We start from the raw sequence: 71,878 nt of genomic DNA, 5'->3' as shown, positions 1-71,878 counted from the left end.
AACAGTAAATTATCAAAAAAACATCTTTCCTTCCAGGAAACATGAACATATAGTGGTGATTCAGAAGCTGAGAGTTGTGATATATACCTGCATTTTTAAAAAGAATGCATTATGTCCTTTTTCACAAGTAATTTGTGACTCTAAACTCCCTGATAAAAGCATTCTTTTTTTTTAATTTTTAATTTTTTTTTTTTAATACAGAAAGTAGTCATGTGAATGGTGTATTTATCTTAGTTGAGAAGAGGTAACATTTTGGATATGCTAAAAAAAAAAAAAGTATGGCTGAGACCATACTTTCTCCATATGATGGAGAAATTAAGATGTGCTGAAAAGAGGAAATGTCTTCTCCTTCACTTGGACTTCCCCTGCATCTTGACAACAATGCCTGTGCTTCCCTATATCTGAGTTATGGCCAGTCTCTCAGCACCAGACCCTCTGTCTGTACAGCTCTGCTGGGGGCATATGGCCCCTTTGGATGTGGCCACACTGTGTTCTGCTTCCATGGACATGGGCTGAGTCTGTGAGGCACTACAGCATTGGAATACACAAAGCTGAGCCCACTTTTTGTCTCCTGCAGTTTAGGCACTTTAGCTATTTTCACCTTACTCAGGAATAAAGTACAAGTGGACCACTGATAAATGCTTAAAATCTTTTAATCTGACCTTGGTTTCATCATTTAGGTGATTTAGGCTGCTCATGTTGCTGTGGTTTTATCCTGTGTGCATACATGTAAGAGGAGGTCTCTGCATCCTCTCCTGCTTACAGTCCCCAAGGGGACTGGATACTCCAAACTACCTCACACAGTAAGTAGGAGTGAACTGAGTGGTCAGGACTTGCTTCTGCTAATCTGAATGCAGCATCTGCACATAGGCTGGTGTTCTCCACAGTTGTGATTTATGTGCTCATCAGTTCCATGTCATGGTAACTTAGAAAAAGCTGTTGGACTGACAGCCAGGACTGTCACCACACATGTTTTTAGAGAAGCACTTGGCATCCTTTGCATCTTCTTCTACCAAGGGGAAGAAAATCTGCCTTGAAGTGTGTAGAGACCTTTCAGTCCAGCAAAGAGCTGTACAAAAGGCAGGAAGAAGGTGGTAGGGGGCAGAAAGGGATATTGGTGTTTGGTCAGCAATGGTTCTTGTCTCCCTGGGATGGAGTCAAAACCTTACTGCTAGCAGCCTTTTACTATCAACAGCCATAAATCCATAAACTCCTGGTTATTAAATGAGATCCCTCCATGCCATTCTGTAGGACCCTTGTTGGAATTCAGCAATGGTTAATGTCTGTTCACAAGTTTGCCTTCTTGGTCTACAGCAATCTCACTTCTGGCTGCAAGTTTGATGACAGGCTCAAGGAATAAAGGGTGAGACTGAATATTGAAGAGAAGTACGTGAAGACAGAGCTCTTTCATCTGTTTCAGCAGTAACCCAAATTGAAGCCTTCCTGCAGTCTTGCAGGGTAGCCATTAAACATCTGCAGCACTTTGTGTTATCCCATGATGAAACTTTCCCTGTCTCTCATGCTCAAGTAAGATGATGTGCAGACTACATCTACTCAAACAGTTAACCCTCTCTGTGCTCATGCCCCAAGAGAACTAGGCTGTCTAACTCAAGACTGTGCTGGTTTCAATGGTCAAGGAGCGTGGCTCTGCTATGCTTAGACAACAACTGCACATCTTGTCTTGGTGGCCTTGGTGTGTCTCTGCACGTAACACCCAACACATCCTCCCCTTCATACCCTCATACACTTTGCTGGTTCTCTTGTGTGCTCTTGTGTTTATGTGCACTGCCAGGTTTGCCACCTGTCAGCACCTTCTTGCGATTCTTCTTACATTTTCTCCTTTTTTGAAAGCCACAGCTCCTAGAGTCAGGTGGTTGCATGAAAGTTCTGGCTCTCATTTAAAAAGAGATGCAGATTTGTAGCTTTTTTGGTTGTGGAAAAAGCTTGTAAATGTAGTGCTGCAATGGATTAAAAGAAACAAAACGAAAAGACACACTCTTTCTTGTTTAGTTGCTTGATTTCTATGCCAACTTGATTTCTGGGGGTGCACAGCTCAGGTTTTTATTTACACAATGTAGATTTTGGTACACCTTTGTATGCACATGCACATTCTCAGCTGTATGTATAAAAATACACATGCATTTGGTGTAGATATACATGTGTACACCCACACCTGCCAACTGCACATACTCCCTTCTCACAGAAACCTCTCCTATTCTGCCTTTCTTCCACACATTTCCCTTTCTGGAAATTCTTCTCTCCACTACCTTCCTCTGAGTTATGGAATCTCCACTATTGCTTGTACTGAGTAACCTTCTCCCCTGCTCTCCCTCCCTCCTCTCCTTCACTCCAGGAAAGCTCTTTCTGATTCTCTTTTCACTGGTGTCTGGCATTCATACCTCTGTAGACAGAGAATGGCAAGAAGGCAGTGACGTGAGCAGACAGAATAACCAGGGAATAAAAAGGAGTTGGTTGAGAATCTGTAATTAGAAGCCCAATTTCCATTTCCTTCTCAGGCACTTTAGATTCCCTTTCAGGGGTTTCTTGACTGTCTCAAAATTGAATGTCATTGAGATTTTTTTTCTTCTTTTTTTCTTTTAATTTTTTTTTTTTTTTATTTTGCATCCTCTTGTTTCCTTGGCAACAAGTTGGTGATGCAGGAGCTAGAAATGTGCTATGTCTCCGTGGAGATGTTGGCGTGGGTGTGCCATGGTGACATCCACGATGGACGCACAGCTCTGCCAATCCTACCCCACCCCTTGTAATAAGCACCACGGGCTCAACCTCAGAGGTGACGCTTTTATTTTTAGCTTCATAGGTGTTAATCTGCTCTCTTTTCATGACGATGGGTCCAGACGTCTCATTAGTTACATCAGCACAAATTGACTGACTTGAAGAGGGCTGTTAGGGCCAAGCCTTTAGGTTTCTATTCAGGAACTTAGCTCAGAAGAAATTACACTCCTGTCGTGGATTGTACCCATTGCAATGACTTGAATCCTTCTCATTCTCTTCGGAAAGAAAGTTACCAATCATTAATGAATAGGACTGTGAATCAGAGCTCCCACGTCTTATTTTATTCTATGTTTCTCTCTTTCATACCTCAAGGGCTGCTCATTTGGAATGCAAGGAAGCTGCTGTCACTCTTGTCCTGGGACATGGGAGATTAAATTTCATTGAGATTTTTAGTAGGAAGATTCCAAGGTAACTTACTTGTATACTTCTGTAAGACAAAACTGTCTCATCCAAAGACTGTTGCTCAGATGGCTTAGCTCTTGTCTGGGTCTGCCCAAATGGCTCACTATAATGTTCTTTCCCCCTCTTGTCCAACAGACTCAAGACATTTTACAATATGTTTTTTCTATGCAAATAGCCTGTTCAACCTTCTTATTCTGCACTTTGTCTTCATCAGTGTTCTGGCTGAAAGCCAAGACCCAAACTGTCCTTTGACATAACTCTTGATATGTACAATAGTGGAATAAGGGCTAGCCGCCATCTCATCAAATATCCAGAGGTCCTATTTATTTTTTTGTCTTGTTTCACTTTCTAGGAGTCTTTATGACATCATACAGAGACTGTGATGTCAACAGGAACCCTCTGGGTAGGCTTTTGAGAGGTTGCTATGGATCTTCTTACTGCCAAATAACTGTAACTTTATCCCAATGGGATTTGCAATAGGGCTCATCCATGCAGAAATAAAGCCAAGTATCGAATTCTTCTTGCCAGAAAGACCAATTAAAGGATTAAGTGTGAAAAGCTAAAACCCATAACAACCATAGTGACGGGTTTTCTTTTCCTTTTTAGACTGTAATCATCTTTGCATCATATTGTTCTGGGGTCAGCATCCTCAGGGATACATTGGTGCAGCAAATGATGGAAGGAAGCTGGAGAGGAAAACCAAAGTGAATCCAGCCAAGGCAAGATAAGCTTCTCTTCCAGCCATGCTGGCAGATTTCTTTTGCCTTCCTTCCTACACTTCTTCAACGTTTTGAGCACAGACTTAGTTTATTCAGCTTCCAAGATGTGTTCTTGTTCAAAAGGTGTTTTATTGTGTGGAGCCAGAGAAAAGAAACATGAGGAACAACCAGGCAGCAACAGCACATTAAGAAGATGTGTCATTGACACAGAATGTCAATGAGAAGCGAATCCAGATTCTGTTTTTAAGGACATTTTGTTCCAAGAGAGGTACATAAATCTGACTAAAATGCCTTGCCCATTGGATTTGAATCTAGCATTTAGTCCTGACTGCCACTGGAATCCAGGTCAGCTTTGTCTTTTTATTTACAGTTGTGTTAACAGATGAGAGAAGCTGACACATCTGTCTCACACCAGCATTGCATCTAGTGTTGTCTAAAGGAGGTCTCCTGCCTCAAGGGACCAGCAGCCCTTAGGTGTGATCTGATAAGATGCAGAACACTGTAACAGAGACATTTTCACTAAGTTTGGTGGGGGAAAAGGCTGCATATTTGGCTGCATGTTTGCTAGGAATGGAAATGATACAGCAGTGCCCACAGCCTAAAACCTATTAGGTGATGAATTACCTGGAATAAACAGTTAAGGTAGTGGAAGCTATTGCTGGAATACTCGGTAGAGGGACTGTGTCTTAATCATGTGACTAAAACTGAATAGAGAGAAAGATGAGCTCAAAAACCTCAGCAGAACTGTCCTATGGGACTTTCTTTTTTATTTAGTATCTTTTTTCCCTAAATGCCCTAGCAGAAAATGTCTGCAGAAAATTTTAAATAAAACACTGCAGTGTTTATGTTTCCAACCCAATAACTGTTACTGATTTTGCAGGAAGAATCAGGCTTTTCCCCAAAGTAAAAACCCTGTTCTTCCTCCCCATCTCCCATCTCTGAATCTGTGGAAATGAACTCTACACTTACCAGGAACACTGCAAGGAAGATCCTGCCAGCTCAGATTCTTCTCCATTTTGAGTAGTTACAGGGAAATCTCAGAGCAGTTTTGCCCATACCAAACAGCAAGAGATTCCCCATGTCTTTTGAAAGGAGGGTATAACATGAAATGAAGTACAGTCCAGATTCTTCTAGCATTTTTTTCTGCTGTGTTCTTCTTGCACTTGTTACCACCCCTAGTGCTAGAGACTGTGTGCACAGAATACATGAGAGACCTCACCCTATCTCTTGTCCCGCAGAGATTAGACAAGTATGCACCAACTATGAGATTGCTTTTGATTTCTGCTCTCTTCCCCTTCTTCCCCTGACTTGAGATTCAGCAGCTTCTGCAATGTGACAAGTTCCTGTCAGCTGTCAGGGTACTAAAATAAAGCTTTATCTTGTCTCCACAGCCCTGAATGACAGGGCTGGCAATAGGTGCACTTCAGCCAGGCAGCCACTTCTGCCACATGCGCTTCCAACCTCACTGCATGCTCACACAGCAATCTGTAGCCTGGCAGATCTGCTGTTTTTCCTTGCAAGACCTACAAAAGGAGGCAACCCTGGTTCCTATCTCTTACTATTGCAGTATCTTATGCTGGATTACAATCCTATTTTTTTACCTTCTTCCTTCAGCTTTGGGTGAGATTCAGACTACCAGTCTAACACTGGAGAATGAAAGTCCTGCTAATTCTTTTAAACTAGAATTGACTGAAAAAATGGCCTTGGGGCACACATCATAAATTGAGTTGAAACCATGCACCATGAAGTTGGAGAGCAAAAATACCTGCAACCTATCTTCCTTTAGGGAGAGAGGACATTAGGCACTCACACTTCAAGTATGCCAAGTAATCCTCCTTATAGCACAAGGCTAATATCAAAAAAACATTTATATGGTGTGGTTTGCTGGAGAGGGCACTGATGAATCAGTTAGCTGCCCTTTATAATAAGCACAACTGCTTCCTAGACTGCTCTTTTCTACTGCCTTGTCTGCCAGTCATCTCTGTGCCACATGCTCCTTATTCAAAGGGCAGCTGTTGAATAACCATGAAGCAAAGTGGCAGAGCAGGGGCAATAAAAAAGGTGAAGCACAAATGCGTAGTGCAGTTTTAACCACTATATTTCTATGGTCTTGCTGTAGGGATATAGGGATTCTGCTGAATGACTGTGCTGATGCTTGAATGAGGAATGATAAGCCTGTAATTTGCTTGCATGGCTGTGTGACTGCTTCCTGCTGAGTAGGAAAGCCTAGATGGGTATTTTAACAGTGCTGCAGCTCAGAGCAGCTCTTTGCTACCACAGGCATCACACACATCCTTGTCTGAATGAGCCCTACACCACAAGTTTGGGTTAAATATTGCTGCCCAGTAACAGCTGGGAAGTCCAGAAATTGCAGAAGGAATATGTTTGCAGACAGCTGCTGTGGAGTAGCTTCTGATGGGTCTGAAATACTATTTGATTTGGAAACTCATCTGTGGAGCAACTTATATTAAAATTGCACTTCATTAGCAAAGAAACCTACCCAATATACTGGTGATTCTCCTGACTCAGAATGTCAGTCTGTCCCTGTCATGAGGAAACTTCAACTCACTACTATCTCATCCTACCCATGTCTGACAAGACAGCAATCACAAAGATAGCTCACCCTCCAGGAGTTTCATAAATATCATCTCTGAGTAGATGGCAGAGAAAGATTCAAATTAGTGAGGGAGAGGCAGGGAAAATCAAGTATTACTCACTCTCTTTAGCAGCTTGAGAATGACCATGTTTTGAGTAGACCAAAGGTCCATCTAGTTCACTTTATTCAGGAGCCAAAACTAGGGACGGAGAGAAGCAATAAAAAAACCCAGCAAATATGCTTCTCCCAGACACTCTTCCAGCCTGTAAGAGTTTTCAGCTCTGATACTTTCTGAGGCAGAGAATGTCTGATTAATCAGCAGACACTTAATTCTGAAAGAGCCATAGCAAGTTCTGTTTCTTCCCTTATGGATAGGCCAAAAGAAGTTATTCAGGGTCATAGGAGTCAAATGAGGGGGCCGTACAGGTTCAAGGAGATGGCTGTGTCTGGGAGACTTTATGAAAAGTAAGGGGAAATATTAAGAACATGGGGTAGATTGGGGGATAGTTTGTACCATGGGGTCAGAGAATAAGAGTTTTTCCACATACGACTTCAAAAGAATCAGATTTGAGATATTTCAAAAAGTGTCTTCATCACATGCAGTAATGTTAATTACCTTAACCGTGGGTATGTTTGGCAGACTAATAGCGAAGATGAACTATGATGTATTTCAAAGGGACTTAAAGATCAGTGAGGATTTTGTTTCTTCCTTTAGGAATGTGGTAATTGAGAAACTGAAGTAAATTTATCAAGGTTCCAAAGCATGTTAGGAGCAGTAAATACACTGCTGCTGTGAAAAACAGATATGGAACTGTAATAAATTTGAAATTGTAAAAGAAAGGAACGAGTGCTTTCTAAACACGCAGTGAAAGTATATAGCTTTTAAATAATATGAACCCTGGACTAAGCCTTAGAAAAATAGATAGTGCTGTTGCCAGGGCATAAACGTGAATCAGTTGAGAAAAGGTTGTTGTTGTTCAGCTTTATGCATGTTCCTGTTAAAGAATTGTTTCCTGAAGTCTGTGAAAATGTCTATTAGTTTCAGAAGATAATGTTGATTTACGTTAAGCTTTACTTGAGAGCAATTGAACACCAGGACCAGGAGAAAGCAGTGGAGTCTATTAGGCCCTTGACTGGGGATGATTGAGGAGCGAACAAAGTGTGACTGAAGTCAGCGAGAGTGTAAGTGAATTGGGTTCATTTGGATGTTGCAAAGAAATTTGAAAAACTGAAAGCAAGTGGTTCTGCATCCAAATTTTAAATCCACTTATAAACTAATATTTATGAAGGCATATTTTGGACAGTTTTAGGACTTCTAACTTTGATGCATTTATCTCCTAGGAAGAGGGATCTTAGAAAGACAGAATCCACAGCAGATCCAAAAACTTGCAATGAATCAAAACAAACAAACCCAAACCAAAGCCAGCAAAAAAACCCACAATAAAACAGAGCAAAAAAAACCCCCATGGGCTTATGATTACAATGCTTGAATAGATTTTACAGAAATGCATGATTGCATTAGATACAATGAAAGAATTTTAAATCTTCACTATCTTTACTGAATTTTGCTTTTGGGGGTTGAAAAGCAGAGTGTGACTGTGAAGTAGTATTTCTGTCCACTTAATAGCATTTCAGGAGAGGGTAGAAAGATTTATCATCTCTTATGCCTTTTAATAATGTCTTTGTAAAAACTGTGGTGAAATTCTCAGTGTTAGGTGAAATTACATGTCCAGCACAACCAACTTTGATATGTAGATTATCTCACTGCTACAAGAAAGACAGAAAGTATTGTACAATAGAATGTTGGAGCAAGTGACAGTAAAACAGGATTTAAGATAAATTTTAAGTCAATGAAGATAAAACAAATGCTTCCTAAATTTGTTGTGTGTAGAGGAATAGGTCTTTAATGCTCAGCATGACATAATTTTTCAAAGTACAAAATCATCCTTTAGTTTTCCTGGTGTGTGCACCTGTGTACTTACACAGACAGGATCTGTTGGTGTCCTGGGAAATAACGAGACAAATTTTGGGACAGTGAGGTTGCACTGCTTGTGAAGAATATCTAATAAGAGCCTGCAGGAGTTTAACGAAATAGTAAAAAGGGAGATCCAGCAAAGTCCCATTTTCAGTGGGCACAGTATGATCAAAATTAAGTCAGACAGAGTAGCTCAGCATCCTTTGGGAGATCATTTTGACTTCTTGGATGACTAAACATACAAAGGAGGCAGTTTTTGCCAAAGACCTAAAAATTAATAATCTTCACTGGCTTCCAAGCAACAATACTAAATGAGCTCTGTGCTTCAGCAGCTTTCCTCTCCCTGTTGGGCTGTTTTAGCCTATTAGTTCCCAAGGGTTACAGGAAATGCTGGAAGACCTTGAGGGCATCACCAAGCCTCAAGCCATGGCTTGGTAACTACTGAGCTTAATGCAAAAATAAAAATGGCCACGCTGCCATTTTAACATTCCTTGTTAATGTCAGCTAAGCAGGGAAGGGCCTGGCCTGTGTCATGTGCAACATGGAGATTATTTGACATTGTCTGGTTGCTACATTTTTGTGTTTCATGTTGCCTGAGAACTGAGTGTTTTGTTTTGTCTGATTTATTTTGCTTTTAAGCTTTTAGCCTTAAGAAGAGAATGACATAGAAAGTTTTAGGCAGAACTCAGTGCTGCTCTTGAATGGAATCATAGAATGTTTTGGCTTGGAAGGGTTCTTAAAGGTCATCTAGTTCCAAATTCCTGACATGGGCACAGACACCTTCTGTTAGACCAGGTTGCTCCCAGCCCCATCTAGCCTGGCATTGAACACTTCCTGGGATGTGGCATCCACCAGTTCTTTGGCCAATGTCTTCCAGTGCCTCATCACCCACACATTAAAGTATTTCTTCCTAGTACCCAATGTAAACCTGCTCTCAGTTTGAAACCATTCCCACTTGTCCTGTCATTACATGCTCTTGTTAAAAGTCCCTCTCCATCTTTCTTGCAGGCTCCCTTCTGGTACTGGAAGGCCACAATTATGTCACCATGAAGCCTTCTTTTCTCCTGGCTGAACAATCCCAACTCTCTCAACCTGTTTTTAGGAGAAGTGTTCCATCCTTCCAACCATCTTGGCGACCCTCTCTGGGCTCATTCCAACAGGTCAATGTCTCTCCTGTGCTGAGGACCTCAGAGCTGGGTGCAGTACTGCAGGTGGGATCTCACAGAGCAGAGTAGAGGGGCAGAATCCCCTTCCTTGCCCTCCTGGCCATGCTGCTTTTGATGTAGCCCAGGCAATGGCAGCATTATTTTTGAACTGTGACTAATTTTAAGAAAGTTGGACATATATAATTTTCTTTCTAACTTTATAAAGACCTAACACAGATCCCTGACTTGAAAAGAACTCTAAAATGAGAAAGCTCAGAATTACACTTCCCAAAGCAGATAAAATTGTATTCTCTTGTAGGTATTCTTAACAATAGAACCTTTCAATATATGATGATATGATACAGATAAGATTGTCAAACTCTCCATCATTTACTGTGGAACGTTGTTCATATCTGAGCTTAGCTTTCATAACAAACAGAGAATGAACTTCTTTTTCCTCCTCTCTATCTGAATAAATTGGGGCAACAGAGAAGTATTACCCTTCAAATTTTATAGCATATGTTATTAAAATAAGTTTAAACTTGACCCCACTGAGATGAACACACATGAGAAGACCATCTAGGTCAGCATACTTGTCCTCTCTGATGTAGGTGGTAAACTAATGCCTTTTTCCTCCTTTCTCCCTCGAGCTGAAGGAGACCTTTATCCCTCCACTGAGCCCTGCATCTGCTGTGTCATTACCAGAGCAGGCATAAAGGTCTCTGTGTGCTTGACTGTGGGTGCTCATCACCTCCCTTGCTGCTTCCTGCTGCCTTCTGCAGGCTCAGAAACCCTCTCTGGCCTCTACTTGTTGCTGAGGTTGTGCCTCAGCAACTGGACAGAAGGGGCGGACAGCTCTGGCTAGCAACTACACCAGGGGCAACCTGAGTGAATTGTGCATGCAGGTTGTAGGGCAAAGAAAGGAGTGCAGCAGGTGGGAACCAAGACTGGCAGATGTCACATGCTTCTCTAGCATGTCACAGTGCCAGGTATGCATGGCACAGGGCACATTGTTGTATACAACAGTTATGTCAGGTAGTGAGTAGGACTGCTTTGAGAAATTAGGCTGCCCCTCTCCAGAAAGTTTCACTTTCTCCTTGCCACCAGAATTGCTTGGGGAGGGGGCTAATCCCTCAGACTTACACAGAAAATTCACCATTATGCTTGGAGCAACTCTTAAACCTCCAGAAAATCCCAGTCCAGAAACATAGCTCGGTATCCTGTAGAGCTGAGCTAAAATAGGGCCCTTTGCTGTAATGCAGTATCCATGCATGGGGCAGCAGATTTGTATTCCTGACTGCACAGACCTGGACTCTTAATAAAATTCCATCTGTGTTTCCTGCCCTCTGGGCTGAATTCCTTTGGCTAACAATGAGGTGCTGGAAAAGAAATAATAATTGCTGTACCAGGGCACTCTTAAGAAAGTTGGGTATGGTGTGGATCTGATAATGTAGAACTCCTTTAATTGTAGCAAAATTTTAGCTGTGGTGAGACTGAACTATGACCCATTCTTTGTCCAAGCCCTGTGCTCTGCATTTTGGACTGGAGATCTCTTCCACTTCAATCAGATGCAGTGAGTTTTATGTTGAGGATCCTACTGCAAAGGAACAATCCTCTGCATATACCATGTCTGCCTGGCAGACTGAGGGATATGGACTTTCCTCTTTCCTCTCAGTGGGTATCTTGTGGCTAAACTAAATGAAGTCAAGGCAAGGAGACAGACTTTTTAGGTCCTTAAAGGCAAGTGGATGTTTACAGTTTTCCTGCTCTTTTAATTCTTGGTAGATCTTTGCTGTTCTAACTCCCCCGTGTACAGCTGTGGGTAAGTGAAAGGGTCCTGTCAGCTCACTCCATTACTTCTCCAATACAAATACTTCCTACATCCATTAACAGTCTGTGTTTTGGGGCTTGCATCTATCTCCTATCACTGATCCTGATCAATGTGTGGCCTGGTCACCATGTTCCTGTGAGTGAAGCATGACCATGGTTAGAAATTTTTAATCCCTTTCCTGAAAGGCAGATTTGGCCTGTTGGGTGTCCTTCATCTCTGGAAACTTCACAGCTGACACTGAAGCGCCAGTTAAGGCCATGGGAAGGCCTTCAGTTGTTTTCCCTCTCATTAATTTCCTGTCTGTGTCCAGGGTACCCCATGTACCTTCCCTCATGCTGGCTGCTTCAGCTCAAGTCAGCTCTTAGGCTGGAGAGAAGGAGTCTGGTCAGCTGAGGGGACAGCACAGAAGGAGGATGGACCTGTCTCTGCCCATTCTTCCTCCCAGTGCTGAAGCATCCAGGTCATTGTCCCCACAAGCATCCAGGTCATCGTCCCCACCCTGGCATCAATGAGGGGCATTGTGAGCACAAGCAGAGCAGGACCAGGTGGTCCAAAGAAGGCTCAGGACACCTTGTGTCTCACACCACAATACTGTCATGTCATCATACTGGTATCCCTGGGCAGCTCCCCTATTCAGCACTGCGGTGCCAAGGGAATGGCAATATATCACCAGAGGAAGCCAGGAGTGGAGTAAAACAGACCTGAGGGTGGACTTTCCTTCTCCAATCATGTGTGGGACTCACATCTCAGCGTTTGTCTCCACATCAGCCCCACCACACCCCGCAGCACGGAACAGCACAGCCATCCCCACTGGCACTGTGAGATGTGAGCCTGGATACTGACAGCAACTTGTCATGGTACTGCAGGACTTAGAGAGAAGTACCCTGAGAAGCAGGGTAAATTGGCCCATGATGAGCTCCTGGCTGACACTGATTCTCCTTCAAAGCTTGCTTTTCTGAGCCTGTGCTACAGCAGGAGGAACTGTGTACAACAGCACATATTGAAGGGTCCCTAGAGAAGAAGAAAGGGACTTCCTGGGTCATCCTGTCTCACATTTGGTTTGGCTTGTAAAGTATCACATTCCCCCATGGCAAACTACAACTACACTGAGAATAATAGCTGATAGGTTGACTGCTTTCTGTGATGACATTTTTCTTTTTGACAGACAAGCAGATGAGATTTCATTTTATTGAAGAATTTCAGTTTCAGCGCTAAGCTGTGCTGGGATTTAACTGTTATGTTTGAATTTTTGATGATTCTGAAGCTCAATAATAATTAACATTGACCCAGGGGTTGTTCAGATCATTCTTTGTGCATGTTAAAATTATTCTCCCCTTGCTATTACCCAGGTATTCAAGTTTGTATACACCACATAATCTACAGAAAACATTTTTTTTCTAAAATGCTAAAAACAGGGAAATTATTGAGGCCATTTCTTATTGTGTATGATATTGTAAAGTCAGGTGTCTTCAGCGCTGTGAGCCCAGCTGTGCAGGCATGGGAAGAAAAATGGAAATCTCAGGGAATAAACGCAGAGCACCTGTGCACATCCCTGTGACTAGCTTGATGGCAACAGGTGCTTATGTCACATGAGCTCAGTATCGTCCAGGATAAGTAACCCAGCAGTCATTAAAGATACTGAATGAATTAGAGCATTCCTGGACTGGCATTTTCTGAAGCCTTCTCTGCAAGAGTGGTGGCATTGTGGCTTTGAAAATCATGGCTTTAAAGCCTCTTATTTCGGTCTTAGGTCAAAATAAACTAGGCTCTACTTTTCTAATATTAATAATTCAGGATTAAGTGAAATCCAAGGTAAATTGACATAAGTGATCCCTATACTGAAAAATGAGTACTCCTCCAAGGAGATTCATGACTATGTCTAAATCATTTAGAAAAGGAGTTTTTGGTTGTAGTGTTGCACTCCACTGTTTTTTGTCACTAAGACATAGATGACTGAAAGTGAGGCCAAATGAGACCAGAGCTGCAAAACTACTGAGGAGACTGAAATGACAAGTGGTCCCACAGTGGGATTTTCAGGAATGCCTATTCAAGTGAGGATACCAAAAAATCTTTATAAAATTGGCTTTTTTCCCGCCAGCATGAAAGTTGGCTAACAAAAGGCAAGGCTACCACTATATGTGGAATATATGAATAGAGAGAAAACCCAGTCTATCTCCCAATGAAAGCAAGTCGCTCACTTCAGTGCTGTTTTTACTGAAGCTTTAAATATCCCTAGTAACGGGACTTTCACAGTACTTCTCTCAAAGAGACGCCTCTTCAGTTTAGTGTGGTTACCACTGGGAGACAGCTCTTCTAGGCAAACTGTTTGCTTCTTGGTTTTATTTAGTTTTGTTTGGACAGGTAATCAACCTGATTACAGTTCCAGGAGCAGGTCGGAACTATGTGCTTCTTCAAAATGAAACTGAATCTGATGTTCTGCTATTGAACCAAAATTAGCAGCTGGACTGAAGATACTATTTCTTTCAATCTATAGGGACCTCAAGCTGCTGGGGTAACCTTGCAGCAGAACTGAACAGGCTTTAAAAGCACAGTTTTGTGTCTCTTACTCCACCCACCTTATTTTGCAATAACCACTAATATGTCTTGTTACTTTGAAATGATCTTTACCCTTTTAAATTAAAGATATGACTTTGAATTAAAGGAGTCACCATAATAATTACTTTATATGAGCCACACCCCCCTTCATGGTGAAGCAACATACACTAAATAGTGGACTATATATCACTCCAAATGATTCCCTTCTAGAGGCTTGTAGCTTTTGAAAATATCACACTTCTCCACCTCCTTAGCTGTCATTCAGTCAAGTCTCACAGATGACGCTTTTAAAATCTATGGTCATTGTTCACCCCCTTCTTCTAGCTGACTTCCCTGGTCCCCCATTCATGTCATTCTTTGGAACTGCTCTTCCTTTTAGTTGTGTAGATTCAAAAGCCAAGGTCAAAGGGGCCTTTCAGGGCACATCTACACTGTGGGATGCAGTGTTATCCTGCGACTCTGAAGGAGTGCTGAATGAGCCAGAGCTGGCAGTGCCCTGAAGAGACAAAGGTGTCATTTGGATGAAAGCATCCCATCTTGACTTGGGCACTTGAAGAGATGGAGATTCACCTGTTCTTCTTCCCTTAATTTTTGCTTCTGATTTTCATTAACTCCCTGGCTGAAGTTTGTGCCTTTATTTCCCTCTCATTCTCGTTGGCCTTTTCATTGCTGTGGACTTGTCCTTTCTTCCTGCTGTGTTATGAGATAATTTACTTTACAGTTTGAAGTGAAAACAGTCAAAATGGCAAGGTAAGGGATATTGGGATATGATTTTCAGAACCATATAATTTGCTGAAGAATTTCAGGTCCAACTTTTAAATATACTTAAACGGTCCTGATTTGAAAGACTGTGGTGTTAGGAACTGACATGCCCTGAAAATTTGGGTTTCAATGTATGGCTCTTCTCTGTAAAGAGATTAATTCAGAGGAAACATGGATGTGAGCCTACAGAGGACTGGCTACTCACCACTAAATCTGTATGTTTGGGGAACACATTAAGGAGGTTTTGTCTATTTGCCAAAAGTTACTTATGATAAGCTGGAGCATACAGCGCTCGTGGGGCTGGGCATGAAGAGGGCTGTCTCTGTCTTTGGCTGTGACTGATGGGGGTGAGCAACTGCCCTGGGTGAGCACAGGAAAATGGCCTGACCCTCCCTGACTGCACCAGCACAGTTCTGCTGCCAGCCTGCTCTCCCTCAAGGTGGGTGTCTGAGAAAGGTGGGGGCTGGGAAGGCTTTCCTCAGCAGGGCTCCCTAGCACAGGGAGGTTCCCTAAAAACGCCTTGTCAGTGGGAAGAAAATGAAGCTTCTAAAACACTTCTGAACCGTGATTTGTCTGACCTAGTTTAGGCTCTTGCTTTAGGATGATCTGAGTCACACCCTCAAAGTTCCCGTTTCTCTTAATTGTCACCAAAGGGAGACCTGGTTGAAGCTCTCAGACACGTTTGACCAGGGGATTCCCATCTCCCAAGGGCATGGGGAACAGCCATGTGGGTTGGCAAGTGCCCACAAGCTCATGACACCCTCTCTTCATCATGGAGATAAGCCCCCAGCAACTCCAGAGGCCAAGGCAGAGGCTCCTAAGTCCCACAGGTGTAATTTAAAATGTCATTGCACTGCTCCTCAGTGCCTTGGCATGGTGTCGTCAGCAGTGACGTATGTCACAGGGATCTCTTCCTCAAATGTGATGTCCACTGCTTTCCACTATCCACTTCTTACCTCTCTTCTTTTATGATTGCACAGTTTACCTTCTTTTTCTCTGCACGCATTTTCTGAAGCTGAATCTGATTTTCCTTACTTAATGCTTTGGTCTACTTCTGTGTCAGCTGGTACTTGCAACTCTTCCCAGTTTAGTATCTTCTCTGAATGTCATTACCATATCATTATTTTCTTTTTCTAGTCTTGTAACCCAGGACTAATACTGATAACTTCTTGACCCCAAAATACACTTTCTTAAATTGCATACAGAGGTAGCTAGCTAGCTAGATTTTCTTTGAAATGCTGTTTGCTTTCCTTAAAATAAATGGTGTACTGGGAACTGCAATGATATCATAGCAACAGGATATGATTATGTAGGAGTCTGTACTGAGGGGTATTCCAGAAACTATATTTATATACGTATTCATTTATTTGTATAACTGTGCACACATGCATGAATATTTGTATTAATAATGTATTTAGATGTAATTAAAGAGCAAAGACCTTAGTAATAACCTAAGACAATTTTCTTCTCTTTTTCAGGCAGTCTTATATTAAAAATAAATTAGAAATAGCTCCATGGTGTGGCAGGGAAGCTGATGTAGTGACATTAGTGCTAAATAGAGAGCAGCATCTGACTGTGCCTCCCAGACTAAGTAAGTGAAATAAGCAAAATTTGAATTTTGGTTGATGAAATCGTAAAAAGCCATCAATTAAAAAAAGAATTAACATGCCCAATATTGTCACACTTTGGTTTAACTGTTGTCTGGGATATTTTTTCCCAATGACAGATACAGCTATCCAGCTTACATATATTCTGAGAAAACACGGCGCTATAACTTTCCAGACGTGTGCTTGGGAGCGAGTGCATGTGCGCATTAATGTTTGCTGGGGCTCCTGCATCGCCATGATCTCCTGTGCATGCAGACCCATGCACTGCTGCTCCCACACGTGCATGGGGGATGCCTCCGTGTGTGAACACGCACATCTGCCTCGCAATAGTTTGCAGCAATTTGCAGGCAGAGATCAATAGGTGTAGAAATTACTTTGACACGGAAATTAATTGAGGTCTGTACAGAAGGAAAAGGGATGCTTTCTGTGGGTTTGGAAGCTATTCTGTTTGGGGGGAAAAATAAAAAAGGTATTGCAGGAGAATCGTTTTCTGTGCCTGTGCAAGGTCTGTGGGGTGGACTGAGGGAACAAGGGAGAAAGTTGTCCCATTCAGTGGTGCAGGACATCACTGTTCAGGGTTTATGCCTGCACATACGGAGAAGGCAGCACGTGCATATATGTTTGTGGGTGTGCTGGGGAGAGGGATTTTTAACAGCGATTTTAACATATTTACCAGTCCCCGTTTAGCTCGCAGCTCCCACCTACGGTGCATCACCTGTGCACAGCATACACTGCCTGCCGTGGCGGTACCTCCATTCCCTCTTCTCCCCTCCGTGCCCACCCCACCCCACCCAAGCAAAGATTTATGCTTTCTTGACTCGCAAATCCCACTCCTGGCCGTGGCCAGGGGGCTTTGGCTGCTGCGGTGGGAGCAGGGCTGGGGGCTCCGCAGCTGCCCGGTCCCCTCCTCGCCCGGTGCCTCCCAGACACACCCCAGCCCACCCCACCCCTCCGCAGCCCGCAGTGTCCCCTCTCCCCTGTCGCCTCTGTACAGTGGGAAAGTCGTTGGGTAATTGGGTCCAGATTGAAGATTTTAATTATTCATGAGGCTGGCGAGGGACTTGGGGGGGTGGGGGTGGCTGCCGGGGTGGGGGTGGGGTGGGGAGGTGACGAGTCAGGGAGAGCTGGCGAACAATTCTGGGAAGGGTAGGGAGGGAGGCAGGGAGAGGCAGCGTGTGCATGTGTGATGAGCAATAGCTGTGGACCTTCCAGTTGCTGCTAACTGCCCTGGTGTGTGTGTGCGCGCGTGTGCTCGCGTGTGTATGTGTGTGTGAGCGAGAGAGACTGGGAGAGAGAGAGGGAGGGAGGGAGGGAGGGAGTGGAGAGGGTGGGGGGGAGAGATAAGAGAGAGAAGAGGAAAAGGAGAGAGGAGAAGGAAGGAAGAAGAAGGAAGGAAGGGGACAATACGATCATGCTGTGCTGTATGAGAAGAACAAAACAGGTAGAGCTTAAGATTTTTATATTTCTTTCTGTGGAGAAACCTCAGGCTGCTGGATGTCCGTGGGGTGTGTGCCTGCCTGAGTGTGTGAGGGGCTGGGGTAGGGGTTGGGGTAAGGGGGGAGGAAATTTCAGCTGCTTTCGGCAGACGTCTATTTTGCAATTCTTTAGCATCTTGCGACTGAAGGTTCTTTTCACACCCTGCAACGTGACTGTTTTGCCTTTCCGGGGCTGGTGATATGGGGAAGGGGGGTGGCCTACATCCACATTTGGGGGAGCTACCAGAATCCCCCCTCTATTCTTCTTTTTTTTTCTTTTTTTTTTTTTTTTTTTTTTTTTTTTTTTTTCTTTAACAGGGGCAGTTATATTGCCTAGGGTTTTCTGTCTGTGGTTCTGAGGGTGTGGATGGGGTGGGGGGGGAGAAGTGGAGGGGAGTGTTGCGGCTGGCAGGAAACGTGATGAGATCTGGCTCTACCTTGGAGATAAAGGAAGCAATTCTTCATCCTATGCCAAAAAGGAACGGATGCCCAGTGAGCCTTGATCCCTGGTCAGACCGCTCCCAATTGCTCCTGTTTCTGATGAATGGGAGATGCTTTATGTGCCTGTGATGTGAGGTGGCACGGAGGACAGGTGTATTCATTTTTTTGTGTTGCAAAAATCTGAGCAAGAATTAACCTGAAGGAATTTTTTTTTAACCTATGCTACAGTGAAAAATCCAATTAAATAATAACAAAAGCATTAGCCTGAGGAGGAGGAGAATCACCCTCTTTGCAATACCCTTCATAGTACAACCAGTTAGACAACTGTGCACCAGCTGGGAAAGAAACAGAGGACCACGCCTCTGTTAGCTCTGAACTCGGGTGGGATAAGAGAAGCTCATGGTGTGAACCTGTTGGAAACCCACTCATTTTCTGTCCTGGTACCGCCTGGCTTTTGCTATAAGGGAATTGAGATGATGAGAAGGTTTGGGTGAGGGCTCATTTCAGTACCAAAATTGTTGTGTCCAAAATGATAATGCAATTAGGAAAAAAAAGCTACTAAGATAATTTCCCCCTCACCCCTCCCCCTTTTATTTTGTGTGAAAGCCCAAACCTGCTCCTGATTAAGAAAGCCTTTTAAGCTGAACCTCTTGGACTTCCTCAGGAGGATGCTGGATTTATGCAGTTGGAACTTTGCAGCAGGAACTGACCCCAGATATCTTTGTAAGGCATTTTAGAAACTTCCAAGAATTATGGATTTGTAGGCAGCGACAAGGAGCTTTGGTCCTTGTTCTGAGCACAAAACTCAACTCAGGCACAGCACCACACTAGACCATTACTTTCTTTATATATGCACACATTTCAGTGTCTTTTACAGCACAGCACTGCAGTATTCTGTTCACACGCTGATGTGAGTAACTACAGTTCCTGTGAACAGCACAGTGTTGAAAGAAGATTCAGGTTAAAGTGTGTTTCTGAATGGAGATGTGTGTTAGCAAACGAAGGAAAAATTTGTAGAATAATGGGGAGGGGCAAGTGATTGGGATAGAAAGAGATCCTGCGTCATCCTGTGTTTTTCCTCATGCAGGTTTTTCAAAAGCTTTGCAATTAATGATATGCTCACTAAAATCTGGGAGGAGGGCGTGAAGGCTGGGGAGGGGGGTAACACGTTGCAGTCAGCCAGCGGAGCACGTTCTGATGGCAAATACGGGATGAAAAGAGCAGAGGAGGAGTAGGAAGGCAGACAAGGAGGCAAAGTGACAGAGCAGTGGGCGGAGGTGCACGGCAAATTTTAAAATAAAGTAGGAGCTCTGGGGTTCTTTGGAGTCAGAGGAGAGCTACAGGGGAATAGAGATCATCCTGCCCGTGTACCATCACAGGCTGGGCATAAAATCTCCCTGACGACACTCTGCTGTATGTGTTCTTTACACCTCTCCGGGCTTACTCGCGTCTTTTTGTGCTCGGCGGCACTCAGGGAATGCGCGGCACGCAGGTGCCTCGCTCGCCCGCAGCCCTGCCTGCCCGCTCCCGCACGATTCCACCGCATGGAACACGCCCCTCTCCGCGCGCGCGCCCGGGCGGCGCACGGCCCCGCCGCCGCGGGGACACGCGCGGGCGCTCCGTGCGCTCGCCCCGCGCCCGCCGAGCTCCCGCAGCCCCGCCGCGCCGCCCGAGCCTCTGCGTGCGTGGTGGTGGGCTCGGAGCCCAGCCGCCGCTCCTCCACCTGAATACGCACCGCAATTGCCAAGCTGGCAGCGCAGCGGCTCGCTCGGGAAGGCTGATGGTACGCCAGAGAAAGCTCTGATTGGGAGAGGAGAAAGACCTCGGTTTTCAGCATGTGCTCTTTCTCTGTCCACACCCAGACCTTTCGCTGAGAGAAAAAGATGGAATGGGTTCTTCAGCACTGGCCGGAGTTTCCTTCCCAAAATAAAGGCAGCTCTCCTCAAATTATTTTTCAGGGGAAGTCCCTGGTGTCCCCCCTTTTTGGCATCTAAGGAGCAAAATGTTGAAATTACAGGCTTGGAAGGGCGTGGAAGAAACCTCTTCACATTTGTGTCTAGGTGTGCCTGTGTGTGTCTGTCCACCCACCCCTCAGAGACAAATATGTCCACACGCTCATACCTTGCAGATTGTTCTTTCTTCTGGGTGCGATGCCAGTGTGAAGAGTGAAGTATTTGACTGACTGACTGACTGACTGTGCCCGCCCATGAGGGATGTAGGTAGCTAAGTGTTGTCATTTCTGCCTACAGTTGACTGCAGCTCTGAGTCTGAGCCCACAAAATAATCAGCTGAGAGGTAGCATAACTGAAAAGCTGGGTTGAGCTATGTCTGAAAACCTGAACTCAGCCTTTCCTGACAGCGAGAGATGCCGCCAGTAACGCACAGGGCTGGGCAGTGAGATAGGTGGCTAGAAATTCAAGTGTTGCATGCGCTGCATACTAGAACAGATGGACATTATGGGGGTATGTGCTCACTATTGGATTGCATGAGTGATTAAACAATAACCCACAAGCAGGTTTCCCACTTGTGGGTGAGATGAGTCCCATTCATCACCAGCTGCAGACGACGGCTTCCTTCCCGTTCCATCCTCTCCTCCTCACCCCAGCGCCGGAGAGCCAGCGGCTGCAAAGGTTTAAACCTGCCACACCCATCAAATCAAAGGAGGGAGAGGGGAGAAGAGGCAGTCTGCATTTCTTCCCCCTTCCACACGAGCAGCATGAATAAACATGGCTGTACCTCTAAAGATGCAGTTTAATGCAATTGGAGAAGGCAAAAGCGTTAGGGAACAGTTCCAGCAATTACAGCCAGCCGGTGAGGTGGCTTGTCATTCCAGGAACTGCAGAGGTGTACGGTGTACAAGAAGGAGGAAATGGAGAAAAAAAGAGAGAGGAAGATGCCTGCTGAGTGAAGGTTTTCTTGCTTCAGGATATTAAAATGTCTCAGGCTTAATTTAAGATAATTATACTGCACCATCCAGATGCTTCAATACTTGCAAGGCGTGGTCTTACCTTTAAACACCACTGTGGACAGTAGAAAAGGGGTATTTTAAAGGAAAGATGTCTATTCACACCCCTCCTCCCATCACTTGTGGTGTAAATCACCACAGACTGCTGACTTCAGGGCAGAAGCACTTCATCTGCACCTAGGTAGAGTCTAGCCAATGCCTCTGCCTTTCTGAGAGACACTGAGCAGATTCTGCGCTTGTTCCAGTAAACAATTGTTCCATCGAAGTTTAATTACTGTCCTCACTATTTCTCTTCCTGGGGCAATACCCCTGGGATTTCTACTGAGAAGGGTGTCTCCAGAGAAACAGCCCTCCCATCACCCTCTCCTCCACTGCCTTTGCTGACTATTAGAGACATTGATTTCTCCTAGATCATATAATGTAACTGTTCTTAATGGCACAGGCAAGCCCCCTCCTAGGGAACTAATTGCAGGCAGAGATTCCAGTGGGAGAAGGACAGCGATAGTGCTTAGTGGGAAAGAAATCAGTCTGTGGATCCAAATTGTCTTTGGCCACTTGCTCCTGAATCGAAAGCCCAGCAAAACCAGTCAGGCAGTACCTGCTGGTATGCAGAGGCATCCCTGCCTGGAGGGCTGCACTGAATCTTCTGTGTGACCATGCCAGGCTGGGGACACCTCTGCAGCCCAAGGAACCAACACGTATTGTCTGAGGGCTTGTCCTGGCCTAACGCTGAGGCTGCCTGAATAATCTCAGAGCTGCTCCTGCCACAGGATAAGGAAATGAGCTGTAGCTCCAGGCTGTGTCCATGCTATGCTGAGAGGATGGGCATTGCCTGAGGAGGGAAAAGAGAGGGACCTCTGCTTCGGTCATGTAGCTTTGACTGACTAGAAGGAGAAATTGCAAAAAGTTTTCACCTCAAATTGACTCTCCTTGCAGGCCAGCTGTACTAAGATTAGCTCAGCTGGTTAGAGCGTGGTGCTATTAACACCAAGGAACACCAAGGCTGTGGGATCAATCCCTGAGTTCACTTAAGTGCTGGACTTAATGATCCTTGTGGATCCCTTTGAACTCAGAATATTATCTGATTTGGATTTTGTGATGTCATCCCAGGATCGTCCCACACAGACATTATATTTCCTTCTCCCCGTTTCCCAGAGAGCAGGAATTTCTCACTGCTGGGAGCTTCCAAGTTGCAATGCCTTTTGTGCTAGTGGGAAACAGAACAAGGCCCATTGGCCCTTGAAAGATGAAGGCAGGCTGATAGTCTTGCATGATGCAAATGAAGGATGTATATTCCTGCTTGGATTTGCTGTGCTTGTGCTGTGAGGCATGTGCTCCTCATAGTGACTCGTGTGCTCCACGTGCTGTCCGTAGCAGAGGACAGGGGGCAGAAGTGGGTCCTGCCTAATCTCTACCAAGCAGACAGGTACCTGCTGTGGGATTGGTGTATTACCAGGTAAAACAGCAGCTATAGCCTGAAGGTTGCTTGTGCTTTTGGCTGAGATAATTTGAAGCAAAGGCACCAGAATCACAATATTCTGAATTGGAAAGGAAACACCACAAAAATCACCCACAAAAATCACTGAGTCCAACTTTTAAGTGAATGGTCCATATGGGATGAAACCTGCAGTCTTGGTGTTACTAGCACCATGCTCTATAAGCTGAGTCCTCTGCATGGTTGTGGAAGGCTGGTGGTGCATTGCTGACTGCCATTTGCTCAGTGCATGCACTGCTGGCCCATGCATCCTTCCTTCTGCACAACCCTCCTGTTTTCCTCTTCCTGAACGTAAATTACTTGTGATTCCTTTGTTGCTTTGGGCTTCCTCCTTACACTGGGAGGGCTCTTTTAGGGTTTGAGAAGGAGCAAAAGCTCTGGTGACAGTGCTCTAAAGACACCTGAGGATGAGAAACCTTTTGATGGCCCCTCTCTGTTTTGATGCCCTTTGGAAGCCACTGTGTGATTCCCCTGTTTGCTCTGAGTATGACAGGTCTCAGGGGTAGATTTGGCAGCAGTCCTCACCTGTCTGCATCTAAGCTTTGAAATCCCGGTGTTCAGTGTTGTAAAGAAACAACTGTAGCCCAGTAGCTCTACACAGAGGAATGTTGGGCTGATAAGAGGAGGCTGGTCATCCAGAAAGGCATGGTGGAGGGTACAAATGTTTGCTGGTAGAATATCTTGCTGTGGGAGTACCAGAGCAGGTACCCTGATGAAACAGCTTTCAACATCTGAAGTCCAAAATCAAAGTCAGGAATCCATCCATACTCATTTAATCTACAATTCCAAGATCCTCCCGAGCGCACCAGGAGGTGACATGTAACCTCAGAGCTCTGATGGCCTCAAGTGGAGAAGGTGTTTATTTTTCCTTTGGGCTCGTTCTATCACCTGCTGAGTGCATGTGTAAAACTCGATGGCTTTTCATGGTTGTGAGCACCACAGGGTAGTATAGAGGAATTGGTTTAGGGTGAGCTGGTTTCTCTTTCTGGCAGTGCTATTAACCTGCTTTCTGACTGATCTAAGCATACATTCTCCGACTGTTGTGACCATCTCTGCAAGATGCTTCTTTAATTTGGAAACTAAACAATTAGAGTGGGGGGAAAAAAAAGGGATTCAGAAGCCCTGAAGTGAGAGATGCTTTGGACAGGCAGAGCTCTGCTTTATCCATTCTCAGTCACTCCTGCAGTGCTAGGATGTTTATTAGCCCCTTGAGTTCCTTTAACACAAACCATTGCTTTTCTTCTCAGACCAAGGCTTTATTACAATGGACCAGAGCCTAAGAGCAGGGCTGCAACTTAGTTTTCACCAGAGTGGTAGCTCCTCCCTGACCACCACAGTGATCCAGCCTACAATATGTGTATGGGGTGAAGGAATAGTGTAATGAAAATAGTGATTTGTTTTTAATACAGCAAAAGGAATTTGTGCTTTTGGAGTTACACTGCTCCTGCTGTCTCCGCCTGTTACTCATTCTGTCTCCTCTCCCCATCTGTTCTGCTCCTTGCCTTCCCCCTGCTCCCTTGACCATGCAGTACTCCTGCTGGCAGCATCAGCCACTACCACCAGAGTCTGGCTCCCTTCACCTTTCCTGGCACTAGTGTTTGAAGAACTGGGTTCCTTCTTTGTGCTCCAGGTGCTTTTGTATCTGCTGCAGTTCTCCACTTGGGCAGAGTTGCAGCTGACACAAATGAGTATCCCTAGACAGAGACAGCAAAGTGGTGGATCTTTACTTCTCACCTTCCTGTTGGCTTGGGTAAAAGGTTGCCCAGCCACAGCAACAGCTGGGAAGGGTATGGCTGCAATAGGAGCAATGCTAGTGTCAGCATTCCTGCTTTCCTGATGGTTCATGCTCCATCCAGGCTTGTCCCTTGGCTTCTAATGCTGCTGCTGGGTGGCAGGCTGTGCTACAGATGTCTTGTTGGCCCAAGACAGGATGTCCTGAACCTGCCAACCAGGGACAGTTGGCATTTATGTCTCAAAAAGGAAGCCAGGATGTACTTACAGTCTCTTAAATTATGACCAATAAATGTCAGTCCCGTTCATTACTCATCTTGCAGCTGAAGTTTCTTGAATTAATTCCAGCCATAATCACAGTATATCTCTATTTATAGAAGCTGGGACATCTCTCAATATTTAGGCACTCTCTCTGGAGGATACACCTTTCTGTAAGAGCTGGTAATTAGTAAAGCTAAAGGGCTCCAAAAGAATCTCACTTACTTGGTTTGAATGCCCCTAAAATTCAGGGGTGCAGGGGAGTGTGTTTTGATCTGAACCCCACTCTGAAGCTAGTTTTATTCCACCCTTCCCATTATTGCCTAGAAGTGCTACTGTGCTTTGAGGAACTTCAGGTTTTTTTTATGAATTGGGATTGCTAATAATTGCTAATGTACAGAATAATTTACAGTTCTGATTATTCTTATAACTGTTAAGACTTATCAATTAGCATTCAGTTCATCAGACTATTGAGTGGAGTCTAATCCATTTATTTTATTAACAGCATCCAATGACCTTATAAATCTGCAATGTTAAGTACTCCAGAGTGTGCAGGTTGGGCACCACGGTACTATGCTATGCTCTTTTGCAGACGAGGTCAGTCATTTATATTAATTCAGATTGAAACCAGCAGGATGTAAACCACAATGGTTTTGAGCTGACTATTGTTCATCTTGTGTCATTTCACCTTCTGTCTGCCCACAGCTTTAGGAGTAAGGCATTCAGTGCTGGATTTAGAAATAATTTAACAAAAAGTGATGTAGGTTTGGAAGGGTGGACATAAAGAAACAGGTGTCAGTTGCTGATTTGCTGACAGTAAAATTGCAGCCCTTTGGTTTCATGTAAGAGTGAAATCCACTGCTGGAAATCACCTGCTGAGCAAATGCAAGGAAAGCATCACCTGCTCAGCTGTGCTGAGAGGAGTGGTGAAGCTGGGAGGCAGTACTGGAGTGATGGGGAACTGAGGCAGAGGGGCTTTTAGAAGATGGACCAAAAGTTTACCCCCTGCAGGGACACTTCACTGTGTTCCTTAGAACTGTGAACTTTCACTTCACCTAGTGTTAGCATTTTAATTCTTAGCTTGTTAGGTTGGAGAAGTCAGACTGACAGCTTGCAACAGGATTGCACAGGCTGAGATGATTCTGTCAGAATGGAGGTTTTGCCTAATAAAAGATGAAACACTGTGGTTTTAACCCTTCCTATTTACATTTCCTGTGGAAAACCCAAGAGAATTTCAAGTCCTACATAGAGTTCTGAGGACTGACAACTGCAACAGAAAATTGATGTTTAATGTTGACTGTTAAAATTGATAGGTATGCAACCAGTCCTGCCTAAAGCACAGCACTGGCAAATGGCCTTTCCCTTGTATCCTAAATTCCACTCAGAATACCAGCTAGAAGAGATAAAACCCTAAGGAAAGGACAAATGGAGCAAGGAAATAAAAGATCTCCCTCTAAAATAATGGAAGAACTGAAGCCAGCTGAAATCTCCAGGAAGTAAACAGAAGCTGGATAAGTTCCAGAGAAAAGTTAGCAAAGTTAAGATGTGAAACAGTACTTGAAGCTCACTATTTTATGGTAAAACTGGAAATGTAGCAAAAAGAACCCTCCATTATGATGCCAGTGTACAAGATTTTGTAGATGATTAAAAAAAAAAAAAAAAAAAAAAAGTAGTGAAAAATGACCCAAATGGCTCATAGGAACTCTTACAGTTAATTCTTACTTATATTCATTGTCTTCTTGCTTTGAGTGGTATGGTTCCACAAATCAGGAAGAGATACCATGAGACAATGCCTTATCTTGTAGAATTAAATTACTTTTTAATCAGGGTGTGACTGTCAAGAGAAGTCTGAAATGCCTGGCAGTATTTTACCATTGTTCTGAACTGAGAAATAAGGGTTTGTTCTAAGCTGAAGTACATTCTTAGACATGTCTGTCACAGGCTGTAGAACTTTAGAGCTTCCTTCCTTTCTAAGTGTGGAGGTGTCTAAAGCCTTCACACAATTATATTTAAAACTGTAAAGTCCCCATTACATTCATCGGCTGTTTACTGGCATGCCTAGATGATCCTTTTATAACCCATAATCAACTCAATACAAAGACAAAATAATAATTGACCCAGAGTAAGAGAGTGAAATAATATCATCCTGACTCTCTCTGTTTATGGTGCTTATGGAGAGGAGGGGAGAGCTGTGATTGAAGCTTTACATCCAGCATTGTCAATAAGGCTAAAGCATTTTATGCCCATTTTGCATATCTTCAGTAATGTGATCAGCTGCAAGTTGATGGCTAAAAGAGGTAACAGGAACCACAAAGGAGGAAGATCAGGATCTAGGAAAAGGGCAGAACAAATCAGGGTGTACTGATGTAAGATGGTTCTTTCAAGTCATCCTAGCTTATTTACAAAGGTGAGGGAAGCAATCTCTGAACCATAAGCTTTGAATGCTTTGAAGACTCATGTGGCATGGATGAGGTGTCAGAAGGCTGAAAACAAGCAGAAGATAAGAAATTGCAGACTACCCATTTTAACTTCATTCCTGGAGAAAAAAGAATGGTGGAAATAATCAAATAAAGGAGATTATTAGGAGCCAGCACAGATCTGTCAAGAACATATAATGTCAAACTAATTTAGCTTTCTTCTATAACAAGGCTTGTGGATACAGAGGAAGTAGTTGTCATACCTTGTCATTTGTAAGGATTTTGACATTATCTCACAGTCTTTTATCATAAATGCAGCAAAGAATCAAGTTCCAAAGGAAGGCATTACAGCAGGGATGCAGAACTGGTGTAGATAATTTTACTCAATGAGCAATTCTCACTGATTTCCTGTTGAAACGGAAGACTATTGAGCAGGTTGCCACAAGCTTGTGCTGTGGCCTGCTAGTGCTTCATATTTTCATTAGCAAACATTGTACTTTATATTAAAATTTTAACCTGGATAACTGTCTAGAGGAAGTGTTTTATGAAAGCTGCAGATGGCATAAACCAGCTGTGGTGAGCTGGGGAAACCACTGTAATTCAAGAAAAGCTTGTCAGACCAGGGATCTGGTTTGAACAGCATCAGAGTGAATATGAAGTACTCTCCATGGGAATGATTAATAAAGTGCAGCCAGTTCTACATGGGAGACCACAGGCTGTCCTTCAGGAAGGCAGACAGGGTCTCTAGAGAACCACAAGTTCAGTGTTAGGCTAGAACGTCATCCTGTTTCCAGGAAGGGGAACACCATCTTACCAGGCTGTGCAAGTGGGAGCACAGGCTGTCAGACACATCTCATAAGCCTTCAGCTCTGATGTGCACTTGTAGCACTCCGCTGAAATGTCCTGCCTTAGTTTTGTACTGCACTCTGAGGAAGTGTGGTCCAGTGAGAGGATGTAGACTGGCATAGTGAGAATTGCTTGAGGTAAAAGGAGAAAAGACTGAAATAATTAGGGTTGTTTAACCTAAAAGGAAGAAGGCCAAGAGTGGTGCAGATGCTAGTGTGCCAAGTGAAAGAAAATAGGAGTAATGTTTCCCGCTGCCCATGATGTATAAAAATAGGAGTATTGGTCTTTAATGGGGTGTGCAAAAATATTGTGATGCACTGTGATATATTAAGTAAACTATGGCAGGTTTAATCATTGAAGGGCTGCAGGAAGTATCTCTGGACCAGAGAATGGACTCAATGGTCTCTTGTGCTCCTTCAACACTATTTCATATGATTATTATCAAATATTCATTGAAGCAGAACCTGGGCCCAGTCTGTCCTCTTGCAAGACTGTGCTTAACCAGTAGGATATAAATTGATATTTACTTTTGTATGCTCTCTGTCTCTGGCCTGATGATTATTTAATTCTTCCATGGAAAAAGTTGAGGAACTTATGCAGGAAAAGCTGAGATCAGCTTGCTCTAAGCAGTCTTTTGTAGGAGGGGGGTAAGACCCGAGATCTTTTCAGGTACAGTAGAGATTGGATCAACATCTTCCATAATTTAGGGAAGCTAGTGTGTCTACTGAGATACTGAATAAATAGTTATTTACTGCATGCTGTCAGAGAGGAACAAGAGTTCCTTCGTTACAGGGGTTCAGGGCTTGAATCCAAACCAGTAGATACCTCCCCAATAAGCAGAGTAAGATGCCTAAACTCAGACTCTTTAGATGTCACTCTGTCTTCAGCATTTACTACAGCCAGGTTCTAAAGGCATTCACTTGGTGTATTATGTTTCTGAGGTGCCCAGATCTACGCACATTTTCTAGTGGACTCAAGGCTATGGTTTCAGCAGGACATCTCACCTTGTTCCTAGACTTAGCTCCAACATCCATCTCCTGAACACAAACATCTGCTGGAACTCCACACTGAGGTGCCCTGTTCATCATCTTCATGGGAGAATTATTACAAGGGGTTTATCAATTGGTGGCATGAATTGTCTCAAACATTTGTATGGCAGTCACTCAGAAATTCCCAACCAGAGGGCTGTACTCCTACGAGAAGTCACCTTCAGTGCTTAATCCCCTCTGCTGCCATTATGATGTGTTCCAGTGGTTGCTGGGAATGCAGAATAAAATATACTGAGATATAATTCACCTTCTCTGGACGTATTCTCATGCAGCAGAAGAGCTATTGTTGCATGGAAATATAGAACAGGTAAAGCTGATCTGTGGTATCTTGCAGTATCTCATGCTAAATCTGTATAACCCTTAGGAAGATATCCTTTGTTTATTCCTGAGTCTTTCCACAACACAAGAGGGGGAACAAGATACCCTGCCTATAGTCAGGATTACCCAGCTTTTGGGAGGTGGGATGAATTGCACTAGTCAAAGACAATCTTTTCATCTGAATCAAACTTTGCTGGGCTTTTCCTGTTTGGACAAGAATTTTCTTGGTAGGGGTCTTCTTCAAATAGACACTGTGGCTTTTTAATTTATTTGTCTGATGAGATTAGAGGAATAAAGCTTTGAAAGTGCAAAGAATTTTGCAAGCATTTAATAGGTAACAGTTGCACCTTTATTATACAAAGGAGGAGAATGTTATGATTTCAAATGATGAAATTTCCTGTATTCTCCCTTTTTAGTTTACATTTAAAAGAAAAGATTAAACACCTTTATTAAGCATATATTTAGTTTTCAAAGTCAAACAGTATACAGAAAATTAATTAAAAGGTTGCCTGTCCATCTTTAATTTGTCTTCTCTCATGAATAGACATAAAAATGTGGTTCTTAATTATAAGATCAAACACTGGTACCTTTTTTTTTCAATAGGATCCCTGTCTCATTTAGTGCACAGAATGGAATACACTTAGGGACTGAATGAGTTTTGCCATAAACAAAGCTGATTTCTATAGGTCTTCTGTTTCATTTACTGCCAGTGATGAAGGTTATGTATTGAATTGGGCAGGGGGCTGTTCAAAAACAGAAGAATGGTCTCGTATTTTGGCAATTGAATACTGCCCTGAAGAATTAGGCTTTTTCCTGCCTCTTGTCACAAGTTCCTATGTGATATGAAAAGGCCACATAAATGAGGTTTTCCATGGGTGGCCACTAATTGGTGTGTTCTCGTTTTCTGGATTCTCAGTTTGAGACACCTGGGGTCTGACTTGCAGAAGTGCAGAGCTGGTATTGTGTGGAGGTTTGCTGTCAACACACAAAGAGCTGGGGAAATACTAATCCGAGGCATCACGAATTGGGGACCCAAAATTTGTCATTGCTCTGGCCATTTTGACCTTAGCCTCTTTTTGTTTGATTTTAGTGTCTGTAAAATAGAGATAACAACCCCTATCTCCCTGGCAGAATATCCATTAAGGCTCGTGTATGAGATATTATGGCAAAATAGCAACACAGAAAAAGACTGTGAAGAAATCAGTATTCTGAATTCAGTGATGGGTTTGAATGGTGTGTGGCAAATGAGGCACTTTGCTGTGCTTGAAATTAGGATAACAGGAACATATGGAATTGCTACCCATTCTGTGAGCTCTTTCCTTTGTAGTAGCTGAGGTGGGGGACACTTTCAAGGAAAAAAAAGATACAATAAAGACTATTAAAAGGCATCTGCAGGAGGAAGTCAAAGTGAGGTTTCAGAGGCAGTCTTCATTTTGCATTTTCTGCTTCCACCTTTAACATGTGCCCAGAAAGATGCTTGTAAGACAGGCTTTTTATGTGATACATGAGACCCATTATGTTTGACTTGAGCCTGTGAATGATAGGTTGCAAAGTAATTGGGAAAAAATGGGCCAAAGCTGTTACCACTGAGACTAGTACTACACTTTTCATTGATATTGAGGTAAGAGCCTTAAAAAATCAGTCCTGGAACACTCTTGTTATTACTCCATTTGCATGTGAGGAAACCAAGGCACAGATGAAAGTCAAATAATCTGCTGCAGTAATTCTGCCTGTTTTCTCTTTATATAACCAATAATTTTAAACTAGCATTCACATCCCTTCTGAATGAATTTATCTAGAAAGGACAGAAAAAGGATAGGTTTGTTCCTCTCTTCTTCCCCTCCCTTCTTCTCACCTGGAATAAACTGAGTAATAAAAATAATTTGTTTGCTTTATTTGCCAGTCTTTTTTTTTTTTTTTTTGTGTGGTGGAACATATATCTGCCTGTGGGACTCTCTGGAAGGATCTCATAAGGAAGAACTGGCCCTGAAGTAGTGGAAGCAAGCAGGTCTGTGCTATCATAGGTCCTGTATTCTGAGTTTGTGCTGTGCTTATGAAGTTCTGGGTTGTTGCCCTGGAGGATGTCCAGGTGGGGAGGTTGTGCTCGCAACAGGGTCTGGATCACAAGCTCCACAGCAGGATGTGCCTAAGGAAGAGATCACAGCCTTCAAACCGTGCTTAACAGGGAGCCTGAGAAGAGGCAAGAACCTTGGTGATACACCATCATGCACTTTTATTGCTGAGAGCCTTCTCCAATTCTGAATATGCTGTTGCTGTTGTGGAGACCATGAATATTTGTATTGCCTTTTTCAAGTCTCTGGTTTGTAAGAGGGGACACAATTTTCTGGTCAGGCATAGGTGGGGATTTTTTCCTACCATGCCTACATATGCTAGCTGCTGCTGAACTGTTGTGTTGCCTCCTAAGCCTCTGTGTCCATGAATTATCTCCAGAAGAAAGTTACTAATCCAGGGGTGCACAAAGCACTGGTGCAGAGCTGACAGTCAGGGCAGAGTGATCAGAAGAGATATTTCATGGAGGCAGTGTAGGTGGCCAAAAGAGAAGGTCTTGTTCACAGGTCTGGAGGAAGGGCACTGTCCCTCTGCCACTTAAGAACAAAAGTGGAGAGGCTGCCAGTGTAGGGAAGAAACAGGCCATGTTGCCAAGTGAAAATGTGGTTGTCTCTTGATGCATGTTTGGCAGGAAGGCAGTGGAAATGTAGAGCTTTTGTGAGATGGTGGGGATTTTATTGTCCTTGCTATTCCCAAGGCAGATGGGATTTTAGGCTAACCTTGCTGTAATGATTGTGGAAATGTGCACTGCTACAGGACAGAAGTGGAGGGGGTGGCAGAAAAGGCACCAGACTACATCAGGAGATAGATTTATTGAAGTATCTGTGATCATGGGACTTCACTGGCTTCTTATCCCTCTAGAAGAAGAAGCACTGACCACAGCAGATAATACTGTAACTTGTAAACACCTGCCCTGGAACTGAACTGAAGGGGCCTTACAAAGCTAAGGTCAGCCTTCCCATCTCACAAAGTGCAGTAAGTGGCCCCACTGGCCCCACTTGCTTGCTTCTCTTCCATGGTTCTGAACTGTCCCTGTAGAGGGCAAAATGTGCTTCCTGTTGCTCTGCCTCGTTATATCCACCCAGTTCCATCTTTCACATGTGATTCATTCACGTATCATCGATGCTGATATCCCAAATCTGTAATTTTTCAAGTTCTCTTGGATACTTGCCTCTAAACTCTTCTTGCTGTCAGGTGCAGCAGACAGCAGAGGATGCTGAGTACCTCTGAGGGGTACCACACTAAGCAATTCTGCTGTTTGGAAATCCATTTGTGAAAGCTGAGCAGCACAGAAATGCCTGGAGAAGTTAATCAGAATTGGAGATAGGCACTTTTTTTTTTTTTTTTTTTTTAAACCACAAGCTTCAAGCACCATGGTGTAAACAGGAGGTCATTTTACTGCCAGTGGCAGTGAAACAGTGCTCAGTTATACAGAGCATGGAAAGTGCTAAACAGGATTTCTGCCTTTCCTTTGCTCCACTTCTATCAACGCCCTGTGCTTCTGCCCTGCAGCAGCCCTGCTATTCCAGCTCTGATGTTCCAGGGTAGCTACAGAGCTGACAAAAACTAGGCAAGGGTATAGCTGATGCTTTGAACAAAGTAATTCTCTGTTCAGTAGGTTTTTTGTACATATTAAATTATTAAATCTTTAGGGGGCTTTTCCCTGATGCAGTAATTGTGCATTCATTAAATTGCCAGGAAAGATGTACTTTCTATTAATTAATTTTTTCCTAAGAAAAACCCTTAATTTTCCACTGATAATCCTGCTTCAACTAATTCAAGGATGGACAACTTGTGTCTTTGGACCCAGAGGCAAATACTAAGTGACTGATGTATAACTCCCACAATGGAATCACAGAACCATTTAGGTTGGAAAAGACCTTTAAGATTGTGGAGTCCAATCTTTGTCTGATCAGCACCTTGTCAACTAAACTGTAGCACTGAGTGCCATGTCCAGTGACTTCTCAATCACCTCCAGGGACGGTGACTCCACCACCTCTCTGGAAAGCCCATTCCAATGTATGGCGTCCCTTTCTGTGAAGAAATACCTCCTCGTGTCAAACCTGAACCTCCTCTGGTGCAGCTTGGGGTTATGGGGATACGTTTTATTACTGCCAGCACACTGCTGATGTTATGAGTGTTTTTTTATCCATATCTCCACGTGGGAGGAAGCTCCCAGGGGCTTCTGAGGCCACCAGCTTCCTACAAGCTCTGGGACTCAGCTGTACCTGGCCTCATCCCATCCCACATTGGATGTTGGCAAGGTGGGGAGCCATTGCTTGTTTCTACTTGGACTCTGCTTGTTGAAAAAATCCACACCTTCCCTGAGGGTTCTGGTTAGGAGCTTGACACCTGTTGGACACTGAAAGTTATTTTGGGTTTTTTGGGGTTTATTGTAAGATGCTGATGAAGCCAAGAGGTTTGAGCTTCCATGATGTAGTTAATTACATTTTAGAAAGTGAAATCTGGGTAAAAGTTGAATTATACCACATTATTGGGAGTGGAAATAGATTTAGACTTCAGCTGCAGTATGAGCTAATATATGTGTGATAAAGACCACAGGAGAAACCGTGTTAGAAGATTATTAAAGATGCTAAGGCAAATATAAAAAACCAAACCAACACTGGAAATGTAGTTGTCTGTGCAACCTCAGTATGGTCTTCTCTTGTGAATGCATTTCAGTACACTTCTAATGACAGGAACACATTTTTCTTTTCAGGGATTTTGACCACATTCAGGTCACAGAATGGACAGTACTCACTTAATGAGCAATTATTCAATATTTGAATTCTCAAACAAGTCAGTGTGTGACCCCCTCAACTTTGCTTAATAGTATTCAAACCTTGCTCTAAATCAGAAATATTAATTTTCTCCTGACCTGTCTTGTGATTCTGAGCACATGCCTGATATCACCTGGTAAATCTCTGCAACACCCATGTGAGATAACTGAGTATTTTTACTCCATTTTTGCAGGTGGACAGCTGAGGCATGAAGAGTTTGGTCAGCAGAAAGCCCTAGTTTTATGTCCTGAATTTCAGAAACAGAGGGCCTGACCTTTATTCATAGTTTTTGTTTTCAGTTGCACATATCTGAAAACATCTCCCGTTACTGTCAGCTGCAGCTCTGAGTGCTCGGCACTGCTCCAAATCAGACTCAAGGTGTCTGAAGTCAGCTACTCAGAGATGCAGAACTTGTCATTTGGAATGACCCCATGAAAAACACAGGCCAGGATAACAGAGGAATCAGCAGCAAAGGTGGGGCAGAGGTGTAGGACAGCCATCTGTTAGCTGCCCTAACCCTGGGATCCTCTGTTCTCCTTTGCCAAACTTCTCCCTCCTGCATTTTAACTTTCAACTTCCAACTGCAAAAACTAGGACCAAGATTTTAGTGTAATCCCTTTATACCCCTGAGTTTCCTAAGCTCCAAATATCCAGATTTCCTACTAACGCTTTAAGTCTTCTTTAAGCTACTTTGTCTTACTTTGCAATCTCACAGCAGATATTTACAAGCCTTTTTCCAAACAGTGGCAGGGTGGTATTAGGTAATTTACAGAACTGCCCTAACAAATAAGATTTATATAGACAGGAGCCTAGCAGGATTTTCAGAGAGCCTTGGTGCCTAATTCGTACTGGTTTCAATAGGATTAAGGCAATGAGGCATTTGTTTAGATCCCACCATTCATTCCTTAAAACCTGGCCCTTTAATTCTTCTTTGCATCAAGTTTATAGAGAACCACTAGAGGTAAAACATAGGAATTTATACTAAAATAATTCGTGGTAAAGTTCTGTGAGAGTACAATCTGTAAAGCAGGCATCTTGGGGGAATGTGTTACATTTTCTTCAGGCTTCAAAATAATTGCTTTTGCAACCAAAGGAAATTAGGTGTAGAAACTTTTTTCTCTGCTTTGCACTGAAATCAAAATGTTAGTCACCTGAAAGCTCCAGCAGGTACAATTCTACATGAGTATCCTCAGATATTCTAAGGATCAGGCAGATCCCAAAAACTTAATGGCTGGTTTGAGAGAGTACAGAAAGTGTTTGTACATTCATTAACTCATTCTTTCTGGAAAGGATCAAATGAGTCTTGTTGAATTTAATCTGTTTGAAAGTATTCTCTATCTAGGATTAATTTCTGATTTAATTTCAGTAGGACTTAATGAGTTCATTATGCAGACTGACTTCAGGCAGTGTATTTGTTGCAACTGGCTCACTTACTCCACTATGTTTATACATATGTGTATGTTTGTGACATGCAGTTGGTGATAGTTGTACCATATAATTTCGTCCCCCTGACTGGGAAGGAGGGAAAAGAAAGAGTTACCAAAAAAAGGAAGAAAAATAAGAAAAGAGAAAAAAAAAAAAAAAAAAAAAAAAGAGAAAAGAAACCACTACGTTCCTGGTCTAAAATTTTAGATGGATAATCATTCACTGTGATGAAATTTGCATGATTTTTGCATTGTTTCTATTTTCCTGACAGAGGGACTGGTTAATATGAAAAGTGTAGTACAAGAAGTGACATGACCTGGCTGTGAAATGTAGACATTTGCATACCATAATCTGGCTTGTTTGAGCAGACCTATGACTGCTTGACTCCAAAGATGTGTCTTATGAACAATTGGTGTTTTTATTGTTAATGGGTCAATAAACTGATCTGGCAAGAACCAACCTTGTTCTGTGACTTCCTGAAGAAGCAGAATCATGGCTTTCTACCAAAAACTAACACTATATTTAGGTAGTACTAAGGGAAAATAGCCTGGCTGCTGTAGTATCTGAATTGTTTTTCCTCTGTAAACAAGTGTGTTCCCTATGCCCTTTCAACACACTCCCACTGCTTGTTTCATTGTTTCCTTTCCAACACCACAAGGCAGATCCATCCCAAGGAGGTAGAAATAATAATGATTGTCGGTGTTGTAAATCCTTATACATTGGGTTTTTCTTAGCGTGGGCACCTTTTCCTTCATCTGGAAGGAAGGATGATAGGAGCCCCGATGGAAACCCTTGGACAACCACTGGTGAGGGTTTGACATTCTTCTATTTCCTCTTACTTTTCTCTGCTGCTCCAGCTGCTTGACATCCTCAGAAAACTCCTAAATTTACTGAATAGTGTTTGAGGGGAGCTGGCAGGAAATGGAGCAGTCAGACTCAGGACAGTGTTAGCAATCCAATCTGTGTGGATTGCTGATTATCTATAGGACATGGCCATTTATAAGTTCCTTTTTTTCCCTTTCTTTATCCCCAAGTGCTTAGCTATTTTCAGCTCCACCTATTTTAATGGCTGCAGCTTTTCCTCCTGCCTTTGGGAGTCTGATCCACACATTGATTTCTTTTGAGCTATATTGCTAATTACTATTTTTGTAAGTGTAGTGTTTCATTATTCATTAAAGCTGGGGAGACATTTTAGTAATTTCTAAGTAGAACAAATGTAAATTCAGTAATCAAGTAAGATCTCTGGTTAGGGTTTAAGAGGGCTAGGAGGAGTGATCTGACAAAGGAGCTGGTATGAAAACTTAGAGCAATTGATATATGAAGGAGTCTTACTAAGAAAGCAGAAACAAACAAACTAATGTTGGCATGGACAAGATGCAGGGGCCGGCTGAAACGCTGGGAGGAATTCTTTAGTTCACCAAAGGAATAAACTGCCACAGCAACCCAGAGAGTCATTTTTGGGGCAAATGTCCAAAGACTGGTAAAAACCACTCCTGCAGGGTGGATGAACAAAATCAGCCATGCTGCACTGTACAGGGAGGGTCTAGAGGACCCTGGAGATTTTCAATCGTTTCCTCTTTAGTGTGTGACAAATCTGCTCAGTGTGAACTGGCCCTTACTAAGAGAAGAGGAAACACTGTCCATTTTCTGGTATTGGATCAACTGTGCAAGCTTCCCAGTGCTTTCTGTCTGGCTTTGCTTGGGTTCCTGAGGGAAGATGGTTCCTATTCCAGAAACCCATAAGTCGTTCTCAGGATGAAAACCCTATTTCAATATCCCACCTGCATCATAGCAGAAAGATGTGGAAGTAGCTCTTTATACTCTGCCCGCACAGCCATCCTAGGAGTCCTTACCAGGGTCCCTTTTCCCTCAGTTTCTCTGCCAGGGGGCCTCCCACAGGAATAAAGCCCCCCACAGGTTGGGCTCCAGGGGTTTCTGGATGTAGAGTGTAGTTCTGCTACAGATGCACCAGTTGCACAGTCTGAACTGTGTGCCTGGGGAAAAGACATTATGATATGCAGTGCTTTGAGGCTACTGACATGCTTCCTGACTGAAGGATGAAAAAAAACTAGGAGATGTTACAACCAAGATACTAAATACTCATTGAAGCCCTTTTTTAATAACAACTTTAAAATGGGAGGCCAAGGCAGTGAAGAAATTGAAATAAATAACATTTGTCTTGCAGCAGGAAGACTAGAAGTTCTGGATGACTATTTAAATGATCCTGTGATATACTAGCCCTTATAAGTGGTGGATCCAAAGCCTTTTTCCAAGGGCTTTTTCCCTAGCACATCTATTCAACATGTTCCCTTTGGCCAGGGGTCTTTATAGCACTAAAATAGCAGGGTCCACAAAGGGGTTTTTGCAGCAGGCACTGCAGGCTTGCCTCCCCCTCCCTCCTTTTCAATAAGGTTGAATACAGTAAAGGAGCAAAGGAGGAAACAAAATGGCTCAAAGCCACATGAGCATTTCCCATAGCTCAGTGCCAGGGTCTAGAAGAAGTGACTAAGCCCTGGGGTTGCTGAGTCTTGTGTTCAGGATCTTCCCAGTCAAAACCATGCCTTTACTCTGGTGACAACGCACCTGAAGATGGGAGAGAGAAGAGAGGAGAGGGATGTGGCACTACATTATGCCACACTGGGACTGTGCCACTCAGGAGTGACAGCTGCAATCACAGGCCTGATTGATCCATTTTACAGACCTTGGGAAGCACTTGAGTTACACAAACTGGGCATGGTCTCAGGCAGTCAAGCCCAGATTCTTGTGTGAAAGAAGCTGCGTCATACACGTCCCTTCTGGAGACCTTTTCAGGTTCTGGCAGAACTGAAAAGCCCCCCTTAAGGTCATCCTGGCACTGACAGGAGGAAGTAGATAAGAGCATGACTTAATGCACAATGCTTCACTGACCTACACCCCATGCATTTGAGGTTCTTGCAGCACTAAAAATACTAATTTAATTATGTTCAGTCCTTCTGGAAATTAACAATGTCTCCATTTGTAAGTTGTTTGGAGCAGCACACTGACCTACACCCCATGCATTTGAGGTTCTTGCAGCACTAAAAATACTAATTTAATTATGTTCAGAGTCCTTCTGGAAATTAACAATGTCCCCATTTGTAAGTTGTTTGGAGCAGCGGACCACGGAGATCTTGTAAAAATTATCCCTAGAAAAATGTCTCTGGAATCAATGAAATGAAACTCCACTTTCATCATCTGACATTGCTTTTGGCATTGGACTTCAAATGAGATTACTGTGCAACTGTTAATCAGTTAATAAGTTGGAATAGAAGGAATAGAAAAAGATGGTCTGGGTCTTCTCACATTTTCTGTGAGTCATTAGTATATAAGAGCTCATAGTGGGATCAGTGACCTGTCTCCTGTATTTGGCATCTTAAAAGTAGGTCTAACTCTTCCTTTTCTCACCTGTAGTAGTGCCTAAGCAGTGAGGAGATATGGATATCTCTCCTTGTCTGCTTCTACTTTAAACACGTATGAGAAATGAACAGTAAATGTAGGCCAAGAATAATTTCACATAAGGTTTTCTGTAAGGTCCCTGGCATCCAAGACATAAAGTTGCTGTGAAGAATTCAGATTCATAAGACAGGTCCATGCCTTACCCACTGCTTGTGGTGAATTCATACACAGGCTGTCACAACAGTCCTATCAGAAACCTTGTAGAAGATCTGTGGGGCAAATATCAACACCAGTACCGCTGAAGTAAAGATGGGTGGAGACAAAGGCCAGGGCAAGCCAGGGGATGCATAAGGGCAATCTCTGGGTCAGTCAAGTCCCAATGGGCGTAAAGATCCACAACACAAATCAATAAACTGAGCTTCCATGAAGATCAGATCCAGACTCAACACCCTCATTCTCTGCCTTCCAGCAGTTAGGCTGACATCCTGTCCTAGTGAAACTGAGGCTGGTATTAACAGGGTCAGGAAATCCCATGGAGGAAGAAGCAGAGCCCGTAGGGCTATTCCTGGCTGGTTAAGGAGAGGCCATGCCAGTGAGACCTGTTGGATCCATGAGAGCCAGAAGCTGACAAAAGCCATCTGCCCCAGTGAAAAGATAGAGTCGATACCAATAGGTAGAAGGCTTTGCAATGGATTGCTGCACTTTGGGGATACAATTTCATGGTACTCATGGCGTTCAGCTCTGCAGCGGGGTTGTGGGACTGGTCTGTTTGGAACTAAAGCTGAAGAGGCTATGGGAGAGGATATCTTAGGCAGAGCTGTTTTAAAGCCAGTTTATCAAATTGTGTAGACCTACAACTCTGTTTTGTTTGGATTTTGCTAAGAGCAGCTCTGATGATTTGAAAGATTGTATGGTGCTCCTCAGGGAATGGGGAAGCTGTTGGCTAAATGTGATGCTTGGGGCTACGTTCTCTTTCAAGACTGGAAAAATAAAAGACAAAGGTCTGACCAATAGGTTAATGGAGCAGTAAGAAAAGCAGTATTACTTTACTGGCCTTGCTAGAGCCCAATCAAAAGTCCTATCTCTGCTTTCTTCAGTTCACCCTGTAATTTCAGCTGGGATACACACCTTTGTCTCTGCTGAAGTTTAATTGCTGTGTGTGACTGAAGGCACAGGTGGCAGCTACAGGGTTTCACTCCAGCTATAGCTGCAGTTCAGGAGAAGAAACATCTTTTCTTCTTCGTGCAGGTGCTCAGTATAAAGCAGTGGTGGTGTCACAAAGGACAAATCTCACCTGACTAACCTAGTGGTTTTCTGTGATGGAGTGACTACTCCAGTGAGCAGGGGAAGGTTACAGATGTCACCATTTGGACTTTTGCAAGGCCTTTAACTTGGTCCCCAGTGGCATCCTTCTCTCTAAAGTGGCGAGATTGATTTGATGGGAGGATTCTTCGGTGGGTGAGGAATTGGTTGGACAGTTACCTCCAGAGGGTAGTGGTCAACAACTTGAAGACCCTGTAGACACTGATCACAAGTGGTGACCTTTAGGGGTCTATATGGGGACCAGTGCTATTTATTGTCCTCCTCAGTGACAGAGACAGTGGGATCAAGTGTACTATCAGCATACTTGCAAACAACACCAAGCTGAGTGCTGTTGACAGGCCTGAAGGATGGGATGCTCTGTGTTGCCATGGAGGGAATGGGGTAGGAGAAGGACATAAGCTTCTGCTTCCTGTGGAGGCCATTCTGGAGACCTTGCATAAGCCTGGACTCTGGGGAATCTCAGCAGCTCTCTGCCCAAGATCTCAGGGGAGCAAGTCTGAGCAGGAAATCAGCCTCTGTGCCCTGGGTGCAGCTAGATCAGAAGCAAATATGTCCAGCTCTCACAGAGGCAGGCACTTTGAACCGCCAGAGGCTATATAACAATTCCCTAAAAAATTTTGTGCAGTCCAAAACTAATAAAAGGGGGGGGGGCGGGGGGGGAAAGAGACTAGGAGACAAAAGGTAGGGAAGGACAGACATTGATAATTCTGGATTTCATTACCTGCTCATGGTCAGCAGACTATGGATCTGTCTGAAGGTGCTACCTCAAAATAGTGCACATAGCAGCAACCATTCTTGCCCAAGCTGCCCCAAATCCAACCAAGCAAACCACACAGTTTGAGCTTAAAAAGGTAAAATTTCTCTTTAGTCCAGTGACATGCAAGCTTGCATTTCTATCTAAGCACATCTGCATCAAAAATAATCTGTTCTTTGAATGGACTTTTCTAATCAAATCATAGTTCAAGGGAAATTTACCGCCTGGTCCTTCTGCTGAATTTCTTCAATCTACTATTCTGGTAGTAGATTTACACTGTCAGCTTGGATACCTTCCTGCTTCCTTTCCAGGCTTTGATCCCTTAATTTGAATGCCTGCTGACTGGTTCCTTCTGGAGTGACACAAGTATTTCCCTCCAAAAAGGAGACTAGACACAACTGACAGTACAGTATGCACGAGGATCCAACCCCAAGCAAGAGCACAGATGTTGATTATGCCAAACACTCAAGACCTTTGACACAGTCCCCACAGATCTTGTGCCCTGGAGTGCCCTCATACACTTAGGCCACACCCCAGGGTATACACACAACCTTGGCATGAACTGTAAGAGCACCACCTTCTCAAGTTCCAACCCAGTCCTGTCTCTGAGACTCTGGGTGCTTTAAATTGAAAGAAGAGTGAGTGCAGCCTGTGCCCCACAACCATCAAAGTGCTCCATAGAGCCCAGACCAGACCCAAGGCAAATGTTTTCCCCTGTGAGCTTCTCTGCTCCAGAGCCATGAACATCATCCTGAACATCATCCACTTTGTGTCCCTTTCATGGGCAAGGCTCTACTTTTTTTTCACCTGGCCTGCAAAGGCAACATAAGCAGTAGTGAGTTCCTTTTTCCATTTAACTGCTGGAGTTGTTGGAACTTCAGGGTGGTAGAGGACACTGTGGTTGACCACCATCTTAAGAGAAACAGGGTACCAAACAGAAGGGAGAGTCACAAAACAACTGAGGAGAGTATGGATTTATTGAGAAGGCTCACTAGAAATATCTAAATAGGTCTAACTTAGATTGTCTTCTACCTCTCTTTGCAGCCACTGTACACAAGTGAATAACATCCACCCGTATTCTTGACTATCACCTTATTTCAATCTAGGCACCATAAAATAGAAGGGAGTTTTCCTACACATGAGAGGATCTTGTAGAGGAAAGGTTGGAAACCCCATTGTTAGAGGATTTGAAACTGGAGAGCTGAAACCCTCCCTGCTAGTTATACCCTGGGGAACAATCCTGCATAGGCCTTCAGAGGGATGAATTAGCCTTTTCTTTCTCAAGGGTGTTTTACCCACCATCACCATAGTCATCCTGGGAGAATAAAGGAACTCTGTTTGTTTCCTCACCTTGAAGACAGGTTGTGCTGACAGGTGCCATCCTCTAGCCAGGTGTCTTCACACCATTTAACTGGGTTTAAAAAAGCTGTTCTGTGTGCTAAATTGCTTCCTCACTTCCCAAAGCGTGAAAACCTTTTCTCTCTTTCACGTGTCCATGCTTCGCTCCTTCTGGGGAGACAGCTGGTTGTTTTTTTAAATACATTCTGCTCCTTAAATGCCATCTCTAAGACAAATCAAGTCATGTGGAGCCAAGCCCATGAATAACGCTGAGGTGACTCAATCCTGGGAAATCACTGGGAGTTGGATGCCTAAATTTCTTTGTGAGTCTAGTAACATCAGTAAGAACATACACTGTGCTATAGTCAAGAACAGAGCATGGGCTGAGATGCACCTTAAGCCCACAAATAGCTCAGGTGCTTGGGTGATTCAGCACTAGTTCATCTAAATCATGGAAAGAAAGGTTTCCACACGTACTTTAGCACAGGTGTCATGAGAAAAGAATGACTTAGGGCCCTTACTCCTTTGCGTGGAGAATACAGTTGTTCATTTTGGTTTGTTGTTTTTTTTTTTGTTTTTTTTGTTTTTTTTTTTTTTTTCCCCCAATAATGATTAGGTGTCATATTTCCCTTGGATGAAATGGGTGGAGTGTGTTGTGGATAAAGTGTCAATGGTCCTATGGATGTCCAGGCTCTGGCCAGTATTGATGCCTTGCCTGGTGAAAGGTGTGTAAATCTGGGCTCCCAGCACACTGTTTTCAAAGTACTGGGAGATGGCCACATGCATCAAAGGGCTCTGGGATTTGGTGTCATGTTGAAGAGGAGCTCCTGACTAAGGACAGAAAGGAGCAGGATACCAGGGTGATGGCTGAGCATATAGCGTGGCTACTATGGCATAACGCAGCCTGATGAACTGAAGAGGAGCTCCTGACTAAGGACAGAAAGGAGCAGGATACCAGGGTGATGGCTGAGCATATAGCGTGGCTATGGCATAACGCAGCCTGATGAATGTTAAGGAGGTTGATACATGCTACATATTGGAGGGAGGAGAAACACCAGAAAAGGAGAGCTAGAAAGAGAAGCAGAGGAAGCTGTGTAATAGTCATACATCTTTCAGTGAAAAGAGTAAGTTCTTTCTTGGTCCCTTCACCCCAGCATTCAGAATACAAAACAATGTGATTATTTTTTCCAAGGAAAGGCAATGAGGTACACTATGAGAGACAAGTGGACTAACAGCAAGCAAGGACCAAAGCACTCAGTTCTCTCCTTTCTTTGCCTATATGTAGCTGAAAACACCTGGAACATCTACAAAACACCTAGGTTCTCCATTTCTCCTTTCCTGAAGTACCAGCACAGGGGACATTTAAAAGAGTCTGGAGGTTATAGTAATACTTCCTTAATTCTTTGCCATAATTTGGCACCCTCCCCCCAGTAAGCTGTGAGTTTGGAGGTGGAAGGTGTAAAAGCAGCCAGAGAGTAGAAATCTTCTTGTCATGGCTCCAGGAAATTTCTACATTCCTGGTACCTAAGAACTAACCTCTGCCCTATCTGTGATTTAACATTAATTTATCTCCTACTCTCTCACCTACATGATAGCAAGGAAATTCTCACTTACAGGAACAGTCTGCATGGGAAGGGATGTCCTAGAAACCTGGAGGTGTGGCAGACAAGCAGATGGGGATGGTGAGAGGATCATCCCTCTAGGACTGCAAAGATGCTATGGACTGTGTAGAGACAGAAATGTGTGTTTCATAAAGGCAGAGCTTTGCACACTGGCTTCATTGGGTATGTGAAGATGGTTTAAATAAAGAAATGGACATGTTTGACTATATCCTTTTATAGAATCCTTTAGCTCTTCATCCACCTGCTTCAGTGATACAATTTTGCCATTACAGGATCTATGATTTATTTAAAACTAAATGAAACAGAGGACAAGTTGCTCTGTGTAAAATGGCAATAGATTGCATGTACCCTAACAGCATCATGAAGAATATGTCATTATTAAGCATTAGTGTGAGTTTATACTTTATACATAAATGTGTAAATGAAGGAGAGGGAGGTGATGGAATACTAATATCTGAAATTTATCCCTACCAGACCTGATTCCTGGCTGAGAACTCTAGATTTCATGCAAACACTAGTAATAAGAGTCACTTTATTCTAGCCACAATACTACAACCAAGATATCATGAACGCTTGGGAGATAGATAAGACAGACAGATTTCTTGTTTTCCACTGAGATGGTTTTGAATGCATCCTGGCAGGGCTGACTCACCCTTTTAGCTTTCCAAGGAAGACAAATTGCTTTCCAGGAGCTTCTGCTGTATACAGGTTATTTTTGAGCGTTTCCTTAATTAAGGTTTATCTGCTGTGCACATAATCCACAGATGAAAAGCCCTTGAGGCTTTTTTTGGTGTGTGAACAGAAGTTTCCCCCTGAACAACCTGTTTCTCACCCAACCCATTGTTACACAACATGACACACATACTTTATGGATACCGTGTCCTACCCCAGAAGTAGCTGCAGGCCAGTAGCCTGAAAAAAAAGTAATTTCACATGCCTGGGATGCTTTACTGGGGAAGGACTGAATAGAAACAGGATTCCTGAGGGCCACAGTTGGCAAAGACAAACTATTAGTATATTTCTTTAATTCAGGATGTTGAACTCCACCTCTGCCCCACTCTCATGTTTCTTATCTTTTGTATCTGAAATTATGCTGAAAGCACCCTACTGGAAATACATTTTAAAGTTGCACAACTTGGGATCTGGCAAGGACTCAATTGGATGCCATCCCAACTGGGAGAGAAGGACTATGATGTCACTTGAATAGCAAAGGAGCCTTTTAGAAGCTCTGCTGTGCTGTAGGTGCAGGTGGGAGGTTTTGGTCTGACCTCCCTGGAGAGAAGTGCTCTCCCATTCCCTGCCAGGTCAGGGGCTGACAGGGATACAGGGCCAACTCTGTGCCTCACTGCGCCCTGAGCTCTGGCTAGCAGGGGAAGGAGATAAACCTTTACAGGGCTGCATAGCCTAGGTAACAGGGCAGCTCCTCTGGAGTCAGAAAGTCAGGCATGCAGCAGTCCATGACCTGTAATAGCTGTCTTGGTTGGTGTTGGAAGTATGTAAGATATGAGAACAACAAGGCCAGTGGCAAGAGAGATCTCCCTTCAGTCAATGTTTTTCTTGTTTGCCCAGGGATTAACAATTCCGTCACATTCACTAACAGTTTCACAGGAGTCAGGCATGGGGACTGGACCCTTAAGGCCTCATAGTTACATCTGAATTGTCTTTCTAGTCTCCCAGTCTTGCTGCTGTTTGAGACTAGCCTCAGTCCTTGGGGAGAAGGAGTCAAAGCTACAGCATTTAAGCATCCTACAGTTCTCTGAAGGAGTACCAGTCTATTTTCACGTTGCTGTGGCTACGGTGTAATGCTGGCATATCCAAGATCTCCTTAAACCAGATAGTTCAGGTATTAGCAGCTAGGTTGCCACAGCAACACAGGACTTACTGCAAGCTGCAAAACTTGTCTAAGGAACAGGATGGATGAGCCTGTGTGGAGCTGCTGTGCACTATCTGGCTAGTTTAAACATACTTCCAATTTGTTTCCACCTCCTTGTGCTGAAGTAGGCTGAAAAGCTTACCCAGATGCTGAAAAACAGTATTGAGCTAGCTATGCAAGATACATGAATGGTTGCAGCATGCTGGTTCCTGTACTGCCTTTGCATGTAACCATCACCTGCTCTCTGACAAGCTGAGACAAACACGAAAAGCCCACTTTCCATATTGTGTCAATTAATGCACTTGAGGAAGTGTAGACATAATGCTCACTCTGTGATTGGTGCTACAACCATTTTGTCCCTGGGCATGGTCAGGAGCAGAAAAACCCCTTGAGCAAAATTCTGTGTATTAATCCCATTTACATATTCATTCACAGCCTTTTTCAGCCTGCATAAGCATCCTGTGCCCCTCCCATCTCTCTTTTTGCTGTGTACAGACCCATCCATGTCCCTGCACAGCTGTGTATGGTGGTGATTCTCCTTGATAGTTTGGGGCTGCTCACTCCTTGGCCACCATACCCACTTAAGGAATGTTGGGCACCAATGCTAGGGTGAGGGATCTGTGCTCACTGGGGACCCAGGGGGACATAGTGGGCACCACCTCTGGCATGGCAGTGGACACCAGATTGGTTCCCTGGCTGAGCATCACTTCCACGTGTGCTTGACCCTGCCTTGTGCTGTGGAAATGATCACTTCCATTCTGTTTCCCATGAATTGCTGCTGCTGTGGCCACTCTTCTTTCCTCCTCTCTACAGTAATGATGTTTCCAGTGGCATGTTTGCACATTGCAGTGGCTTCTTCTCTCTTCTTCCTGCCACGCTTTTACTGAGCATGTTTTTAGGTTGTCCCCTCTTTCTTCTGGTCTGGAGCCTTTCCCTAGATGGCACATCCCAGTTTCAGTGGCCAAAGGTATAATTCCCACTTCCCACGCAGGAGTAAATGCTTCTGTCTTTCCCAGTCAGCTTGTTTTCTTTGTATTGTGACTTGAGCCAGTGATGGAAACCAGGTGCAAACAGCAAACAGGTCAGTGGCTCTGCTTCCAGTCAGTCTTTTGAGTGCTTCCCAAGGGGACTATTAATAGAACAGTGTCCTTTCATCAATATGCTGCTGAGCTGTTACTTGCCCAAGGCCTGCTAAATTATTGGGGTGAAGCGTGATCTGTCCTGTAGATTCAGTGAAGGTTTATAAGCTGAGCATTATCTCCCTGCAGCAGACCAGTGTGAGGCACAGGCTCTGTTTTGGTCCCATTTAAGACTTTAATGCACAATTTAGGTCTAAAAAACACAGGGAATGCCTGTTCTTTGTTATAAGGCTGAATTCCCCCCAATAGTCAGAGAAATAATAATAGTCAGCTGAAATTGGGAAGAGTGATAATAATCTGCCTATTAATCCTTTAGTGAAACCACGAGTGGAGAGCAAAGGCAAAGCACTTGGAGCACTTGCAGGCAGGGCGTTTGTGAGGAGTGCATCCTGTGAATATCCGTGTGTGTCTGACAGCACAGAACTGCAGCGGGGTGCGCAGCAATCCCATTCTCTGCTGGCAATCCCAAGCCAAAAACTATAAAAGACAAAGCACTTGGTGTCATTAGAGTCACACACCTGCGAAACAAGGTGTCATTAAAAAGAAGCATCGACTTGAAAGCAGAGGTGGAGTTGGAAGGACTGTGAAAATCTCCCTCAGGAGTGTGTTTTGAAAATAAGTAGGGGAAAAAAATTGGTATATTTCAAAATGAATGGGAAAATAAATCATGGGAATAGAGACAAGCCAGCTGGTGAAAGCCTTTCCATACAGCCAAGGTGGTCTCAGCATTGCTGACAGAGATGATGAGGTGCTTTAAATTTCTATTTCAAACCTCTGGCTGGAGGTTTGGCTGGAGACCTATGTCTGTCCAGCCTTAGGATGAAATTAGGGCCACCTGGCTCCGAGCCCATGCCAAATGGAAGGCTGTTTTGAAACTTTTCACTGGTAAGCAGGAGAGGAAAGTGCGATATTCTCAATAAAATTAGAGCATCTGCTACACCTGAAGAAATCTTAACTTATCTCCCTCTTTTCTCTTCTGCCCTCCTCCCTTGTTCTTCTTCAAAGGTTGAAAAAAATGAGGACGGAGACCAAAAGATCGAGCAAGATGGCATCAAACCAGAAGATAAAGCCCATAAGGCAGCCACCAAAATCCAGGCCAGCTTCCGTGGACACATAACAAGGAAAAAGCTCAAGGGGGAGAAGAAGGGAGATGCCCCAGCATCTGAGACTGATGCCGCCGACAAGAAGGAGGAAGGCCCTGCTGGTGGAGCGACTGAGAACAAAGAAAGCGAAGCTCCTGCTGCCACAGAAGCAGCCGCCGCTGACAGTGCCCAGCAGGAGGAGGGCAGCAAAGACAGCAGCGCGCCAGCGGAGGAGAAAAAAGGAGATGGAGCCGCCGACACGGGCTCAGAGCAGCCAGCCCCACAGGCTGCCACTCCTGCTGCCTCCTCAGAGGAAAAGACCGCTGCTGCCGCTGCCCCCGAAAGGGAAAGTGCCACTAAAGCTTCCACTGATAACTCGCCATCCTTGAAGGCTGACGAAGCCCAAGACAAAGAGGAGCCTAAACAAGCCGACGTGCCTGCTGCTGACACCACTGCCACCGCCACCCCTGCCGCAGAGGATGCTACTGCCAAGGCAACAGCGCAACCCCAAATGGAGACAGTGGAGAGCAGCCAAACCGAAGAGAAGACAGGTGAGTGGGTGCCTCCCTAGGGAACGGGCCTCTCCAGAAATGGATGCCTCCCTCCATCTCCTGGGAGCAAGAGCTGGTGTGGGGACTAGATTAAGAGTTAACAAGAGAATCCACTTGCTAGTTTTTTTGGGGTGGGGGAAATTAATTTCTTGCGTAACACCCTCTTTCTTCCAGTCAGCTTTTGGAAATACTACAGCTCCTGCTGAGGATCCTGTTCCTCTAGGTGGAGGTGCCATCAGCACTTTTTTCCCTGGTAGCAGGAGAGTGTCTGCCAGCTGGAAGGTTTAGGGGGAGAGCTCCCCAAGCCCTGCATATGCTAAAGATAGTGATGAACCTTTTCAGTCACACTAGCCCAGACAGCTCCAGTGAGACAACTTGGCCAGGTCATTGGAGGCTTCCAACTTTAGCTGAAAATCTCACAAGACAAAAGCTCTCTCATACTGTAGGAGACCTTGCTGGTGGGATGGTCATGGAGTCGAAAGGGTCTTTCTTCCATCTGCTTGTGTATGGATGAGATTCTTAGTACAACCATATCCTAGTCAGTAACATCTTATTATCAGCAGTGCTTATAGTTTCACCCACACCCATACTTGCAGGGTTTCTACTGCATTCTACTTGGAGTATCTGTGCCAGGCAAGCTTGCATGAAGCTTTTAGATGTGTCAGCTAATTCAGATAGGGGTAGCAAGAGAATCAGATAGGGAAAGGAAAGATTAAGGGCCCTGACAGCTCAGTGAAGAAAGGAAGAAAGGAAGAAGTCCTCTAGGAGATGGAGAAGTCCTCTAGAGAGAAGTCACTCTAGGAAGTGTTTTCAATTCCTCACTGTTGACCAAGTGCAAGTCTGCTTAACCAGTTCCCCCAGGAAGGGGTGAAGAGTTTTGAGAGGCAACAGTGGACATTTTTTGACAAACCTATAACATTTACAAGCCATAAAGAAGAATTTATTATAAATTTTGATGCTGAGCTGGGTAGGAAATACCTCAAAGATCTGAGAATATTTTTCTCTCTTGTTCTTGACCTTTCTTATTTTATCAAAGAAATAGAATATAAACAAAAAAAGAAAAGGTAACAAAAGAGGAGGTAAGCTCTGCATGAAACTCAATTAAGAGGTAGTAACAAGCAAAACTGGCCTCCACATTCATGAATTACTCTGCTGTACAGGGCAGCCTGCATTCATTAGCTTGCTGGGGAAAAATGTTGCATATCACTTTGATGGTCATAAACAGCCTGATGTAAATTCTAGAGAGCCTCAGCACCCAGTCTTGTACCTACAGATGTTTCTCCATAATTTCATTTGGCCCACTACTCTTCCACAAATTGCACCTCCCACTCTCCAATTAGGCTTCCAAGCTTCATAGCTAAGCTGGGGCTTCAGGCAAGTCTATTCCTGCTCAGCAAAAGTGGACAGATAGGGAAGAACAGATATCCAAAAGGACAGATTAAATACTGGGAAAGGAACTAATGCAGGACATTTGTGATTTAAGGGATGGGCAAGGGGAGCAGACTTCAAGAGCGTGCGTCTGAACTGATTGTACGTAACTACAAAGGTTTGCTGGTTTTACTTCTGCTTATTTAGAAGTTTCTAGAAATAAGCCTTGAAATTGAATTGTCTAGGTTTGCTTTTTGTTGTCCAAGTCTCCAGCCACTTGTTCTTTATATGATGTGTTAGGTGGCAACATAAATGTCATGTGATTAGTGATATGTGAGTTGCTATGTTGCATGCTGTACTTGTGTTGGTTTTATACTTGGGCAAAGGTATAAACATCAGTGGCAAGAATAGGGCAGTGTGAATCAGTGTTTTGTGGTCCTCTATACACAGGATAATGAATGCTAATTCCCTGTTATTTAATACCTGGGATGCCTTATTACTAAGCAGTAATGATTCTGCTTTGAATTGACATTCCATTTTTATTTAGATTAATGTGCTCTAAGGGATGGAGGTAGGACATTTATAGTAGCAATCTATTTGATTTAAATTTTCATTTATTTTACTTGTTTTGAGTCGTCACTCATGGAAAAATGGTTTAATTCTACACAATATTCTGAATAATTTTCAGATATCCTCCCCATGCTCTTGTTGGTTTTAACATCATTTAAAGTGGCCCACCATTCATAGACACATCATTTGAAGGGGCCATTTAAAATGCACAGTTTAATATGCATTTGCACATGATACTAGCACTTATGTAAACATCTAGCCAACAGAGGAAGCTGGAAAATCTACAATCAAATATATATTTAAAAATGAGTTTTCAGCGATCGAGTGTTGAAGACCAGTATGTGCATCCATTTATACTTATTCAGTATGCATGCAGTAACACTCAAGCTTAGCAATGTTTGCAGAAAGCAAACATGAAAGGTGCCTGGCCAGAGTCAAGCTGATAGCCTCTTTAAAATGTTAATGAATATAGATTTTTCTTGAATTCCTATTCCAGTATGATATCAGTCTTCCAGTCACAAACCTGAACAGCTGGCTAAGTGACCCCAGAGTCATCCAAGAAAGAAATGCTAAAAGATTAAATAGGTCTCCTTGTACATCTCTCTGAGGATTCCGGGCTGTGCTCTGCAATACACAATACTCCTCTGAAGAGCATCATCACAGGACAAAAGTACCCACAGACAAATATTTCCTGACAGAAAGACTATGTTTTCTTTTCATCATCTTCCTCCTATTGGTCTCTCATATCTTTAAAGCTCTCCGTCTCTCTTGTTACTTACTCTTTCCACAGACTTAAACATATTTGCCAGGTCTCAACCTTTCTCCCAGTCTTTGCCCAGCAAACACAGCACTGGTGGTTGCTGGTGTGACTCTGATGGTCATTCATGAAAGAGGGGACATCTGCCACTTCAGTGCTCCTTCAGCCCAGGGACAGATCCTCTTTCAGATTCATCTGTCCCCTTGGCCTTCAAAGGTCACCTCTTATCGTTTCTGTGATCGAAGACTGGAACAGAAGTGTGCAATGTCAGGCTGCCAAAAATAAATCGAATTGGCTCCTGGCCAGTGTCATCAGTTGGCTGGTTGCCATGGCATGCTTGGCTGCTACTACCCTGAGGCGTGCTGACCGTGCTGCTTTGGGGTGGTGATGCTCATCTGCCTTGAATTTTACTACAATGGCTGTATCATGCTATCTGTTGATACCTTCCCTGGTGCAAGCACAAGCAAAAGGCAAGGGCATTTCCTTAGTACCCAGGAGGGATTTTTGCCTTTATCTAAGGGCAGGACAGAAAAAGATAGGGTGTGGGGAAAGGAATAACTAACCTGATAAAGACAAGAGCACAGTTTTTAATGCTCAGTATTTCTGGAGAGGGGAGTGGTTTGTTGTGCCAGTCAGTAGTTCCCCTGACAGCCCTCACCTCTCTCCTTGTTACTCAGTTCTACATGCTCTATTTGTCTTTTAGTAATGGCCTAGAAAACGGCTTCGAACAAATGTCCTGTATCCAATGGTACTTGGTCTGGGACCCCAGGCATTCCCAGCTGTACAGCAGGGCAGTTTCTAAGCTATCCTCATTGTATGTAAAAGTGAAAAAGAGATGGATTCCAGCATGGGTAAGGCATGAAATGAGTCAGTGGGCTTTGTTCAGTGGCAATGAAGGATTGATGTAAGAAGGATGATCTCTCAACCCTCTTCATGTCTTTTGGTGGATGGCAGGAATGCCAAGTTATCTTGTCGTCTGAGCATCTTCATCAAGACTTAGATTTATAGGTTTTCTTCTTGTGATCCAGCTTTTGGCTCTTTGGTGTTGGTATTATGCTTAGATAGGCTCCCTTAGATGCCAACCTACTCAACAAGACAAAATCCAAAACTGATGGGGAAAATTTATACATTGCATATGGATGAGGAAGTGAGACTCGTTTAGTCGTGGTTGCATTGGCTTAAATCCAGAAAGTCTCCATGAAGGTTAGTGGAAAGAATCTGGTAGTGCAGCTGTGAAATGAGATCAGCATCCAGCACGGCAGACTGTGGAAGAAGAGGAGCTATGATGTCCTCCTGGGGAGGAGAGGAGGTGAATGTCACACACTGTTAGATTAGTTTTGTACTTTTCACAAGTTTTCAAGTCTCACCTCCAAATTGGGTTGGCTCTCGCATCAAAGCACTCTCAGATTGTCAGGTAAGAATACAAAGCCCAGAAATGTGAACGAGTAAATTGTGCCTAAGGAAACAAACGGATCTTCTTTTGTTGGGAAGTGAAGAATGCTTTTCCTGCTTTGTGAAATAGCTTTACAATGGAGCAGCTTCACAGCTGAAATGAAAAATTAGCCAGGTGACAAGCGCTTTGCATGTAAGCGGGGTAGCAGTTCCCCTAGGGCCCTGTATCCTGCAAGCAAGGAGCACTGGGAGGCACCATCTTCCCTTCACTTTCTCAGAGGGAGCAAGTCCCTGTGGATCCTTTTTCATAGTTCACAGTTGAATCAGCTCTTTGTTTTCAGTTCAGTCCCCATATTGATGGAAGGACAATACTTGCTGCACTTTGGGAGCACTGGCTGTATAAAGATTTGGAAAGGGAGACTGTCTATTGTCTTGTACCAGCCAGAACGTGCAACCTGCACTATGCAAGATGATTGCAGCTGTGTGACTTGGAATTTCAGCCTTGGCTCACGAGTAGCTGGCATGAGACAGAACCACCTCACTGCCATTCCTGTTTCAAGGGAGCTTATCTCTGCTGCTACACCTGGCAGCCAAGGAAAGCAATGCAAATACAATAGTCTTCCCATGACTGCCCCAGAGGAACAACTCTAAGCAAGCATGGCAGCATTTTTTTGTGTGTAGTGCTACTCCAGCAACAAAGTAAAGACTATATAAATGCAGTTTAGGTTGCCTGACACATGCTGAAGTACGAGTCTGTGTCTAGTCCCCAGCTGCTCTGAAATTTTAGTCTTTGCATTGCCTCTACATGGGTATAAACATCGCCTATTTCATAGCTGGGTTTGCATTGGTGAGAACAGCCATGTGAGGGGCAGGTTGGAATGTCACAATTTTCTTACACACAACCTGACACAGATGCAGGATTTTCTCCTCTACTGCGGTGCAATACTGTCTCTTGTCCCATGTATGCCTCAGGTCTGCTGTTTCCTGATGAGGTTCAATTTGCCCTGTAGAGGTGGGAACTGCACTAGTGGACCAGTGGTAAAGCAGTACTTGACCTTTTTTAATGAAATCATAGGTGACATTAAGCATATTTACTGATTAAAATGTGTGAGCCAACTATGGAAAAGGCCCCTTGAGGAGAGCAGGGTAACCACTCCTTCGTACCTAAGAGGTACCAGTTCTTCTGGAACCTCAGTAAGGACTGCATGGACACTCAAGGCTGGTTACTGGAGTCACTGGCTTATTTAGTGAAGGCTGCAAATTAGAGGAAAGGTGACAGCAATCTTTCACCCCTTGTGGTTGGCAACTACAGCTGTTGCTCTTCCAAACCACACGTACAGGAGGCATTGTTTAGGGCAGAGCCTGCCAGTGTCACGGTGTGTGCCATGTTGTACCGTAGTCACTCATGCCAACACATGGCTCTACAGCCAAGACCAGTGGTCGAACTCCACCCAGATTTTTGCTTTAAATTACTCTCATTACAATGTTTTTCTCAGCGGCCCTCTTCATCTGCATTCAGATCATCTTCAGAAAATGCTCCATGGGAAGGAGGCTTTCTGGCATAAATTATAAACAAAATGTCTGCTGAGAAGGGCTCAAATAGCAGACTTTTGGACAGTCAGGACAAATAGACAATGAAATTTAGCTGATGGCTGTCTGCTGTAGGTGCCAGAAGTGCTCTGCACCACTGCCAGTGTAATCTCTTTACACTAGGATCAAGTAGGCTGGACTTTTCAGATACATATGAGCTTGCAGAGTATCAGCTGGGATTTACAGCTCCAGGGAGCTGAAACCCAAAAGTAGAAATACTGACTCTGTGGTGCAGATGATTGCCACATGCAGAGGAAAAGGATTTGTAAAGTTCACCAGGTCAGCACAGTCAGATTAGTTAGACATTCCTCAAGAGCTATTTAATAGGTGCATTCATACTGGATTATCAATGTCAGTGCAGTGATCATTTCCAAGCTCTGTGGAAATTTCATGGACTCTGGCAAGGTGAAGTTGCACCCACAAGGATCCATGCAAATAACTGGTAGAGGAAGACAGAAATTGCCAATCTAGGTCAGAGCTAACATCCAGTACTGCTCTCTGTGGCTAGCACAAAGCACTGCTATGGGCAGATCCAGGGTAAACCACTTCTCTACTGCTGGGACTCATCCCTGTCTTCTACTGTCTAAGATCTGGTTTAACAAATAAAGCATGATGTATTCTCTCTTTTGATGCTAATATAACTGTGGTGTTATATGGCATATGTGTGTGTGTGTATGCACACAAAATATCTGATTGAGTATCAACAGTTTTCCCAACTCCAACCAACTGTACAATAGCCATAAAGTTCAGTGACAAATTGGCCACCATTGCCCTAAATATCTTTCTGTACTTGTGCTATGTCACAGAAACAGCAAAATCTTGTGATAGCCCTACTTCATGCCTTTGATTATGGTATATAGCATCATATAGTATGCATTTATGCACAGAGGGCATAGTCTTACAGCCCTTGCTGTTCATCTCCTTCCTGAAGAAAACACAAGAAGTGCTTTCAGCTGCTTTTTATATGAAATTATTCCCATGCTTTTTAGGAGCTCTGTTGCTTTTCTCTACACTCCCTTCAAATCTGCAAATCTATTTTATGAGATGGAATGACAGATAGTCTTCACTTAGTCCAAAAAAAGCTGTAACTTTTTACACGTTTCCAGAAGGGCATTATTTCTTCTGTTTTGTTCCTCATCCCAGTCCTTGCACACACCAATCTCCTTCCTTTTTGCAGACAGCTACTGTAGGAGCACAGATGAAATATTTTATTTAGCCATATGATGATCTGTAAGACTGGGCAGTGGCCAAGAGAACCAAGGAAAATGTAAGCAGTGACAGAAGGCTTACAAGTCAAGCCACTGGCATCAGCTCTGTGGGATAGTTTCCACCTCCAGTTCTGGACCTCCAATAGACCTGTGAAAGACCATATTACACAAGCTCAATTTGAACAGGTTTCTAGACACAATATTTCTCAAGGCTAGTCATGCTGTAAGTTTGATTTAAAGAAGGGCTTCCTCATTTCCTAGATTTCCTCTCTAGACATCTTTCAGGAAGAAAATAGATGAGATATTGAAAATAATGTGTGTGGGAGACCCAAATGCTAGAGAGTACCACTATCGTGTGCTTTGCTGTTCTTTGAAGTCTGGTCTGGTTTTGCAGGTTACTAGAACTGTGACTTCTTTCCTACTTCTGTATTCCCTGCCAAAGGCTCCCTTTACATATTCTTTAGCTCTGATGGCCTGTATCATTTAAGAGCCTTGGTTATATCATCACCAAATGTGAATTGGTGAAATGTTTCTTTTTTCTTTCTGCATCCTTAGCTACATCAGTGTCAACATGGAACATTGGAACAGAGCAGAAAATCTCAATCTAAGTCCTGGCAGCCAGGAGTCCACCTTGGACACCTGCCTTTCACTAGGCTGTAGTGTAGTCAGGAAAAGAGCTATGGAAAGCTGGACAGGGTCCAGGGATGTAAAGGAAAATGCTGTTCCCCTAATGGTCAGAAAAGTGAGACTTGGTGCTTCATGCAAATAAGTCTCAGATAAAGGTCATAAGGTCCCAATTAGCCAGTGTTCAAAGAATGACAGACTTCCCAGCTGTACCTTGAGGCAATAGCAAATGAGTTCTTCCTTCATTATGAAAGAAAGCAGAAGGTGGAAGACACTATTCGACCTCTCCATCTTCCTTCAGCAAAGCACAGTAATTGGTAATGCTAGTAATGATAACTGGACATTACCTGTAACCTCCAGGGCTTAATGAAGAAGGAAATCTCTCTGACATTTGGAACACCAACCAGATCCCAAAGCTGAAGTGGGTGCAGTGGTACAGAACCACAGCTGATAATGCATTGTAGGTACAGGGAAGGGGATACAAGAGCAGGAACAAGAGCTGTGGCCATTATGCAGGAGCATTCCCTAATGCTGCTGACTTTGACAAAACTGTCTTTGCAGCTGTGAAAAATGTTTCAAAGACTTCACTTGATAACCACTTGAAGAGATGGAAGATGGAATAAAGTAAAAGTTATTTAAAGTTGGGGTGGTAGCAAGTACTTGTAAAAACCTCTTTGATGTTCTTAAAAGCTTGGGGCACACATTTATTTGGAAATGACACAAGTCTCTAACAGGGAGGTGTGAATGCAAGCTTGTGTGGACTGAATCCATAACGGTCTAGTTTTCAAATTAATATGGGACTCCATTCCCTCACTGGGTGGGTGTGAGCTTAGGGAAAAAAAAAAAAAGAGTAAGTATTCCAGTTTAGACATCCTGTGTTACCTATTCTGCTTATGCAAGGCTAGGATTTCACCTGTGATTTCAGCCTCAGTGTCACAAGCAGTTCAGAATAACCTCCAGTCATTGGTGCTGAAACAAGGAATATGTCACAGGAGGCCAAACCCTGGGATTGAATTGTCCCCATTCAGAAATATTTGTGAGTTGAAGGAGTCTGTCTTAATCTTAGATCTGCTCACAAATGGTCGCTATATTTGTCTCCCTGGAAGGCACTCAGTGCAATCTTGCAGCATTGGTCCTCTGCTTTCCCTTGTTGTCAGAAGAGATGGAAATCCCCCACATTCATGGGATGTGATCAAAGGGCTGCTGTGAGTTTATCTTCAGTAGGGCTGCTACAGTTCATAGGAGCAGCAATTCTCTCTGGCCCTTTGTCTGCATTCACAGTCCATTATTCAACAGGTACACCAGGGATCCAGGTGGTGAAAGGAGGTAAGTTCTTTATTGCCAAACAGTGAGGAGGCACGAGTGTCACCTTGATCTTGCAACTCTGTTCAAACACTGCAAATAGGTTTGGCACCTGCCTTTAAGCCTGTCTTTGGAGTTGAAGATATGTTTCCACAAAGCCATTCCAGAACTATCGCCAAGCCTTTGTTGGGAGACTTAGCAGTGTGGCCAAGCATGATGCCTGTTTGGACTAAGCTTGACCTCTTGTTCATGACACATCCTCTCCCAAGCACAGCTGAGGCCCACCAGGAAGGCACAGGGAGAAAATGCACAGCACTGCTGCTGAGCAGCAGACTGGTCTCCAGAGACACTAACCCAGCACTGTTCACTGCACTCAATAAAGAGACAGAAAACGAGAAAGAAAATGAGTTTTTGTGCCTCAAGATAGAAACCTTTTACATTGCTGAAGCCAAATGACTATGAGCAAGATGGATGGAGTCACTGGTTTTTACATAGGGAAGAAGAAGAAAATTTCAGCTGCTCCTAACTGATGTAGCATACAACTACTTCTTGTCCTCATTTCTAGCAAAACACATAGGTATGGCTCTGCCAAACAGAAGAGATAAGTCTGATCACAGTTCAAACCACAACTGTGCAGGGCTTCTGAGTCTTGATAGACTTGAATTTTTCTGTGATAATCTTTTTTTCATTAAAGGACCCTTTAATTATTCAAACCCAAACATATTATATACCATTACCAGGAATTATGGAAATTTGAGAATGAAGTAGCAAGAAAATCTTTGTCTGCTCTTAGAGTAATTAGCATGTGAGGGTCAGGTCCTCCCTGAATGGGACATCTAGGAAGCTGAAATCCAGTGAGCTTTGTAAGCAAGCCATTGGGCTGCTGGACACATTTTCCCCTGATGCCTCCTGCTGGAGCTATTCCATTTTGTATAAATTATTTATTGTTTGTTGGAGCCAGGATGTGGCATTTGGTCTCCCCTATTCCAGATGAGTGCCCTCACCACTGGTCTACAGAGTCAATGTTTTTCTCTGGCCCGATAAATATTTAATGGTTTATGGAAGTGGAACAGCTCCAGCAGGAGAGGAAGAGTAAGAGAGACGTGTTCATTCACATGGATACCTCACAACATTGCTCTGTGACCAGCAGGCAAGACCCGAGCCAAGGACCTTTATAGCAAATAAAATCAGCAGGAGGAGACAATAAGAGCACAAGGTGGTGGGGTGCCACTTCCTATGCCTCAGTGCAATTTCAGAGCAATGTCAGAGCAGCTCAGGCCAGATGAGCTCATGCCTCATATCAGGCCCTCTTCTTGTGACCACCGTTATCAAAATTAGAGTGCTCAAGCCAAAATTATGGGCTGCTCCACCCTGGCCAACAACATGCAACCTCTGCACGTGGAAGTTGTGGTAACTGGCAGCTTCCATGGACCTGTGCGGATCCGGGCGTCATGGTAGACTTTGGCTGCACACAAGATGGTGGAGGAGCAGCTACTGCTCGGTCCCACAGCTGAGTCAGGGACAAGGAAAATGTCCTTTGATGAGCAAAAGAAGCCTTGTTGCTGCAGACTAGCTCAGCAAAGGGCTGTCTTAGCTCCCTGTAAGGGTACTTTTTACCACCATGGTGGACAGTACTGAGGAGCTGTTGACAACCCAGATATTCCTGCTGTTCCAGAGAGGTGGTGCATCCCAGCTATGGCACAGCTGGCTGTGCACAGGGCATGGGGCTGCCTGGCTGTGCCCCTAGGTGGTCTCCCCAGCATTTGCAGCTGTCCCACCAAGTGCCCTCATGTCACGGCCGAATTCATTATCTGCCTGATGGAATTGTTATTGTGAAAAGCCAATTAAAGCGAGATGGCTACTGTGGGACAGCTGCATTGGTTCGCTTGGCACAGCACTCAGAGAGTTCAGAGACTCAATAGTCCCTCTCCAACTGGGAGAAACAGCTCTCAAAACTGGTCAAAAATAAAATAAAACAGAGCTTGCCAAATTTGAATTAAAATCAGAATTACTGATGCAAACTGCTGCCACCTTCACAGAGAAGACTGGTGCTGGCAATAAGAGCACTCAGGAGAGGTTTTCCAGACAGCTCCTTCCTTCCTTCCTGCTATACAGCTTGGCTCTTTGAAAATGGCCAGTGCCAGGCTCAGGGCTGCCTTACACCTCCTTTTCTGTGGAGCTGATCACTTACTGGGCAAGCATCACACTCCTCTGGTCACAGAGATTTCTTGGGGCAGAAGGGATGACAACACAGCCCAACCCCTGACCTTAAGTCAAACCAGGATGATCTGGCTTTTATATAAAGTGCCAGCTGCCTACCCAGTTTTGCAGGACAGGCACTGTTGCTCCTGATCTTTCCATCCTCAGGAAAGCAGTTAAGCAGTCCCAGACAAGGGATTTCAAGAAGAGGGGAGAATCGCTCTGCATCACAAATGCCACTGTGATGTCTCAAAATGGGTTTTTTTTTCCCCACAAGTGTTTGTAGTTCAAAATGCCTCTTCCTATGTCTGGGCTCTCAAGCCTCCTCCTGATGAAATGAAAAGCAAAAGCTCCCAGGAGTTTCCCTGGGTACAGTGTGAAGCCTAAACTGCCTTCTGGAGAGCAGTGCCTGTCTATTATCCTGCACAAAACACATTGGGATTCTATGGGTGTGCACCAGCCGTGCGTTTGAGAAATACTAGTAATTTCTTTGATGCAAAGAGCTGGTGGTGTTGGTGTTGCAGCTGCTGGGGATAGTTATCAAGAAGATGGCTGTGGAAAGCCTGACAACAGGCATTTAATAATTTTAGCATCCAATTTGCAGAGCCTTGGTGTATGATGATGGACAGAAACAAACTAATGATCTCTAAATTAAATTTCTCCTTCATTTAAACTCGAAATGGAAGGATGGCAAAGGGAAGAAAAAGAGACATTTTATATCCTCCCCTTGATTGCAATTCCCTGCCTTCAGCTAGATCGATATCATTTCTGCTGGAGATGGAGGCTGCCTCTGGTTTCCATGGCAATGTGGTTGTTGGAGGCTTGCAGGCCCCATGAATCCCCAATTTATCAGTCTTCTAGGCTTTAATAATGGAGACCAGCAGTCAGGCAGCTTATGAATGGCACATGTCTTTTTAGCTGGGGGAAGGGAGGCGGGAGCATGGTTTGTAGTAAGGGCTGCAGCAATTTGTTTTCCTGCCACCGACAGCTGAAGGGGGAGGAGTACGAGGGGAGGAGTGGCACATTAATTCTGGATGCACTGAAGGAATTTCTAGGCCATTTTGCCACAATTACAGAAGATTTCCTCCTTTAGTTTCTTTTCCCTAGCCAGTTTTGCTGGGGAAGGGGAGGAGAAGAGCTTCACAGTCAGTCCTGTGTGAGGAGGTGGGAGCTGTAGATGGAGAACCCAAAGGCTCTAACACTCTGGGCATTTCCTTCCTCTTCTTAACCCTCTTTATTTCAGGATCAGCAGTGCATGAATGCCAGCAGTCTGCCACAGTTTCAGGTTCATTTTTATCCCCTACCAGCATTGCCAGGCTTCTCAGCAGAGCTGTGAGATGGGCAGACCTCTGAGGACCTGATCTGTCTGTCAAACTTCTGTCACTTGCTGTGCCATTCTCTGTGCATCTGCCTGGCCTCTCCAAATTCAGACCTCCATCCCCAAAGGGCTGTAAGCTTTGTTCCCTGAATTAATTATTTTGCTAGGAATGTCCTGGCTGTAGAACAATCTATCTGTCACTTCAATGAAGTTCAATTTGCCTATACCTATTCAGGGTATTTCCATTTCTTCCTATCTTTCTTCTGATTTCTCCCCTATAATCTCATAGGGCTGTTGCTCTAAAGAAGCTAAAGAACAAATGGATGTGTCTTAGAAAGACCTTGTTCCTCTGTCCCCTCACATGCCCTCTCTTTCTAAACCATCCTCCTGAACTTAAACCAGTAAGGGAGAAAAGATGGGTGACACAAAAGAATGCTGTTGCATGAGATAGGGACGTCCTGTTTTCCAATACTGTTATGTCCTGTTCTTGACAGCCAAGAACAGCTGTCAACTGTTACATTCCACAGCTGGAAGGAAGTTAAAACCTCTATATCCAAGCTCTTTGAATCATAAAGTATTTAAAGAATTAAAGACTACCCCTTCTGGTCTGCAGGATCTATGTGAAATCAACAGGGGCAGGGGAGAAGAGGATTAAAGAACAACTTATGGGTAATTTTTCTAAGGTTTTCCTCAGGTGAACTAGTGAATGCAGGAGACAAAAGGGCTGGTAGCTTGGAATTACTCCTGGAGGGAGCCCTTCTGGTTCATCAGGACAGCTGAGCACCTGATTGTTCATCATATCAACTCTGATCCCAGCTAATGCTGGGGACACCCTGTGCAAGTCACTTCCCCTTTCTCCCCTTCAAGCTCCCTGGCTGTGAAGACCATGGCACCTTGGCAGAGGTCTGTTGAGGTCACAACACCTCTGAGGTCACAGCACCTTTGATGCTGTTTGGTAGGAGGCCACTCAATACCAGTATAAAATATCTGCCTCTAAGGCACTCTCATCCTGAAAGAGCTCTTCTACCTTGCCTTTGGCCACTGTACTAAGCAGCCTCCCACCTGCCCACCACTTTCTGGTGCGACAGAGCATCCCCACAGAAGCACTGTGACAGACGACACTGCTGCCAGGTGGGAGCCCTCTGTCCTCTCTGCAGCTGCCTTTGCTTGTAGTGTGACAGTGGCCAAGGGACTAGCCTTGCTAAAGAAGATCTTGCTGTCTGAAAACCTAGCCACTCTGGCAGGGCTTCTTCCAGTTGCAGCTGCATTGAAATTGCCCAGTTTTGGGTACAGTAGGAAGGGAGTTTGGGACAAAAGTGCTGGTGATAGGCAGCGATAAATGAACAGTCAGCAGTAGGCATGTCGTTTTTCTCAGCTTCCATGTCTGGCATCCACGGATGTGGGAAAGAAACAGCAGTGGAAGAAAGAAAGAGAGCTGCTTCTTTCCAATTCTCCAGGATGGAAGAATATTTGCAAACGTGGCTCTAACAGGGTTAACACCTCACATTCACAAGGAACATCCTCCCTTTTCTCTCCCCACCCTCTTCCTCCAGCACTCCCTTTTCTCTGGAGACCTCAATGCTCTCTTCCGTCAGCTGAAGTTGGGGAGTTTCCTCAGCAACCCGGCAGCTGGTGTCTAGACACTGTGAAAGATGCTTTGCAATGGAGCTGTGAGCCTGACTCCCTTGACACCCCCTCCCCACTGCTGCGCACCCTGAGCATCTCTCCCACCTTTCCCTCCCTTTCCTCTGCTGCACACATGGATGCCAGTGCAGGCTTGGATTTCCATGGTGGTGCTGGAGGAAGAAGGGCCTGGGGTGGGATGAGAAGGAGTGGAAATCCCTAAGCTGCTTCCTCTTCACCCTGACAAAGTGAAAAGGCAGCTGGGGCGACAGGACTCTGTCTGGCTGTCCTCTGAGGATTTAGCAGGATCAGAAAAAGAGGCAGATGTCCAAGCTTGGACCAAAGTTACCAGCTATGGGACTTACAGAAGTTGTAGTTTTTTGGGTTTTTTTCCTCACTGCTGGCACAACTGAACAATTCTTATATGGTTCTGGAAAAAGATGAGGTGGTACAGGAATGTAGGAGGCTCAAGCTACCATGTATTTTGGGGCCATATTAGCATTTTTGTTTCAACCTTAATGGGCTGACTTGCTTGCTGCTTTCCAGTAGTTATTGGGTGACTTCCCTGGACTTCTTGCCTGCTACTTGCTTTGGGGACATTCCTCCACCACCTTGTTGGAGGGTGTGCCAAGGGTTTGCAGATCTCCCAGGTGCCTTGTGCTCACCAGGACTCCCAGGACTCACAGGAATCAGTACCATGGCTCTGTCTCTACTTAGTGAGAGATTAACCAAGGATTTGGGAGAAATAATACAAGTCAGTACCCTGGACCAGACACAGCCACTTCTGTGAAATACCCAATTCCTTCATTTCTTGGTGTTTAGCTGGGGCAGCATAAGTCTACCAGTTTTCAGAAGCAGCAAGTTAGGAGGGTGGAGGATTTTAGCTCTGCATATGATGCATAATAGGGCTGACTGCAATGGGCTAACATGGATCAGGAAGAGAACTGTGTAAGCAACAGCTCTGAACCTGAAGTGTGTCTTGTTTCAGCAGTCTCAGACCTACCATCGTCTGCCTGGAATAGACTTCTGGCTGGCTAGAAGGACAGATGGATTGGGACAGATGAATCAAGCTGTGAAGCCTGGATCCAAATCTGGATCCAAATGTCATTAAAACTAGGAGATGCTCAGGGCAGGGATTTTAAATGAGGCTTTCCAGTGCTCCTTATCCTAAAAAAAAAAAAAAAAAAAAAGGAAAAAAGAAAGAAAAAATAGTAGAGTCATCTCTGGGTCATGTGAGATCTGCTTTTAAGAGGACAGTAAAGCCAAGACTAATATTTGAGAGCAGAGTGATAACTGGATGAGGAACAGTTTTTCAGTTCCATCTCTACCCAAGCTGTAGCTGGCAAAGGACAAAGTAAGGAGGAAGCACGACAAATGCTACAGAGAGCAGTGTCTGAGTAGATTTGGGCAGTACTTCAGCATGAATGCACAGGAGAGTTCTAGCTGCACAATCAGTATCAGCAATAATTACGCAAACACTGAGAAAGCAACAAAAGCAAAATCTCTGCATCTGTAGTAGAATCCCAGAGTGTTGTGCAATTTCTCAACTCTTGGCATTGGCTGTGGTAATTTAAAAATCTGCAGTGGAATAGAGACAAAAAGGAAAACAAAACCCAAGCCACCAGTCACAAAAGAAATGATCATCAAAAAGGTTGCTGCTGCTGTGGTCATAAGCTGATGTCTTCTCTGATTTAATTAATCTTGGCAAGTCAGACGGGAGCTGGGCAGGTCCCAAGAGACAGTGTTTTACCCGGAAATCCACTCAACCTAATTTCACTAATGTAGGGCAGTAGAGAGACTTGGAGAGGAGCCTGCATGCTCAGCCATTAGAGCACAGCATCAGCAAAGGCAGCTGGAAGCACCACCATCCAGCAGAACTGCTGCTTGTGTGCCTGCCTCAGCTGCACAGCAACCAGAGCTGCACGTGTTCCTGGCGTTTGCTCCCCCAGCAGCGCTCACAGACACGACTCTCACCCTTTCCAGGAAATAAGTGGAGTGCTGAGGAGCAGGAGCTCTTTAAGACCCTACAGCAGCAAGACTTTATATGTCACTTCCATGTTGTTACTCTTCCATGATGTTCCCCAGCAGGTGCCAGTTGGAGCTGTAGGTATAAAGCCTCTCTTTGACACAGGCTCTTCAGCTGAGAAACACACATCAGCCTTTCCCACCATGCAGCTCTACCCTTAAACAATTCTGCACTAACGGCTTAAGGTTTGTCCAAGGCTGCCCACAAAATTTCTCAACTTGACTGCACCGTCCAGAGTGCTAAATGGAAGTGAGAACAGTGGCATCTCAGCTCACAGATGCCTGTCTCTTTAGCAAAATTATCCTATGCTATAAGATGATCTGGACTGCAGCAAAGATTGAAATAAAAAAGCAAACTAAAATCTTAGAGCTAGAAGGGTGGGACCACAGGACTGGAGTAACCACAAACAGTGCAAATGATGACTGGTGTGCATTAAAAGAACTGTAAGGGTGGTCATTTCAAGCACAAACTAAGTTGTTGTTAGTTTGAGATGATTTTTTTTTTTTAGCTTTCTGGCCTAGCCATTCTTGCTTTTCCCTTCAGGACTGAATTTGGTTTTGGTTCCCCCTCAAGTTTTTTGGGTTTTTTTTTTGCTTTATGTTACAGCTCTGCCTCCCCTCCTGCTCTCTTTCCTCCATTCTCATTTTGTGAGTTTGGGTTTTTCTTTTTGCTCTGCAGCTGGAGTGCTCTAGAACAAATGTGAATGTCTCTACCTTGGCTTGCTGCAGGTGTGGATATTCCCAGGCTGCAACTTGTCCTAAAGTAGGCATCCAAATAAGACAAGTTAACAGAGTCTTAGAAATGTCCCATTTATTTCCACTAATTAGGAAGGAAGGAAAGGATGAGAAGATCAGCTGCAGATGTCTCTCTGCAGATGTCTGGAGTTAGGTGAGATATCCATCCAGTCTGACTTCAGCTTTCTGATTTCATGTCACCACGTGCACATTGATGCTGCCCCAGTCCAGGCCCAGCTGAAGAAAGAGCTCATTGCTTCCTGCTTGTTCTGTCCCTTGCAAGTGGACACAGGGGGCTCTGATCGTGCAGGCAGGAGGAAATCTCACAGTGCTGGCATGTTCAGAAGGGAGGCAGCTTTGTACAGGTGGAAGTTTGGCTACCCAGGATGAAATGTTTTTGTTCCTCAAGCGGGGGATAGCCTGAATTCTCAACCACTTTTTTGTCACCTTTGCAACAAAGTGAATGAAACATGCCCAAACTGTGCAGTTCTGGCCGTATAATGGTATTTGTCCTCTGCAAACCCAAAGGTACAATAACCCAGAGTTCAAAAAAAATAGAAAATCAAGACTAGTATTGGGTAAAAAGCAATGTAAAAGATATCCTCTCTGATGTGTGGAATTCCCAGGACAGCTATCTGCAAATCTCCCTGGGGATACCCTGCCCTCCCTTGCTGGGACACTGAAAACAAGGCTGGAAAAAGCCCAGAAAACATACTGCAGAAACAGCCTGCATCAAACAAACTGGTGAGTCAGATAAAATGCCTCACCTTTCCTTGTGAATCAGAAGCTGCTGTTAACTGGCCCTGATGTCACTGGGGTTGTGGTGCATTGCCCCCATTGCGCAGAGCGTATCCTCTTCTTTTTGCTGCTATGGGTTAACAGTGCCACTGCTTGAATTTTGGTTTTTTGGGGTTTTTTTTTGGTGCTGAATTCTTTTTTCCTTCATGATATTTCTTCTTGCTAAAGTTCATTACTACATAATAACACCAGGTTTCTTCTTTTCCCTCATCCCAAAGATCGAGGAAGCGCTGGTAAAGCTGCTAGGAAATAAGACATAGCTTAGCAGTGTGTAGCAGGACTCAGAGTCTTTCTTCTTAAAGCTTCAACATCATGCAGGAGAAAAGAGGGAGACTGATTCATTGAATTTTGTATGATAATTCTTAGTCAAAAAGCTATAGTTCTTTTTTATACTTGGAATATGCGCAGTCCAGCATTTGAGTGGTATGATCCCTCTCTGTTGGCTTGAATATGTGATGAAGTGATGTTAAATTGTTCCTGCTGCTCCATGATCCCTGTTGGTCCAGTCTATTTCTTCCATGGCAGAAATCAGACCAGTCTCTGGCCTTCTTCAGCAGAGAGTCATTGGCCTGCCACTATCTGCTCCCCAGAGAACATTAATGGGGACAGTGAGGCACCTCTGTGCAGTCCTTCTGCCAGCCAGGATCTCTAGACGCCATGGGTACTCCCTGGAAATTAGATTTGCCACTGTGGTGAGCTAACACAGAATAGAACATGGCAGAAAATTGTGTTTCAACTTGCCTGCTTATCCTAAGAGCAAGGACACCATAGGAACACTGAGCTAACCAACATTGCTGCCAGCTCCTCCACCTTGAGTGCGAGCAGATTTCCTGTCCATGCTTCCTGGAGTGCTGTCAAGAGCCCACCACTCTAGGAGCTGGACCCCACTTTCAGCTGCTGATTAACAGGGCGTCTGTGTGACTTGGTAGCATAGCAGATGTGCAGGACTCCCAGTGTCTGTCTGTATATCCCTGTGCTTGCTGTGTTATGGGCCTGCCTGTCGTGCTGTCCTGAGGGGGCTGTGGGACTGCTGGCACTGTGGGACATGTGCATATTTTTTTGGTAGGAAGACACAAAAAGTTTTAAACACAATGAAAAGCAGTGTCAGACTTGGGCTCCTGAAGCCATGTTATATCTCTTTGTTGCTCTTTCACTCATCTTCCATTTTTGTGAGAAAACCCCAGAAATTCTGCCTTACTAGGATCTGTCAGAGCCATGTAAGAAATCAGACTTTGCTGCTGGCTAACAATAATCTTTTCACTCAGATTTAGGGGTAGATGGTTGCACACTGGGATTCTACTCTCAGCTTTGTAATTCAATGTGTCTCCTGCTATGAATGCCTTGAAGAGCAGCATTAAAGGGACTCTCCTCCCTCCCAGTGATCAAGTCATTCAGGAAAATTAAAAAAGTAGGCCAAGCTTTGCCTCCCAATGATACTTGTTATGATCCTATTTTAATCAGTAGCCTATTTTGTCTCTGGTCTGTGATGGTATCTGTACCAGATACAGATGGAGTCCTTGAATAGCATCATGCTTAGCTGTTCTGTATCAAGGGAAGTCCACAGATGTTTTTGCTGACAGGGGGTTTGCAGATGCAGAGGCTGAGGCCATGGGGATGTTCCCACAGAAATTTTTCCTTCTGGAAAATCAGCAGTCAGAATTTACTAAAAGATAAAAAGTATTTGAAGGTCCAGAAGCAGAGCCTTTAATGAAGATAATTCAGAATGGAAAGTTGCACACAACTTAAAGGTGATTCATAAGGAAGTGGTGCTTAGGAACATGTTTAAAACCTAGGCTAAAAGAGCTGAGGGGAAGAGGGAAGTAGGAATGTAGCACCTACTGCGAGTATTGGAAGCAAATACAAGTCTGCCATCTGATGGCATCAAATGGACCAGGCCAAAATGCATGAATGGTGTCATTAAGGAAAGTTTCACATCCCAGTTAGCATCCTCCAGAAACATGAGTATGAGGATGCTAATCCTCACAAACTAAACACTGAAAACTGAACATCCTCACTGTTAGGCTGACAGCATGGGCCATGGTGTGATTTTTGTGTACACCAAGTAGCTTTGCATCAGAGAGACACAGCTACCCTGTTCTGGAGAAGAAGAGAGTTTAGCAATATGGACATAAGCTGTGTGGTGCCAGTTGGCCTTGGGGCCAAGGAGCAGTCCCTGGCCCATTTTATTTACTGGTACAATGTAGTTTGATAGCCCATCAGAGATGCCAGGAACTGTGCAGGGAACCTACAGTGCTCTCTGAATGAGATAGGTACAGTATGTGTCATACCAATGACATGTGGTGTGTCCCACATCACCCTGTCCTCCTTCAGTGCTTGTTTCTTTTCCCTGTTCTTTGTATCCCAAGTGTTTCTTTTCCCTGTTCTTTATGCCAAGTCTGGATTGCTGCTTGCTTGACCTCCCAATGGGCTGTGTGGGACTGGGAGCCAGTGAGGAAAAGGGAGAGATGGCAATGGAGCACACCAGTCACTACAGTGCACTAAGACCCTTGTGCATTATTCTGTCTTACATGTCGGCAGCCCTGGGTCCACCACCACCTTATCCTGTAAAAAGCAATCCACACAGTACATGTTTCTGAAAGAGGCTGGGAACATGTTAGTGCACCCTGGTGAGAGCTGGGCAGTGAAACTCTGAGACAATTAAATCTGTCCTGCTGCAATGAAGGAGATATAGGCTAGATCACTTCAGCTTGAGGGGCATTTCTTTCATTTGCCTTGCTCCTTCTGGCTGCCTCTGCCTTCTCCTGGGTTCTGATCCTCTGTCTACTTCATTGGGGGACAGCTCCTAGCAATAGTTTAACTTCTCATGTGAATGGTGTGCCAGAACAAGCTGCCTGACTGACAGGCAGAGCCAGCTCCCAGTTATACTCAGTGCTTCCCCCCAGGGCATCTTGGCTTTTGAAAGGAGAGACTAGAAAACTGGAGAGATGTGGCAACCTCTGGATGAAGGCTCCCATCCTTGAAGGCTACAGACATTTCTCTCTGTTCAGTGTGAGAGAAGTCTGAGTTACACAGTATAAAAGTTTTCCCTCTGGGTCTTGCAGGCTTCAAGTGTGTATAGAGTTTGTTCTTTGTGACTCTCTTTAAGTCTTGGCTGGGAGTATCCATGTTGTAATTGGGGGACAGTGATTCGACAGTGGTTGGTACAGTCAGCGGGTTCTGTAAAAGGGTGTGTGATCTAGCTGATAAGCCAGGAGTCTAATCAGTGCCTCCAATTAAATCAACAGTAGTTGTCTAGCACATCAGCAACAAGCAAGGCAGCTCCTTCCAGTGGCACATGCTTTCTGGCTGAGGGTGTTTTGTAAGAGCTACATGTTTCCCTGCTGGGCTGAACCTTGGCATGATCTTTTCATGCTGCAGAAATTCGGGGACTTTGAGATCTGGGTGACTTTGGAGAGAGAGAAACCTGAAGCCATGCAGTCCATCAGGCTGTGTGCACATGCAGGATGCTCTAGATCATGGCTGACTAACGCTGGACCATCTCTTTCCCCACTAGATGCTGTAGAAGAAACCAAACCTACTGAAAGTGCCCAGCAGGAAGAGGTGAAAGAAGAAGAGAGCAAGGCGGACCAAGAAAATGCCTGAACATTAAGAAATGACTCCCCATTGCCCCTCCCTCCCTCCCCCTATCCTCTATCCTTCCTTCCCACCCCAATCTCGATTTTCCCCCTTCCTGCTCGCATCTGTGAGCCTGTGTCTGTCCCTCTCCCATTACCACTTAAACCCTTTTTCTCTCTGTGTGGCAAACATTTAAAGAAAAAAAAAAAAAAGCAGGAAAAATCCCAGTCAAACAGTGTGGCTTAAACATTTCTTTGTTTCTTGGTGTTGTTATGGCAAGTTTTTGGTAATGATGATCCAATCATTTTGGGAAAATTCTTGCACTGTATCAGAGTTCTTTGACCTGGCGCGTGCGTGTGTCTGTCTGCCCACTGCGAGCGCTCTCTCTCTCTCTCTCCTCTCTCTCTTCTCCAAGTGTGTGTGTGTGCAATGTTGCGTTCATCTGAGGAGTCCAGACTTACTGAGTGAGTTAAAACAAGAGGGGGAAAAAAAGGTTCTTTTCTTCCTTTTTCAATGTGATGGAATGAACGAAAGAAAAAACAAACAAAAGACCTAACACAACCAACAAATGAACAAAAAAGAATACTAAACCCCAGTTTGTTTTCAGAACTAAAATAACAACTAGAAAATGTGCCAATTAGCGTAATGCTTGGCTCCAGGCTCCTTTTTCAAACTGAACAATAATTATAATAAATGAGAATAATTATCATTAATACCACCGTGTCGCATTTCTATGCTGCTGTACATCCTGCTGGCCTGTGGTCTTTGGTGAGCCACTTCTTGCGTGGCCCAGCTGTGCTCCTTGGCCACAAGTCAGTGACTGACTGCTCTCCTTGGCACTGCTGAGGGGATTTTAAGGGGAGCAGGCTTGGATTTTGAGCAAGATGTTAGCACTGACTAACATAAATAATGAAAGTAGCAAGATCAGTTTTAGGAAAGATCACTGAAAGCACCCATCTTGGAGACCTCTAGGCCCTGATTTGGGGAACTGTGGTGACCTTGGAGGTATGAGCCAGCAGAGGGACCAGCTTTGATCTGTGCCCAAGGTCTAACCCCTGCCAATGGGTGTGCCAAGGGCTGTGAGGGGACAGGGCCCTCGGACCTGAGCTTCTCGCCACAGTGGGATGATGCTCATCCCATTGGGCTGAAGTCCCTGAGTAGCATAGCGTGACCCCCCAAAAGTGTTCTGTTTGGCAAAATAAATTGGGCAAATATTATTCAATATTTGATAAACATGCACACAGGCAGGACAAGGCCTGGTGGCCTAGGAGCCAGTTGGTGGCACTTTGAGAAATACCTCATTCTGCTCCTGCTGAACCCAAGGTGTTTCATCCAGCTCCAATGAGGGCCAAGGCTTTCAGCTGTCATTTATGGCTGTGGGCAGAGCCCCACCTCCCGAATCTCCACCAGTGCTTCCCACAGGTTGCGGGGCTGTTCCCTGGTGCCACCTGGCCTGTCCCAGTGGAAGACTGACAGACACCAAACCCTGAGCCTGTGCAGTCACCTGGGTCTGCTGCTGTCTTTATGAGCTGTGAGAGCAAACAGCTAAAATACATTTAGCAATATCTGGGCTTTCATAAAAGCTAATTACTGCTCTTTCACTGCCCTGATTATTTTAATGTGCTTTCCCAGCAGCTCCTGCATGGTTTCCTGGCCTCATTGACAATGACAGCCAGAGTACCCTGCAGTATAACTGTGTGATTCTGCAGGATCAGGATTAAATTGTCCTCACAGCAGGAAGACCAAAAGATGGGAATGCTGACAGGTCCAACATCCTTTGGTGGCCGATGCTTCTTGGAGTGGTGGCCCCATGGCCTTTAGAGGGCTGGCTGGCACTCCTTGTCCTATTCCTTTGTTGTCCTCCATCTCTTTGTTGGAAATAGGGAGAAAAGATGAACAGTGTCTCCTCAGAAATGATCACTTTGAAGGTAGACTGCTCACTGGAAGTGCCATCAAAACTTGTGAGGATTGATTTCCATGTGCTTCCTGGAATTCTGTAGAAATAAGAGAGAGAGAGAGACAGGGAGGGTTTTTTCTAAAG

The 71,878-nt window shown here is 44.2% G+C and overlaps 1 protein-coding gene across 1 annotated transcript; it reads left to right on the top strand.

Moving 5' to 3' along the window:
- The first annotated feature begins 17,720 nt into the window (after window positions 1-17,720).
- On the top strand, window positions 17,721-70,461 carry GAP43 (growth associated protein 43). Its single transcript, XM_041410955.1, has 3 exons — window positions 17,721-17,827; window positions 48,125-48,752; window positions 69,776-70,461. Exons 1-3 carry the CDS (start codon window positions 17,798-17,800, stop codon window positions 69,862-69,864), a joined length of 747 nt encoding a protein of 248 aa, XP_041266889.1. The 5' UTR covers window positions 17,721-17,797; the 3' UTR covers window positions 69,865-70,461.
- Window positions 70,462-71,878: the final 1,417 nt, after the last annotated feature.

Source organism: Onychostruthus taczanowskii, unplaced genomic scaffold (assembly GCF_017590055.1).
Source record: "Onychostruthus taczanowskii isolate IOZ18803 unplaced genomic scaffold, ASM1759005v1 scaffold34, whole genome shotgun sequence".
Taxonomy (NCBI): domain Eukaryota; kingdom Metazoa; phylum Chordata; class Aves; order Passeriformes; family Passeridae; genus Onychostruthus; species Onychostruthus taczanowskii.
This window is presented reverse-complemented; position numbering and strand designations above follow the sequence as displayed.

Excerpts from the sequence above, each read along its gene's own strand:
- GAP43 (XM_041410955.1), top strand. The coding sequence starts at position 17,798 with ATGCTGTGCTGTATGAGAAGAACAAAACAG. Across the intron at positions 17,828-48,124 it reads GTATGAGAAGAACAAAACAG|GTTGAAAAAAATGAGGACGG; the intron begins GTAGAGCTTAAG and ends TCTTCTTCAAAG. Across the intron at positions 48,753-69,775 it reads CCAAACCGAAGAGAAGACAG|ATGCTGTAGAAGAAACCAAA; the intron begins GTGAGTGGGTGC and ends TTTCCCCACTAG.